This window comes from Girardinichthys multiradiatus, chromosome Y (genome assembly GCF_021462225.1).
Source record: "Girardinichthys multiradiatus isolate DD_20200921_A chromosome Y, DD_fGirMul_XY1, whole genome shotgun sequence".
NCBI lineage: Eukaryota > Metazoa > Chordata > Actinopteri > Cyprinodontiformes > Goodeidae > Girardinichthys > Girardinichthys multiradiatus.
The window spans coordinates 35,466,794-35,525,711 of NC_061818.1; the positions used below are offsets into that span (position 1 = coordinate 35,466,794).

The 58,918-nt window shown below is 40.1% G+C and overlaps 4 protein-coding genes across 5 annotated transcripts; 3 read left to right on the forward strand and 1 right to left on the reverse strand.

Moving 5' to 3' along the window:
• Positions 1 to 5,685: 5,685 nt before the first annotated feature.
• On the forward strand, positions 5,686 to 12,638 carry LOC124864399 (progestin and adipoQ receptor family member 4-like). Of its 2 annotated transcripts, none has more exons than XM_047359174.1 (3): positions 5,686 to 6,735; positions 9,871 to 10,089; positions 10,629 to 12,638. In XM_047359174.1, exons 1-3 carry the CDS (start codon positions 6,462 to 6,464, stop codon positions 11,060 to 11,062), a joined length of 927 nt encoding a protein of 308 aa, XP_047215130.1. In that variant the 5' UTR covers positions 5,686 to 6,461; the 3' UTR covers positions 11,063 to 12,638. The 2 variants fall into 2 exon arrangements, with proteins under 2 accessions (XP_047215130.1, XP_047215131.1); XM_047359175.1 differs by lacking the exon at positions 5,686 to 6,735 and adding an exon at positions 8,417 to 9,761.
• A 6,529-nt stretch (positions 12,639 to 19,167) lies between these two features.
• Positions 19,168 to 26,473, forward strand: LOC124863841 (coronin-1A-like). The gene is made up of 11 exons (XM_047358356.1): positions 19,168 to 19,276; positions 20,339 to 20,542; positions 22,179 to 22,301; positions 22,382 to 22,511; positions 22,881 to 23,062; positions 23,741 to 23,860; positions 24,978 to 25,082; positions 25,169 to 25,314; positions 25,662 to 25,719; positions 25,800 to 26,015; positions 26,113 to 26,473. The coding sequence occupies exons 2-11, from the start codon at positions 20,345 to 20,347 to the stop codon at positions 26,203 to 26,205; spliced, it is 1,371 nt and encodes a 456-aa protein (XP_047214312.1). The 5' UTR covers positions 19,168 to 19,276; positions 20,339 to 20,344; the 3' UTR covers positions 26,206 to 26,473.
• Positions 26,474 to 30,798: 4,325 nt separating this feature from the next.
• Positions 30,799 to 34,521, reverse strand: LOC124864039 (claudin-4-like). Its single transcript, XM_047358644.1, has 3 exons — positions 34,384 to 34,521; positions 33,403 to 33,535; positions 30,799 to 31,903 (listed from the first exon to the last, which is right to left on the reverse strand). The coding sequence occupies exons 2-3, from the start codon at positions 33,532 to 33,534 to the stop codon at positions 31,400 to 31,402; spliced, it is 636 nt and encodes a 211-aa protein (XP_047214600.1). The 5' UTR covers position 33,535; positions 34,384 to 34,521; the 3' UTR covers positions 30,799 to 31,399.
• A 7,254-nt stretch (positions 34,522 to 41,775) lies between these two features.
• Positions 41,776 to 58,702, forward strand: LOC124864323 (serine/threonine-protein phosphatase alpha-2 isoform-like). The gene is made up of 8 exons (XM_047359077.1): positions 41,776 to 41,937; positions 42,187 to 42,296; positions 51,288 to 51,419; positions 51,662 to 51,892; positions 51,986 to 52,090; positions 52,180 to 52,403; positions 53,549 to 53,683; positions 55,994 to 58,702. Exons 2-8 carry the CDS (start codon positions 42,242 to 42,244, stop codon positions 56,111 to 56,113), a joined length of 1,002 nt encoding a protein of 333 aa, XP_047215033.1. The 5' UTR covers positions 41,776 to 41,937; positions 42,187 to 42,241; the 3' UTR covers positions 56,114 to 58,702.
• The last annotated feature ends 216 nt before the right edge of the window (positions 58,703 to 58,918 follow it).

The window sequence follows — 58,918 nt, forward strand, 5'->3', positions numbered from 1 at the left end:
AATAATATTTCTATAAATATTATTTTAATAAATAAAGGCAGCTAATGAGACACCATTGAGAATTAGTCATCCAGAAGGTTGGTTTTATTCAGCAGATCATTCTTTAAAACATTATTTTATGAAAATAATATTTTACTCGGATCTTGCATTGTGAATGGTTGTCTAAACATTAGCTGATTATTGCCTAAGTTGGTTCCAAGACTAACTTAACTTCATTTCCAGATTCTTCAAGATAATCCTTGGTTCTCACACAAAAACATTGCATGGTAATGTTGCATCACTCTTTTGGTCATGGTTTCAACCATCTTTAATCAACTTGTTTATATTGTACAGGTCCTTCTCAAAATATTAGCATATTGTGATAAAGTTCATTATTTTCCATATTGTCATGATGAAAATTTAACATTCATATATTTTAGATTCATTGCACACTAACTGAAATATTTCAGGTCTTTCATTGTCTTAATACGGATGATTTTGGCATACAGCTCATGAAAACCCAAAATTCCTATCTCACAAAATTAGCATATCATTAAAAGGGTCTCTAAACGAGCTATGAACCTAATCATCTGAATCAACGAGTTAACTCTAAACACCTGCAAAAGATTCCTGAGGCCTTTAAAACTCCCAGCCTGGTTCATCACTCAAAACCCCAATCATGGGTAAGACTGCCGACCTGACTGCTGTCCAGAAGGCCACTATTGACACCCTCAAGCAAGAGGGTAAGACACAGAAAGACATTTCTGAACGAATAGGCTGTTACCAGAGTGCTGTATCAAGGCACCTCAGTGGGAAGTCTGTGGGAAGGAAAAAGTGTGGCAGAAAACGCTGCACAACGAGAAGAGGTGACCGGACCCTGAGGAAGATTGTGGAGAAGGGCCGATTCCAGACCTTGGGGGACCTGCGGAAGCAGTGGACTGAGTCTGGAGTAGAAACATCCAGAGCCACCGTGCACCGGCGTGTGCAGGAAATGGGCTACAGGTGCCGCATTCCCCAGGTCAAGCCACTTTTGAACCAGAAACAGCGGCAGAAGCGCCTGACCTGGGCTACAGAGAAGCAGCACTGGACTGTTGCTCAGTGGTCCAAAGTACTTTTTTCGGATGAAAGCAAATTCTGCATGTCATTCGGAAATCAAGGTGCCAGAGTCTGGAGGAAGACTGGGGAGAAGAAAATGCCAAAAGTCCAGTGTCAAGTACCCACAATCAGTGATGGTCTGGGTTGCCGTGTCAGCTGCTGGTGTTGGTCCACTGTGTTTTATCAAGGGCAGGGTCAATGCAGCTAGCTATCAGGAGATTTTGGAGCACTTCATGCTTCCATCTGCTGAAAAGCTTTATGGAGATGAAGATTTCATTTTTCAGCACGACCTGGCACCTGCTCACAGTGCCAAAACCACTGGTAAATGGTTTACTGACCATGGTATCACTGTGCTCAATTGGCCTGCCAACTCTCCTGACCTGAACCCCATAGAGAATCTGTGGGATATTGTGAAGAGAACGTTGAGAGACTCAAGACCCAACACTCTGGATGAGCTAAAGGCCGCTATCGAAGCATCCTGGGCCTCCATTAGACCTCAGCAGTGCCACAGGCTGATTGCCTCCATGCCACGCCGCATTGAAGCAGTCATTTCTGCAAAAGGATTCCCGACCAAGTATTGAGTGCATAACTGTACATGATTATTTGAAGGTTGACGTTTTTTGTATTAAAAACACTTTTCTTTTATTTGTCGGATGAAATATGCTAATTTTGTGAGATAGGAATTTTGGTTTTTCATGAGCTGTATGCCAAAATCATCCGTATTAAGACAATAAAAGACCTGAAATATTTCAGTTAGTGTGCAATGAATCTAAAATATATGAATGTTAAATTTTTATCATGACATTATGGAAAATAATGAACTTTATCACAATATGCTAATATTTTGAGAAGGACCTGTACATAGCCTATTATGTTTAGCTTGTTTCCTTTATTCCTGTTTCCCTGTGTTTTAGTTTTGTGTCAGTCATTTTCAAACCAGCTTCTTCAGTTATGTTCCCAAAGGAGCTGCGGAGCATTCAGATGATTAGATTCCCTGGTGTCTCACCTTGAGTCAACAGAATCCTAACCTTGCCTCAAGCCCCACCTGTGTTGACTGGATGGGAGTGAACTAAGGTTCAGAACAGCAAATTAGAGGATTAACAAGTTTACCACCTAACTTCATTATGTTTGAAAAGAAGGCTGTTGCTGAGAAATTCAAGAGGTTTACTGACAAATGTTTTTGCACTTTACATGCAATGTAAAAACATTGTATTATACAGGTCCTTCTCAAAATATTAGCATATTGTGATAAAGTTCATTATTTTCCATAATGTAATGATGAAAATTTAACATTCATATATTTTAGATTCATTGCACACTAACTGAAATATTTCAGGTCTTTTATTGTCTTAATACGGATGATTTTGGCATACAGCTCATGAAAACCCAAAATTCCTATCTCACAAAATTAGCATATTTCATCCGACAAATAAAAGAAAAGTGTTTTTAATACAAAAAACGTCAACCTTCAAATAATCATGTACAGTTATGCACTCAATACTTGGTCGGGAATCCTTTTGCAGAAATGACTGCTTCAATGCGGCGTGGCATGGAGGCAATCAGCCTGTGGCACTGCTGAGGTCTAATGGAGGCCCAGGATGCTTCGATAGCGGCCTTTAGCTCATCCAGAGTGTTGGGTCTTGAGTCTCTCAACGTTCTCTTCACAATATCCCACAGATTCTCTATGGGGTTCAGGTCAGGAGAGTTGGCAGGCCAATTGAGCACAGTGATACCATGGTCAGTAAACCATTTACCAGTGGTTTTGGCACTGTGAGCAGGTGCCAGGTCGTGCTGAAAAATGAAATCTTCATCTCCATAAAGCTTTTCAGCAGATGGAAGCATGAATTGCTCCAAAATCTCCTGATAGCTAGCTGCATTGACCCTGCCCTTGATAAAACACAGTGGACCAACACCAGCAGCTGACACGGCACCCCAGACCATCACTGACTGTGGGTACTTGACACTGGACTTCTGGCATTTGGCATTTCCTTCTCCCCAGTCTTCCTCCAGACTCTGGCACCTTGATTTCCGAATGACATGCAGAATTTGCTTTAATCTGAAAAAAGTACTTTGGACCACTGAGCAACAGTCCAGTGCTGCTTCTCTGTAGCCCAGGTCAGGCGCTTCTGCCGCTGTTTCTGGTTCAAAAGTGGCCTGACCTGGGGAATGCGGCACCTGTAGCCCATTTCCTGCACACGCCTGTGCACAGTGGCTCTGGATGTTTCTACTCCAGACTCAGTCCACTGCTTCCGCAGGTCCCCCAAGGTCTGGAATCGGTCCTTCTCCACAATCTTCCTCAGGGTCCGGTCACCTCTTCTCGTTGTGCAGCGTTTTCTGCCACACTTTTTCCTTCCCACAGACTTCCCACTGAGGTGCCTTGATACAGCACTCTGGGAACAGCCTATTCGTTCAGAAATGTCTTTCTGTGTCTTACCCTCTTGCTTGAGGGTGTCAATAGTGGCCTTCTGGACAGCAGTCAGGTCGGCAGTCTTAACCATGATTGGGGTTTTGAGTGATGAACCAGGCTGGGAGTTTTAAAGGCCTCAGGAATCTTTTGCAGGTGTTTAGAGTTAACTCGTTGATTCAGATGATTAGGTCCATAGCTCGTTTAGAGACCCTTTTAATGATATGCTAATTTTGTGAGATAGGAATTTTGGGTTTTCATGAGCTGTATGCCAAAATCATCTGTATTAAGACAATAAAATACCTGAAATATTTCAGTTAGTGTGCAATGAATCTAAAATATATGAATGTTACATTTTCATCATGACATTATGGAAAATAATGAACTTTATCACAATATGCTAATATTTTGAGAAGGACCTGTACTTGTTTTTTTATTTATTGCTGCAGGATCTGTAATATGGCAACTCCATCCATCCATCCATTCATGAAACATTCCATCCATGTATCTACGCTGACAGATTTAGATTTAGTTATTTTTAATCAACAAGTTGATTGGAAAGGGCAACCTCAGCTATATATAGTGTCTAAGGGATGTCATGTTTGAAAAAACAAAAAGAGTTTATACACCTCTATATATACACATTTATATATATATATATATATATATATATATATAAATGTGTGTGTGTGTATGTGTGTGTATGTGTGCGTTTCTCAGGTTTTATTGATATTTTAACAAAAATGGCTTGTCAAAAATTATTTACCTTTTCAATAATCAGTAAAAAAGCCTTTGCTTCTTGCTGCCTTTTTATGTCTCCCCTGTTTTTTTTTGTTTTTTTTTGGAGTCTTTAAGGTTTGAAGGCCTCATTGCTATTCCCTTAATCTTTAGCTTACACAGATTCTCAATCAGATTCAAGTTTCTATATGACTGGGCAGCTCCGAAACATGAATATTATACTCCAGTCACAAGAAACATGTTGGTAAAATTAAAAGATTACTTTAAAACTAATTCTGACAAGAGTACGAGTGAGTTTGAGACAAAATGTCTCAAAATGGCTATCAACAGAAGAAAGATTAGCAGAAGGATTAAAAGAGTGGCTAAAATAGTAAATGATCCATATACATTGTTATAAATTCTAAAGACTGTTCCAAGAGACACAAGAGATTTTAAAAAAGGAGCAACAATGAGAAAATGGTAACTTTTGATCATGTGAAAAAAGCAACTCAATTACAATTGAAAAGAAATCAACAAATTTATGAATATTCATCATGACTTGTGTTTATAGAAATTTGTCAGTGTAGAGTCTGTAGAAGCAGGAGTCAGAGTACAAGCCTAACCTAACCACATCTGATTAACATGCAACATTTGTTTTGTCCAGAGAATGAGGATCTTGATTTTCTGTGTTTACTAGTAATACAAGTACGAGTCATCTGGTCCAGGAAACAGAAGGAGGTGAGAGCAGGGGGTGGTGTGATACATCCAAATTTTCAACGATGTCCTCTTTTTAGACAATTATGAGCCATCACTTTCTGCTTTTAGACAGCCCTTAGAAGTTCAAGTTCTTATCTTTAATCGGTAAAAGTAGCTTATTGTAAATAATCTATATAAAAACTTATCTGCATTCTGAGAAAACAAAACACCTTTTGGGCATGTTTTTCCTCGTTTGTATACCTGTTTGTACTAAGTAGAATATGAGTAGAAGTTACTATTATTAGTGTAAAGTATAAATAAAATTCCATCCATGACACATTTGGGTTTATATTGTATCAAATACCAAATGTTTCCGCCATGAAAAAAATTACTTAATAAAATTTAAGTTGTTCAGGCATCATTATCTCATATGTTGACTATGTATTTGCTATTACTTTGATATTGTCCTAACAATACATATCAAAAAGATTTTGGTTCCTCTCGATGTTTTATGTTCGCTGTCATATTTAGTTTTTGCTCTTTGATACAGAACCAGTGATTTTGCTTTCCTATTTAAACAGACATGCCGCTTATAAGTGAGGCTCATAGGCCACACTGACTGTTTAAACGGTTCAAGTATTTGTTTATGTAAGATCTTTTTCCATGCTTTCTAGGATCCTGTTGCATGGAGACCATATGTGTCTCCAAATGATTTTATTCTGGCATGTTCCACAGTGAGTGCTTTACTTTGAAAAGGAAGAACCGGAAGTAGTGTTCTCGGCTATCTAGCTTGATTGTTGGAGGCGATGCAGCGGATCTAAGGCCGACAGACGGGGAGCCGCTTTATAAGGAATGTTGTCTGCTGGAATTACTGTTGGGAGATAACTGGATCAGGAATAAGATGGAGAAAATTAAAATGAATGGACCGAGCTATGAGAATGCAAAAAAGGCCGGTTCAGACACCAGCTTCCTCACCCCCTGTCACCGGACGTCGGTAGCCTCCAGCCCGGCATGCTAGCCCGTAGTCCTTCAAAATCTCCGCTGGAAAATTTCGGATCTCCTCCGTTTTTAAAAAGCTCAACTAAAGACAATCAGAATCCGGCAGAATCGAGATAATTTCCCTCATAGGTCTAGAGCTCTAACGTGTTTGTCCTCCGCTGCAAATCTGACCGCTGGAATCAAGCTAGCATCATCTGGAGTCGGATGGACCTGCGGCTCTCGCAGCATCAGCGCCCGAGAATCCTTCAAGCCTGCCCTGCCGCACCGGAGCGTTGAGTAATAACCAAGAAGCGGCTTTAAGATGACCGGAAACATTCCGTCTCTCACGCTTCAAGGTGCTGCACGCACATTTCATAAATGTCAAATAAAGTGATGACCGTCCGGAGCTTACACCATCATGCGTATGGTTGGCCGCTTCCGCCTCCATCCCTGCGGATGACACTCGCACGGGCACCGGGGGTTCAGAACAAGCAGCGCCGAGGCGGACGCACCGTTGCCGGGTAGCGCTCAGAGAATTGACGTGAGCTCATACACAACAACAAAACAAACAAAACAAACAAAACCGACACCAATGGTATCTCATAAGGTTTTGGTCGCAATAATCCTGCTGAACGTGTACATAGGGGTGCAGTCTGTGTTTTATTTGTTCGGTGGCGTCCTTTTAACGGTCCTGTTTGCTATGGCATTCTTAAACGGACCGAGGCTGCTGGACTGGGCCAGCTCCCCGCCACATCTTCAGTTCAATAAATACGTCCTGACAGGATACCGGCCCATCTCCTCCGTGCAGGACTGCATCAGAAGCCTGTTTTACCTCCACAATGAACTTGGGAACATATACACACACGGTGAGTGAAATGAATCTGCATGTCAGAACAGGTGAGATCACTCAAGGTTGAGGAGAAATCCTCCTCTGGTCGAGTATTGGACCTGCAGGGCCACAGTCTGCACATTCCAGCCTTGAGAGCTCCAGAAAAACCTCTGACCACGCAAAAGTTTAGTTCACAATAATTATATAAAATAAGTGCAGATTTGGAGATCCTATTAAAGAAATTATTTGATCTTCCATGTGTTCTTGATTTGAGCAGCAGAGCAAATATGCAAATATAGTCAAGGCTCAGAGTTGCACAAACTCAGCACCATGTGAGAGGCTGGAACGTTGAATATCTAACATTTTTAGGAGGACTCGGTCATGAATGTTAGACTCTGGGTTAGATTTGCTTCAAACTGACAAGCGAAAATATTTTGTGCAATAATTTAGGGTACTGTGTTAAAGAAGAGTATATTACTTCTTTTTATTACTGCAGGGATTTAATTTGGAGTTTTTAATCCTGTACTCTTATATTAATAATAGCAAAATATCTTCCTATGAAGGCATATAAACTCTATGAAGTGTGTGTGATAAAGGATCATTGGATCAGTAGATTGTTGCAGCCTCCGCCCGTCCCTCTAGACAGAGCATATCACAGCCAAACTAAAGAGTAAACCTAAAACTAAATCAATAACTCAATAAATGTTTTAATATGGACGTATGATACATAGGAATTTAAACATTTCCATTAGCTTGTATTAAGACAGAACGTGCAAGAAGGAAATCATACAGATAGCAGTTTACAGATAAATGTAAAAATGCTAAATCATTTCAAATAATAATTATAATAGATAATTTTATATAAATAAAAATGGAAATTAAGGAGAAATTAAGGGATTAAATGTATTTTGAACCAATTATACTCACTTCTGTGAGTGGCGGGGTTTTCACGTTTCTGTTTTTGTGTGTTGGACTATTATTTATCATCCTGTTTAGTTACAGTTTGGTTAATAATTATTAAATGCATCTCATTACAGTATAGTTTTATTGTGTGATCACGTGCATTTACATTATTTTCCATTTGTAATCACATTATGCATTTATGTGTTTTTCTTATTTTGTGGGCCACATGACTTTAACACGAAATGACACATTTCTGCCTTTTGTAAAGAGAGAAATATAGATTTTTGTCATTTTTTGAAATCTAATCATTAGATCTGATTTATTGCTAAGTGATTTATTATGCAAAAGTTTAACTAGTTGTTGAACTGAAACACACTTTGTGAAAATTACCTGCAGTGGCTTTTACATAAGGTCCTAAATGTCACAGTTACACAATATGCTATTCCTTTTTTTAGTTTCTTTTTCGCTGAAATTAATTTCAATAATGCGTTAATCTCTGCAGCCAGACTCACTTCTCATCTTTTTATCCATCTGTTTAGTGTTTTCAGTGTTGTGCCATAAGGAGCCAATAACGTGGCTCTTGTTTCTCAAGTTTTCTCTTGTGTTTTCTCCTCTCCTAATAACATGCATCCTGGTCAGCTCATCATCTCCGCGCTCACAGGCTTAAACTGTAACAGCTTCCTCGTTCTGAAGGTCATCAGCTCGTGGTGTTCCAGCCTCACAGATTAAACAGCCGTTGTATCATAAAGAGACGCCTCGGCTGACCTCGTCTGTACCATAGTAATCACACAACATTGAAAGGTTTTAAGGTTTTTATCTACCTCTGGATGCAGTTGTTGTTGCATGTGTGACATTTCTTTGTGTAAGGCTTGAGCTGTGTTTCATCTTGCCCAGGCCTGCTTTGCATAGGAGCTGAAAACATTCTGCCCTCTGCTCAGGTCTCAGACACGTTTCATGCTGCAGGCGTTCAGAGGAGGTCCTCTCCACTCTGTCCATGCCTTAGTTCAGTTGGTCGGCTCCTACGAGGTGGGGCAAGCGGAGGAGATAACACGCCTAAAATAGAAGTTATGTGGACGGCTTTGTGAGGGTGAAAAATGTGTCTTTTAATTGCGTGGGAGGGTTAAAAAAGGCCAAAAGAGCTGCCAGCTCCATTGAGTGAGACAGACGTTTGAGACAGGTTGGTAAACCCTTACTTCGACGCAGCCTCTGAGCCTCAAACATCAACAAACTATCTGAATAACGGCAACAAGACGGTCTGACCAGCGGGAATCAAGGTTAACCCAAAACTGAATACAAATATACTCAGATTTAAATGTGTAAAATAAAGAGCATGTATGCATTTTCTTTACATTTCCCAATTATCTGCCATTTTTTTGTTGGTCTGTCACAAAGATTCCCGATAAAATAAATTGCAGTTTGTGATTGTAATGTGTGAACGTGGAAAGGGGGGATCAATGCTTTGGCAAGGCGCCGCAGGTATAACTAAAGAGCTATTACAGAGTCTATTCTCAATATGGGAAAAGGAAACGGAGTTTGAGAAAAGTTTCAGTTCCAATTTAACCAAAACATGTCAGAAACTGCTGAAAGGTGAACAGAGAATCCAGGAAACATGAGTTTGCAGAAGCTGGAATTTTGACACGGGATATTTGTAGGAACCCAGCAGGTTTGGATTTTTCTCCATGTAGCAGTGACCTTCTTGCCAAGTAGAGAACCTGTGCAAGTAGCTGAACGGCCTTTGGCTGCATTAGGATGCGCTCTTAGTGGGGCCCTTGTCTTTCCCTCAGGAGGGAGCACTGATAAGTAGGTTTCCCTCCTCTGCTCTTCTTGCTGGTGTCTGCACTCACTCAGCAGATCCCGAAGCCCCTCACAGCTTCTCATTCCTGTTCACTTCCAGAAACAGCGTCCGCGGGCTCCCAAAGTCCTGAGCCAGATAATCCATCACGGCAAACATGACACCTTAATTTGGTTTTGTCAGAGTGGCTGCGTTATTTTTTGAGTGGATGCTTCTGGTGCCAGCGTGTTCATTCCCTCAGGCTGTTCCCAGTCATTCTCTAAATGACCACAGGAAGCGACTTCACACCAGAAGAGATTTCTGCGTAATTTCACCACACTTACAAAGCACATGGCAAGCTTTTCTTCTTGAAAAAGCCTTTGTTTCAGGTGTGTTTCTTGATGTTTCTAGTCTTGTGTTGACCTGAGCTGTTCTGTGATTAAATCAACCCTCCAACAGTTTCGAATGAGCAATCATTTCTATTTCCCCGTCCTCCAGGCATCCCATTGGTTTGCTTCCTGGTGCTGCTGCCGCTCAACATCCCCTGGTCTCAGATCAGCGTTACTTGGCTGGGCGTGGTTCACTTCCTGGCCTGCCTGTCGCCCCAGCTGGGCTCCGTGGTCTACCACCTGTTCATGAACCATGAAGGAGGCGAGCCCGTCTACCACACCCTCCTGAAGCTGGACGTCTGTGGAATCTGCATGATCAACACGCTGGGTAAGCCTTCCCTCCTCGGTCATTCTAGCTTTATTTCATCAGCTGTAGTTCTTTCATGGCTGCTGTGTTTGCTTTCAGGCTGCTGATCACTTACCAGGAGGTGTAGCTGTATTGATTTGTCAGAGCACATTTCACTACAGTCAGTGGTGCTTGTAGAAGCAATACTCCAACATCTGAGATGATTAGTGATCTTTCGATGCTCTTTGCATTATCCTGTTGTGATAAAACTGCCAACAGTTTGATTTTTCATTTATTTTTTATGTGCTTGAAAATGGGAATCGATTCCTCTGCTTTACATGTACCGATTCCAATACATTAATAATTTATCTGAGAGCTTTATTGACTGAATTTCCTTATTGTTCAAAATTAGCTGAGCACATATTAAAATCTGGACCACGTTTGAACTCTTTTACTATTCAAACAACTGGGAATTCTGGGAGTTTGAGTCTGGAAGTTTGTCATTTTGACCTGAACGCTGCATTGGAAGCCTGCGTGAGGCTGACTTCTGTATTCTGACTTTGTTTATCTTCCTTCCTCAGGGGCGCTTCCTATCGTCTACATCACGCTGTGGTGCTACCCCTTCATCCGCACAGTGTCCCTGCTCGTCTACATCCTGCTGTCCGTTTACGGCATCTACTGCGCCGTCACGGCTCGGAGCAGCGTGCGCCGGCTGCGCTCCTTCGCCTGGCAGGCCTTATTCCGCCTCTCCTTCTTCCTGCTCCGATGGGTGGGCATGGGCGGCGGCAGCCCCACCTCGCTCCGCCACTTCCTCATGATGGACGCGTTGGCCGTGCTGGGCGGGGTCATCAACATCACACGCATCCCAGAGCGCTTCCGGCCGGGCCTCTTTGACTACTGGTGCAACAGCCACCAGATCATGCACGTACTGGTGGTGGGCTCCATCCTTTACCTGCACTGGGGCGTCCTGGACGACCTGCTGTGGATCAACAGCTACAACTGTCCCTCCAACTGACCCCCACCACAGCCCCCAGTCCCTTATGAGGACCTCTGGGGGGGTCTGGGGGTCTCTGCATGTGTTAAACTCAGAATGTTTATATCTTCATCCATCCTAGAACTTTCTGTAAAGTCAGATAAAAGAATTAAGACACACAGAAATGTGGAGAAAACCTCACACACACTCCAGCCACAGAATAGTGGAAACATTTAAACAGTAAAGGGATTAACTGAGTACACTACTGTGCAAAAGTCTTTATTATCCCTCATATATTCATGTTTTGGTAAGCAGACAGACTTTATAGTAATCTTGGGAGGTCTTCATCAAAAGTTATTTTTTCTCCAAAGTTTCCTTTGGATTTCTGCTGCTTTTTAACTTCACTGTTGATCTCTAAAGGTTTCAAGGAGAATCTGACTCCTTGGAAGCAGAGCATGAAGAAATGAGGAATGGTTTGAAACTTTTGCACAGCCGTAAAGTTGGTGACGATATTTTAGATGATATCCGACGGATTCTCTCAGATGTCACTGTTGCTACCTATGCAGCACATCCATATCTTGACCCATCCACATCACAGCACACAGTCGGACTCCCTCTCTCCGACTTTTCTACTAAACGTTCATGCTGGAGTCGCTGTGCGAAGCACCGCAGGATTCCTGCTCTGATTACGGAGTTTCACTGTTTATTTCCTGGTTTTCTGCCTGTTTCCGTCTCTTTGCGTTAGGCTGAGTCGTCCTTAAATGACACCAGACGAAGACAAAACATGGGTGAGGAGTTCATTCCTGAGTCTACTGCACTTTTTACGTGGCCGCGACCACAGAGCATCGATGTCTGATTGGTTTGCGCCGGATCTCAGTGCCATTAAAATTCAGGAACTATTTATGAGACAAGAAACCGTGAGTTTACAAATTGAATCCTTACACTGAGCAAAGTTTGAATCATTTCCACAACTTTACAAAGTTTGGAAGATTGAAAGCACTGTTCTCATTCACAGAGGTCCGTAGCTTACGATGCTTTGCAAAAAATATGAGGTTTTTCACATTTTATCCCATTTAGACCAAAGACTTCAGTGTATTTTAGTGGGATTTTATTTGATAGACCATCACCAAATAGCTTATACTTTAAAGTAAAGAGGAAATGCTGCATTGCTTTCAACATGTTTGTGTTCAACCTCCTTTACTCTGACCGGCTTCTCTCTCCCTCCTGAAGACAAGTATCCGCACAGCATCATGCTGCCACCACCATGTGTTGTAGTGGGGACGGTATGTTCAGGGTGACGTGCAGTGTTACTTTTATTGCACAACAACGGCTTTCTTCTTGTCACTGTCCTGCAAAGGCCAGATCTGTGGCGTGCACAACTGCAACAGATTCTCCCACCTGGGCTGTGGATCTCTGTAGCTCCTTCAGAGTTACTGTAACTGTCTTTATTACTTCTGATTAATGCTCCTTTTGCCCAAGTCTCATCAGCTCAGGTGTTTCTTGGTCTTCATGATGCTGTCGGTTCACCAATGTTCTCTAACAAACCCCTAAAGCACAGAACAGCTGCAATTACTCTGAGATTAAAATATATACAGGGGTTTTATTTAGGGTTGTCAGATTAAAGGGGGTTGAATACAAATGCACACCACACTTTTCAGATTTGTAATGAAATGCTTACAGCCGTGTATTGTTTTCCTTCCACTGCGTTGGTCTGTCACATAAAACCTGAGTAAAAAACCCTGAAGTTTGTGGCTGTAATGTGATGAAAATTGAAACTGTTCAACGGGTGTAAACACTTTCGCAAAGCACTTTTAAAAGTTAGAACTCGCTTTTTTGGTTTTGGTTTTTGCACATTTCTTTAACCTCAGGTTCTTGTGAAGGTCTAATTGACCGTGTTCCTCCGTGGGCTCTTTCAATTTGGATGTTTATGTGGCAACAAAAGGCGCCTAAACTAAAATGCTGAAAATATATTTTTACAGGGTAGGCAAAAGTTCTTTGTTTGTTAAGAGAACGATTATTAATATGATTGTTCTATTTATTACAATGTTTTTATTCGGGTTTTATTTATTTTAAAGCAAATTTGTTGATCTGTTGTTGCTGAAACAGTTGGAGAATCAGATCAGTTTAGTCACAATTATATATATATAAGGATTCTCTCTCTGTTTATTTTCTTGCTTATTTTAGCAGCAGTTGTGGGGAAACTGTCTGTATCCTGCTGTTGGTTCATGTTTACATTACGTTCTGTCATTTCCGCCGCTAAACAGGCAAATAAATGCCACTTTAAAATGTTTGTGTAAATGCACTGCAGCCATATGTATGTTTTATGATGACTTTCACTTTATTTTTGACACTACACGGTGATTTCAGTCGGTTTGAATGCGTTTCTGAATGTGCATATTTAGCTGCTGTAAACAGGAATGAACCTCCTCACCCTCTTCTCCTACACAACGTGCAGCAGCTCTGTTTTATTAGTCCTTTTCCACGCTAACCGTCACAGCCGCTGTTCTTCTCGACAGATTAGGTGTAGCCCACCACCTTGCTTCCCGTGTTGACACTGACTCAGAGGTGAAAGAAGGACCTCCCAGAGTGGTTTTGTCACGCACGCTAACCTCGGAGGCATTTTACTTCTGCAAGCCTCCCGCCCTGATAGTGGTTATTACCTGCTGTAAGTAGAGTTTGCAATGTAAAAGCAGAAACTAATGTATGTTGGCCATTGAATGAAGCTAAAACTTTGCATGAACGTAGCTCTGAAGCAGAAGCTGATGTCTCATAGTGTTTGCCAATCATCTGATTATCTCCTGGATGTTACTGCACTGATCGCTAATCTTCAAAGGGCTCTGGATTGGACGGAAACACATTTCGAGATCATACAGATAATGTAAATACATGTATGTAGACTAAATGAGCGTACGGTACGGGAAGGACGAAGATGGGGTTATTTCAGAAGCAGATGAGGCTTCACTGCTGTGCTTCAGATATCAGAAACGTTTTGTTTAGCTGTGTCCATATATGTGTAAAGAACAGAAAAGATCCTTAAATTTGTTTCAATGCTCAATGTAGAGCCACTTTTAAAGCATAACCACATTTTTAGACACACAAGAAAGACATTCATGACCTCCCTGGTGGGCATGGGGATCCCTCCTGACCACCACCGGTCAATCTATGCATTATCGGCCGAAGGACGCGCCAAGGTCACGTAAGAATCGGCTTTCTGATCCGCTCGCTCCGACATCAGGGCGCCGTAACCTCTGCTGTCTGAAACGTGGCTCCACCTGCTGGCTTTAGTCTGGTCCTTGTAACAAGCAGAAGAGAGGAAACATTGGGTCAGAAGGCTTGTGATTGTTCTTTTGTCTGTATGTTAAATGGAAAAAAGTCAAACATCTCTAACTAAACTCATTTTTTTAAATGACACAGGTGCCGGATAGCCTGTTGACAACCTGTTTATAATGAACTATCTGTATTGTTAAAAACTGATGATTATTATTATTATATCTGTAATTCTGTGGATCCTAACTTTGACACTGGTCTACAGAATTGTGCAAAAGTCTTAGGCCTGCCTTTACTTCTTTACATGTTGCTGCAAAGAAGCCTCAAGTGTTCAGTCGTCTTTAAAAGTGGTCGTGATCAGTACTTTCTAAAGGTCTTCTTAAAGAGTTTTTGTATGGACTTTACCTGCTTTTTTACTCAATTTTAGGCCGCGTTCAGGGGAATGTTTTTGTTAATCCAGTATGAGTTAGACTAAAAACGTGTAAATAAGCACCGACATCCCACAGAGACCTTTGAGGACCTTTTTAAATTCCAAACAATTGATCAAGATCAGTTCAAAATAACACAAACACTAATTTGCAAAAAAAAAAAAAAAAAAAAAATTAAAGGTGGCTTAAAACTTTCGCGCAGTTCTGTGCAAATGTAACGAGAGAAGCCCTTTCTTTTAGTGTGAAGGGGGCTTTCAGGAGGGTCTGTCTGTTATAGTCCTGTCATGTCTGCAGCACCGCCCCACTTTCTTACAAGTCAGTTTGGCTCCACCTAGTGGAATCTCATGTGCACTGACACTGGCACGACTGAAGCCATACCTCAGCCAGGTGAAATGAATCACCATGTGTCATACTGGGGGGCAATGCAGCAGTTCTCCAGAGGTTTTTCTTTGGATCGCCATACCTTCTATGATCGTGTGAATGGAAGAACTGTCCTGCTGAACCCATGCAAGCATGTAACCTGTACACTGCTCAGTTATACTCAGATGTTGCACTGACGGGACGCGTTCCCACAGTGCCTCATTAGGTCTATGTGCGTTAGCGTCCTGTGTAACAGACTGGCTCTCAAACTCCTCAGTCTCCAGCAACGATTGTGCAATAAACTTAAATCTATATTTTTAAACCTGTCTGCATGAAATTTCTTTCATCTCGTTTGTAATTTTAGATTTATGGTGTGTTTTTAAGCCTGGAGGTAACAGTGGCTGAAGGTTGCAGCTGAAACAGGGCAGTTGAAGTTGTTTTAGTCCAAAATACAGTGGAGACATATGAGGGACCAAAAATGACAAAACGAAAAATAAATATGTAAAAAAATAAATACATAAATAAATACACATATAAATGTATAAATAAATAAATATAAGAAGAAATAAATACACATATAAATATATAAGTGAATAAATCTAAAAATAAATAAATACACATATAAATGTATTTATTTATCTATTTATTCATTTATTTTCTCCTTTTTGTGCATTTATACATTCACGTATTTATTCATTCATTTATTTCTACTTTTATTTATTTATTCCTACATTTATTTCTGTATTTCTACATTTATTTATTTCTGCTTTTCTGTCTCCGTGTGTTAATGAGGTGGGTGGTTCTAACATTTGTCTTCAGCACCATTGGTTAGAATTGTGTGTATGATCCCGATCCTGCTGCTACTGCCTGGACTCCGGTACCGAAGTTCTTTTGGTAGGCACGATGGAGGGTTCTCTTACAGCCATTGCCAATGATTTAAGGTCACTGGCAAATAATATTGACCAAAATGACTACCTCCATTTTCGTTTTGCACGGGTCATGGAGGATTTCCATCAGCTCCAAGCTGAGATGGATGTGGAGGTTGACTCCACTATATTGGACAGTCTGGAGGAAGTTGGTCGCCAACTTACTTCGGTAAAGTTAGAAAGATATTCACAGATTCGGCTTTTCCGGATCAATAACTCATCAGCGGAACATTGCCTCTAGAAAACCAACACCTCTCTGCAACCACAGCAAGGCAGACAGTGAGCATCAATCGTATTTTCCTCAAAACGAGCCTCACACAGCGGTGGGAGACTTGCATTGGCCTCTATGCAAAGATCGCTGCTCCTCTAATGCGCAGGGACCGTCTGCAAATTGCAACACCAGAAAAATATGATGGAGAAATATTCAATAAAGTCGCCAAGGAGAGGTGTATTGTCATTAAAATCATTGTATGTGTATGTGATGTCACGTTTTTCATACTACATTTCTTGGATTGGAAATTAATACTTAAAAAAAATTGGAATTTCCCAAAGACTATACCCTAAATAGCCAAATATTCAGTAAAATATGCATAAAATGGTCAATAACTTCACTATAGCATGTTGTAGTGCCAACAAACTCATAGCACACATACAGGTCCTTCTCAAAATATTAGCATATTGTGATAAAGTTCATTATTTTCCATAATGTCATGATGAAAATTTAACATTCATATATTTTAGATTCATTGCACACTAACTGAAATATTTCAGGTCTTTTATTGTCTTAATACGGATGATTTTGGCATACAGCTCATGAAAACCCAAAATTCCTATCTCACAAAATTAGCATATCATTAAAAGGGTCTCTAAACGAGCTATGAACCTAATCATCTGAATCAACGAGTTAACTCTAAACACCTGCAAAAGATTCCTGAGGCCTTTAAAACTCCCAGCCTGGTTCATCACTCAAAACCCCAATCATGGGTAAGACTGCCGACCTGACTGTTGTCCAGAAGGCCACTATTGACACCCTCAAGCAAGAGGGTAAGACACAGAAAGAAATTTCTGAACGAATAGGCTGTTCCCAGAGTGCTGTATCAAGGCACCTCAGTGGGAAGTCTGTGGGAAGGAAAAAGTGTGGCAGAAAACGCTGCACAACGAGAAGAGGTGACCGGATCCTGAGGAAGATTGTGGAGAAGGGCCGATTCCAGACCTTGGGGGACCTGCGGAAGCAGTGGACTGAGTCTGGAGTAGAAACATCCAGAGCCAGGCGTATGCAGGAAATGGGCTACAGGTGCCACATTCCCCAGGACAAGCCACTTTTGAACCAGAAACAGCGGCAGAAGCGCCTGACCTGGGCTACAGAGAAGCAGCACTGGACTGTTGTTCAGTGGTCCAAAGTACTTTTTTCGAATGAAAGCAAATTCTGCATGTCATTCGGAAATCAAGGTGCCAGAGTCTGGAGGAAGACTGGGGAGAAGGAAATGCCAAAATGACAGAAGTCCAGTGTCAAGTACCCACAGTCAGTGATGGTCTGGGGTGCCGTGTCAGCTGCTGGTGTTGGTCCACTGTGTTTTATCAAGGGCAGGGTCAATGCAGCTAGCTATCAGGAGATTTTGGAGCACTTCATGCTTCCATCTGCTGAAAAGCTTTATGGAGATGAAGATTTCATTTTTCAGCACGACCTGGCACCTGCTCACAGTGCCAAAACCACTGGTAAATGGTTTACTGACCATGGTATCACTGTGCTCAATTGGCCTGCCAACTCTCCTGACCTGAACCCCATAGAGAATCTGTGGGATATTGTGAAGAGAACGTTGAGAGACTCAAGACCCAACACTCTGGATGAGCTAAAGGCCGCTATCGAAGCATCCTGGGCCTCCATAAGACCTCAGCAGTGTCACAGGCTGATTGCCTCCATGCCACGCTGCATTGAAGCAGTCATTTCTGCCAAAGGATTCCCGACCAAGTATTGAGTGCATAACTGTACATGATTATTTGAAGGTTGACGTTTTTTGTATTAAAAACACTTTTCTTTTATTGGTCGGATGAAATATGCTAATTTTGTGAGATAGGAATTTTGGGTTTTCATGAGCTGTATGCCAAAATCATCCGTATTAAGACAATAAAAGACCTGAAATATTTCAGTTAGTGTGCAATGAATCTAAAATATATGAATGTTAAATTTTCATCATTACATTATGGAAAATAATGAACTTTATCACAATATGCTAATATTTTGAGAAGGACCTGTAGATCACCTCATCTTGATCATACTACAACTCTTACTTTAAGAAAATGTACTTAGATAGTTTTTTTTGTCATTTTCTTTACCATTAAAATAAGTATAAAATGGTCAATAACTTCACTATAGCATGTTGTGCCAACAAACTCATAGCACACATAGATATTTCCTATCACACTTTTTCCTTCCACTCAACTTTCTAGGAATGCAGTATTTAACTTTTTCAGAATAGCCACATTTTTGAGACACATAATTTTGGGTTTTCATTATCTGTAGGCCAAAGTTATCAAAATTACTAGAAATAAAGTTGTGAATTGTTTTACTATACATGTAATAAATTTATTATATGAGTTTCACTTTCTGAAACAACACACAAAAATATTGACCCATTTCTACTTTTTTGAGCTGTCCTTGTGCTAACTGAGGCCTGTAGAGTTTTAGACAAAGCTTTTGGGCTTCGCTTGTTTCTTTGAGCGATAAACGGTATGATCTTTGGGTGAATCTGCAGGAAAGTCTACTGCTGGGAAGATTCATCTTAACTGTTTTCCATATGTGAAAAATCTTTATTTATGCCTCAAATTAAAAACTATTATTAACTATTATGTCTCATCCAAGATTACTTATGTCTTTCCATCCTGGCATTGTCTTAACACAAACCTATATGCCCCAGAACAGGAAACTGCCAAAAATTTGAATTTTGACTCAGTTTTCTTCAAATAAGCTTCGACACAATATAATTCAGCATGTTCACACAACCAAACTCTTTATTTTAACGTCCTTTTTATCTGTTTATAATCTTGCAAACAATCTCCTGATGTTTGCATGTTTTTTTCTGTTGCCATCTGCAGATTTTTAAACCCTGAAATGTCACAGGAGCCACCTCCCACTTCCACCTTCATTTGAAATTCTCACTTCCTTCATGTCACTTTGTGATGTACTTTAACCTACCGTCTCCTCCGAGCCCTCACTCTGGTGGCAGAGTGCACCGCTGAAACTTCTTGAGCCGACTCTTCCCCCACACGACTCCCAGGTAAGCCCGCAGCATCACTCATGCAGCAACTCCTCAGTTGCTAAAATCTCTGAAGACATCATTTAGTGACAGAAGGTTACTGATTTAAATTAAAGATCTTTCTTCCTCATATGCCACATGGTCTGGGTTTCTCTTGCTTCACATTGGGGATTTGCTGCCCGTCACAGCAGGGGACACAGTGCCAGGGACGGGTTATTGAACTGCATTTGGACTCCTGATAAAATTACAGCTAGTTTTGCAGAAGGCCTTATTAAATTAGATGCAGGGATGCCTCAGATGTCTTGTGATGCACATGCAGCAAAACTGTTGTACGCTGTGCTGAGCTTAGGCGCGGCTGCAGATTTCAGGAAGTAAAATCTACAAATGGAGGTAAAACAAAACCTATGTACTGTAATTTTTGAACAGGCTTTACTGTAAATGATGCAGAACTTGTTTAGGATGCGGAAGATTCTGGTCAAATTTTGGATGATTTGAAGTAAATGTCGAGCATTTATCCTGACAAGTATTTCAGCTTTGTCCTGAAGATATTTATTTCAGGTATGTATTGATGGAGGGGTGGGGTTGGGGGACAAAAATGTGCGAGTTTGAATGAGAAAGCGGACAAAGGAAAAGTTAGTAGTCTTGTTTCTCTCTCTTCAAGGATGTGGTGTAACTGTCGCTCTGCCTACTGTTTTACCTTTTTAGGCTCACAAGATGTGAATCTCAGACCAATCATAGAATCACGTCCTGGTCTTATATTTTATATATTTCCTTGTATGGTTGTGTCAGCCTGCAGAAATACTTCAGCAGGGCACGAATTAAAGAGAGAAAAGGCAACAGTGACAGACGGACAAGAGGAAGCAGTTGAGAAAGCTTTTGCTTCCCCTTTTCTCTAGTTTTCCTGCAGTGCAGTCAGCTTTGTACCAGTTAGTTTGCTTCAAGTTGCTGAAGTTAGACTGCATGAATAAAGAACAGAAATATAATGCATTCTTAGATTGACCACCAATACCATGCATTTCAAATAGATCAGTTTCTCATGTTGTGTTTAACCAATAAACACTTTTTTCATTGCTTCCTGCCCAGTTCACCATGTCCAGGAAAGTTGTGAGAGCCAGTAAGTTCCGTCACGTCTTCGGGCAGGCCGTGAAGGCCGACCAGTGTTACGATGACATCCGGATCTCCACGATGACCTGGGACAGCAACTTCTGCTCCGTGAACCCTAAGTTTGTTTCCATGATTGTGGACGCGAGCGGTGGGGGAGCCTTCATGGTGCTGCCCCTCAACAAGGTGGGCCACATATAGAAAACACATCCTCTGCTTTACTTTTTCAACTTGCTGCACTGCTCAGTTTGTAAACCTGTCGACCACTATGATGCAAGTTCTTTTTATCTGCAACGCCACGCTTGCGCTTTCTAATTTGAATTTGGCCGTCACCATCATGCAGCCGACTGAAAAAGGAAGTTTGAAGCCGTCTTTTCAGTCTTTCTTGACGTCACTTGCTCTGCTGTTGAGTTTTCACCATATTAGGAGTTTGTTGTTATGTCAGTGCAGAGACCGGATGTTGCCTCTACACAGTTGCTCTGCCTTCACGTTTTAAGTATTTTAGTTGCTTTGTAGCTTCTGCTCTGAATTTCTCTGTATGGCTGTAAAAACAGCAACTCTCTGTGGACTGAATGAGGGTCAAAATCACTGAACTCATTGAACACGGAAACTGGCATTTAACTGGCAACTTAAGTTGATCATACAAAGGAAAGTCCTCCTTGAAAAAGACTTAAATGTAATTAAAAATGCTAATTGTCCCTTTTATTCTCATGAAATGAACTTAAAATGATTTGTTTCAGACTAAACTGCGGCCTTTTCAGTTTCAGATAGCTTCATCACACTTCTAGCAAACACTACAGCTTAATCTCCTTTTTAAAAAGTTCACAAAGCATTTTTTTGGTAGTTAAAACGTAAAACTAAATTCACAGTAAATTTAGTCGACTAAAATATGAGAATTTGAGGTCATTTGAAGAGCCTCACATCTTTAAGGAAAGTCATTTCGTTACACCTTGGCGAAATAGTTATCCTAGAATGGAACTGAATAAAAATGTAATTTTGCAATACAGCAATATAGATTTACTGCTATTTTAATGAAACTTTGATCGGATTTGCTTTTTCCATTCCAAAGCCAAAAAATCCTCCTCAGGGTGTGTATTTTACAAAAAACACATAAAACACATGAAACTATCTAGATTTCTCACTTCAGTCAGAACAGCGAATGAAGGTCTCCATAGATGTATCAGACAGTGTTAGCAGCACCTGAGAGAGCTTGATTGGGGTTTCATTGTGGGTTTGTATGGGACCAGGTGGCTGTATTGTGCAGTGACCCTGCAGTTGGGGTGTATACAGATGTCCTAGTATATGAGGACACCTAGATATGTGTCATCTTGCACCATGTTGCAAAGAGCGCACCCCACATGTCAAGCATTTCTAACCACCTGTACTAATGCAACCTGAAACATGGCTCTGATGCACCTCTGTGTCTGCTGGTGTTCCCTTACTGATTCGACTGACGGTCAGATGCTCCTGCAACTGCCTGTATTACTGTTGCTCCACTCCTGACTCCTCACAAACTGATTCATTTACATACCCATCACTGGTCTGCATTTGCACCAAATTACAACCAAACAGAACAATTCCCTGTGGTTGTTTCACTACTGTTGTCAGTAAGTGTATTTTAGCTGTCCAAAAGCTTGAGACTTTTCCCTTTTTGGCCCTAAACTGCTCTTTAACCTGGTTACCAGACATTAGAAGCAATTGAAGGGAACGCTGAGGAATCTTTCAGCTGACCTGCAGTTTCCTAATCGTTTTCTACACCTCTCATCACAGTAAAGTGCTGTTTTTTATTGACCTTAAATCTCCTTGATGTTACTGTCTGCAGACGGGACGTATCGACATGTCCTACCCCACCGTCTGTGGCCACACAGGTCCGGTTCTGGACATCGAGTTCTGTCCTCACAATGACAACATCATTGCCAGTGGATCTGAGGACTGCAGTGTCATGGTGGGGCTTTAGAAACTCCTACATCCTTCAACATGCTCCTAAATGTTTCATGTTCATCAAATGTGGCCTTTTGTGATTAGATTTGGGAGATCCCAGACGGTGGGCTGACCTCACCGCTTACAGAGCCTGTTGTCAAACTGGACGGCCACTCTAAGCGTGTCGGCATCCTGAACTGGCACCCCACCGCCCACAACGTGCTGCTGAGTGCAGGTAACCACGGAGTTTTAAATGATGTGTTAGGGAACTGTTGTTTTCAGGAACCAGATAGAGGTGAATGTTATGTATGTTATGCTGCAATGCAAACAGGAAGTTATCGGACACTTCATCTCATCAAGTTAGCCAGCATATTGCAACTTGAATCTTTAATTTGTCACCACAAATGTTACTTTATCACATTTAACTTCCACTTAGCAGCTTTTTTTTAATGCAGAACCAATTTATTTATCACTTTTTTGCACATTAGACCTCCTTCCTGTTCTCTATCACCGCACCAACTTCAGCCCGTGTTTTATGACAAGCAGAGCTGAAACTTAAAACATTTCACTGCTCAGAAAACCTGAACCTGTTTGTCCCGTGCAGGTTCTGACAACGTGATAATCCTGTGGAACGTGGCCCAGGGAGGGGCAGTCGTGAGGATCGACGACGTGCACCCTGACCTCATCTACAGCGCCTGCTGGAACAGCGACGGCTCCAGGATCCTCACCTCCTGCAAAGACAAGAAGCTAAGAGTGCTGGAACCACGGGAAGGCACCGTGCTCTTTGTAAGTTTTCCCTTTGGGCCAAACCTCCAAACATGTCAAATAATAATAATAATAATCTTCTGATTGTTCTTAGCTTATCAATTTGTAAATAAATAGTTGTTATAAATTGGAATTGCTTCTATAATTCTGCACTCTTATGGAGGTGATTTTAATATAAAAGAATTTCCAAATTAAGGCTTAAAATAAGAGAAAACTGGGTAAAATTGCAAAAATAAAATAAAATAATAATCTCCTGGTTGTTCCTAAATTAATTATTTACTTAGGAAATAGTTGGTATTAAATATTGTGTTTGCTTATATTTTAATAATGTTATAAGGCTCCTTCGCTACAACCATCAATTCTCAAATCGCTTTTTAACACATTGCACTGTAAAGGGTAAGAGATTTTAATTTAATGGACTTTACAAACAAAATACTTTAAAAAAAAAAAAAAAAACTAGGGCAAAATTAAGAAATAATAAAGGTTTTTAACTTATATAGAAGTCACAGGCCAGAAGATAAGATATAAAATACTTTAACATGAAAAAGAAATCTGGGAAATAAGATTAAAAAAAAAAGATATAATCGATGTTTTGCAAATTTATCATATTCACTAACTGTAAATAAGTTTTGTAACATTTGCATCAGAAATTGTTACAATCTTCATGTGTGAAACGTTGCTTTACTGCGCCTCCTACAGGAGAAGGAGAAACCTCACGAAGGCTCCAGGCCTGTGAGAGCCGTGTTCGTGTCCGACGGGAAGATCCTGAGCACCGGCTTCAGTCGCATGAGCGAGCGGCAGGTGGCGCTGTGGGATCCGGTGAGTGAAGGCAGATCCTTTTTAAAGTGAAAACTTTACAGCTCAACCCAAGCATCAGTGATAATAAAAATAAAAAAAATAATAATAAAGCAGTTTGTAACATGAAAGTTAATGCTAAAACTACTAGTGGAACATTTGGGATGTGTTTGTTGCTTTATATCTCAGTAGTTTTGTCACTGAAGCTGTTTAAAAGGAGTCAGTTTAATGCTTTTCTTCCATTGAGCCAAACATTCCTGTAATCTTTTAAGGTCTTAATTAAAGGATCTCCAGGCATTTTGACAGCATTTTTAAAAATTTTTTATTTTGCATCTAGTCTCTAATCTCGGGGCAGCAGGACAAAGACCTGACACAGGACCTGAGAGATGCATCATCCTCCATCTGATCATCTCCCGTTTGTCAAATTTTCTTTGGGAATCACCCTGTCAATGTTTAAAACACTATTTTCTGTCTGTCAAACTCCAAAAGCTTGGGGAATTTTTCTTGTTGATTCAGCTAAAGAAAGTAGAAAAACCTGTGAGTTTGTGGCAAACAAAAATACCCAAAGATTTAAATTTAAATTTAAATTTTTTTAAACTCTAATTTCTCCCTTCGCTTTTAAGTTCCTTGTACCTGAGCAACCAGCATTTCTGTGAAAGAAATTAGGATCTGAACTGGGAATGTGTGGAAAGCAACAGAAAGGCGACCTTAAAAAAGCCACAAGAATGTCTGGCTCAATGAAAAACTAACTAAAATGACTAATAACCTTTGAGCAGCTTTGTCCACCAAACCACTGAGGTGTTTTTTTGTGGGGTGGAGAACCTGCATATAACGTCTGGGTCAATGAAAGATAAACATCAAAATTAGAGATGATTCAAAACTATGAACAAAATCCCACTTTCTAGAGTTCCAGAGGCTTCAGAGTTGTATTATTTGTTAAAAGAAAGCACTGAACATAATTACTCAACTGTTTCACAGCAGCCAGATTACAGCACACAGGGTGTTTTCTCTGCAAGAAACCACAGAAGCAACAATTAAATAAATCCCTTATTTACCATTAGTCTGTCTACTCTATATAAGGCATTCTTCTGGTTATTATGAAAGCAGTAATTATTCTATATGTGATCTGGTCTTTTCATAGACCAACTTTGGGGAGGCGCTGACCCTGCAGGAGCTGGACACAAGCAGCGGCGTCCTCCTGCCGTTTTTTGACCCAGACACTGGAATCGTCTACCTCTGTGGCAAGGTAGGGTTCAAATTGGGAAACCGTCTGGGATTCTCACCAACACAGACACAAACAGTTTAACTTTTTCTGTGATGCCCGGCTAATAGGGAGACAGCAGTATCCGTTACTTCGAAGTGACAGATGAGGCTCCTTACGTCCACTACCTGTCCATGTACAGCAGCAAGGAGAGCCAGAAGGGGATGGGATACATGCCCAAGAGAGGCCTGGAGGTCAACAAGTGCGAAATCGCAAGGTAACCAACGCTGCTCGGATCATAAGCTGATTAACCCAGACAGAAATTTCATCACAACCATCACCCTTTTTTCCTAAACTGTTCCTGGAGGGAATAAAGTCACACAGTTTCCTCTGGTGCCACCAGCAGAACCATATTTGTAAAGTTAGGTGGAGAGGTTTCCAGTTAGGAATATATTTATGTTAAGTTTAGCAAAATTGCTCCAATTTATTCGGACTTTACGGCATAAAATAAAACCAAATTACTGTTTTCATGCAAGAACTTTTAACACAGGTGCAGAAATGTGTCATTTTGTTCATATTTTTAGCTATAATAGGGAACATTTATCCAAATCTTTCTGTCTTTAGGTTCTACAAACTCCATGAGAGGAAATGTGAACCTATAGTGATGACAGTACCACGCAAGGTGAGTTTTTCAACACAGCAAAACACACCTCTGAAGGTTGTGTTGCGATTAGCTCATCGTTTCCTCCTCCTGCTTCGTAGTCGGATCTGTTCCAGGAAGACCTGTACCCAGACACCATCGGCCCTGAGCCCTCGGTTGAAGCTGACGAGTGGTTTGCTGGGAAAGACGCTCCGCCCATTCTGATCTCCCTAAAGGATGGGTTTGTAGCCACCACCAAGGCCAAGGAATTCAAAGTCCACAAGAGCCTCCTGAAGACCACGACTGCTTCTGCAGGGAGCCAACCAGAGAGCAGCGGGGTGAGAAAATATTTGGGATTCATGGTGCTGAATTGGACCATTTATGTTCAACGCTGCACTTTAATATCATGACGCTCACTTCCTGTTTGTTTCTCAGGAGGTCCATTCTCTAAGGAAGGAGGTGCAGGACCTGAAAGCAGCTTTACAGGAGCTGACCAAGCGTGTGAGAGAGCTGGAGACCAAAGATTAAAGGATAGCAATTCTGAAAATTTAGAGAAGGAAAAACATAAACAAGAATAAAAAGTAAATAGTTAAAAAATTGAGCCAAAAAAGACAAGAACAAATGTGGTGTTAACCTTTGGTTGTGAATTAAAGGGGAAGATTAAAACAGCAGATGTTATAAAATGTTGTTTTAGCCTGAAGCTTGAATTTGTTTTGTTTTCTGTCTGTGGAAACAATTTTTGATTTATATTTTAATATATGTGTTTAAAAATAAATGTTTTCTGTATTTTCCAGTGTTTTTTCCGTTTAACTCTTTGTGATTTCTTCTTACATTACAAATAGAAAAGTAACAGTTGTGAGTTAAAATGACCCACAAATATGAACTCTTCCTACCAAATAAAATAAACCCGTGCTTTCAAAGTTCAGGGTCTTCTCAATGAATGATTACTGAAAAGATTATTTTATTTAGTAATTAAATAAATAAAAATAAAACTCATGTATTATATAGGTTCATCACCCACAGATTGATTTATTTCAGGCACTTATTTCTGTTCATTTTTTTTTTATTTTTTTTTATACGGCTAATAAAACCCAAACATAAAGCTGACATCAAAACAATTTCACATCCTTTTCTCACTTAAGTCCACATGAATTAATTATTATAAACAATATAATTTTCTGGTTTTTATGGCCCTATAGAGGCCACCAAATCCCCCTCAAAATAATGGTGCTGTTGAGCAAATAGATCTTTATGACCCTTTTAAAAAACAAATATTTCATAGTTTCTGGAGTTAGCAGATTTTCTTCTTTGCCTTCAGATTAAGAAGAAGTTAGTATTTGACTGAAAACGTTAAATTCAGCAGAAACTATGAGTTCTATTCCCTTTTCAGGTTGTAAGGACAATAAAACCTGCTTGCTCACGTTATTTAGCAAAACTCTAAAGCAAGGAAGACGTTAGAAAGGTTTGCATTCACCCCTAGAGACTAAAGAGAAAACCTGTGTTGTATCCAGGACATGGACCTTCCCAGTGCTAGCCCTTCCTGGACCACAGAAAGCATCAGACGTGTCTCACCTGGGCTGAGGGGAAATAGGATGGGACAGTTTCTCAGTGGTCCAAAGTCCTCTTTTACGATGAAAGTAAATTAGGAAATTAAGGACCCAGAGTCTGGAGGAGAAGTGGAGAGGCAACGATTCCAAGCTGCTTTAGGTCCAATGTGAGGTTTCCACATTCAGTGATGATTTGGGGTACCATGTCATCAGCTGGTTTTGGTCCACTGGGTCTTCTGAAGTCTGCAGTTAATGCAGCCATCTAAAACAGGACATTGTAGAGCACTTCACGCTTCCTTCTGCTGGAGATGCTGATTTAATTTTCCTGCTGGACTAGGCACCTGCCCACACCTCCAAATGTACCAAACACTGGTCCAGTGAGCATAGTGGTACCATGCTGGATTGACCCCAACCTGTCCAGTGACTGTGAGGGCCAGACATATAATCTGCCCTGCCGATGATCCTATTCTTTAAAACACAAACATAAAATCAAATCACTTGGTGCAGTTTTTAGGTATTTTATTTTTGTTTTAGTGTTTTTTTTTTTACATCTTTTTTTATGTTATGTTAAATTTTTGCTTTTCAAATTCAGTTTTTATTTCATTTTTTTCATCTTGAGTAATTGGAAATATCCCATTAAGGATTAAGGAAAAATCAACATTACAACCTGCTGTTGTTTGAAAATCCTAGCCTGAACCAATGACCTATGTTCTGGTTCAGTCACTGAGAAACCCCAGTGGTCCTAGAATGTCCCTTCCCTAGGGCCTACAGGCAGGGAAAGAAGAGGGAGCATCCATTGCAAGTTTGTTTTATTTCAGAATATTTGTATAGAAATATACGTACATAAAACACAGAGACACGCAAGAAAAAACAACCATGCACACACTCATTCACACCTAAGAGCAATTTAGAGAGACCAATTAACCTAACAGTCATGTTTTTGGACTGTGGGAGTACCCGGAGAGAACCCAGGCATGCACTGGGACCGGGTCGCGGGGGCAGCAGACTCAGCAGAGACGCCCAGACGTCCCTCTCCCCAGACACCTCCTCCAGCTCCTCTGTGGGGAGCCCAAGGCGTTCCCAGGCCAGCCGAGAGGCATAGTCCCTCCAGCGTGTCCTGGGCCGTCCCCTGGGCCTCCTCCCGGTGGGACGTGCCTGGAACACCTCCCATGGAAGGCGTCCAGGAGGCATCCGGTATAGATGCCCGAGCCACTTCAACTGGCTCCTCTCGATATGGAGGAGCAGCGGCTCTACTCCAAGCCCCTCCCGGATGGCCGAGCTCCTCACCCTATCTCTAAGGGAGTGCCCGGCCACCTACGGAGGAAGCTCATTTCCGCCGCTTGTATCCGGGATCTCGTTCTTTCGGTCATGACCCAAAGTTCATGGCCATAGGTGAGGGTAGGAACGTAGACCGACCGGTAAATCGAGAGCTTCGCTTTTCGGCTCAGCTCTCTCTTCACCACAACGGACCGGCACAGCGTCCTCATTACTGTGGCAGCCGCACCGATCCGTCTGTCGATCTCCCGCTCCATTCTTCCCTCACTCGTGAACAAGACCCCGAGATACTTAAACTCCTCCACTTGAGGCAGGAACTCCCCTCCAACCTGAAGAGGACAAGCCACCCTTTTCCGGTCGAGAACCATGGCCTCTGACTTGGAGGAGCTGATCTTCATCCCAGCACCTTCACACAAGGCTGCGAACCGGGCATTTGTGTCCAACTAAGTGCAAAAGGACAGAAAGATGTTGTATTTCTCAAAATAAAAAAGCAAACCCTCTGCTGTTGTTAACAATCATTTGAGTTTCCTACATTGTTCAAACTTGAGTAATTTTCTATAAAAAAATAATTTTTTCCCTAAGGGTCACACCTTACAACCTTGAACAAATTGTTCCAATTTTTTTTTTTGGACCAAAGGAAGAGCGTTTAAAAGTTAGCACACAGCTTCAGTTAGTATAGCTAAAAACCACCAATCAGGCTCGAAACCTGGGTGTCGTGATGGACTCAGACCTGAACCTTCAGAGGAACATGAAGACAGCAACAAGGTCGGCCTCAGCAGGACCTGGAAAAACTAATTCATGCGTTCATCTTTAGTAGAATTGATTACTGCAATGATGTCTTCACATGTCTGCCTAAAAAGTGGATCAGACAGTTGCAGTTGATCCAGAACGCTGCTGCCCACGTCCTCACTAGAACTAAGAAAGTGGAGCACATCAGCCCGGTTCTAAAGTCCTTACACTGGCTCCCTGTAGCTCAGATAATAGACTTTAAAATACTTCTGTTAGTCTATAAATCACTGAATGGCTTAGCACCAAAATACATTACAGACTTGTTGTCAGTGTATCAACCACCCAGACCTCTCAGGTCATCTCGCTCAAATCTACTCTGCAGAACCAGAACCAAACATGGAGAAGCAGCTTTTAGTTCTTATGCTCCACTGATCTGAAATAAACTTCCAGACAGCTATAAAAGGGTGAAACCCTAAATTGCTTTAAATCAAGATTAAAATCTTATTTGTTTAGAGTGGCCTTTGACTGGGCCATCTAAACATGCTTCACTCTCTGCTACACTTCCAACGTTTCAACAGTTTGTCAGCTGCTCTACCAGAGAAAACAAAACGTGGAATTAGTTTTATGTAAATGTCAAGGACTCATACATCTCTTCAGCAAGACCTCTTCTAGGTAAATCAGATCACAATCTTTTTTATCTCTGCTCAAAATATAAGCCTCTTGTTCAGAGGCAACCTGTAATAAAGAGGACTGTGAGAAAATGGTCACAGGAAGCTGAAGAAGCTCTGCAAGGTTGCTTTGAGGCTACAGACTGGGACGCACTGTGCCAGCCACATGGAGAGGACATCAATGCCATGACTGAGTGTGTAACCGACTATATAAACTTCTGTGTGGATAACATCATCCCCACCAGAACCGTGAGATGCTTCCCCAATAACAAACCTTGGATCACCAATGACCTGAAGGACCTGCTTAACAAAAGCAGGGGGAGTAAAATATCTCATAAAAGTGGAGTTTATTATCAATAAATTATTACATTTTAATGCTGGGTTTATGCTAAGATTAAATTAAACACAATTTATTAATTGAATTTCTTCTTTAGACAGCTGGTTAATTTTATATTTAAAAAATGAAAAGCAAATAAAGTACTTTAAAGTCTGGGGTTGCAACGTGACAAAATGTACAAATCTTAAAGCGGTGTGAATACGTTTTATGTATTATTTCATCACTCTGCACTTCCACTTAGCAAACTGCTTTCAGTACAGACCCAAAAGGTTAAATCAGTGTTTTATTACCGTTTAGATATTATTGTTTAGTATTAGTATTAAGTTTAGTATTATTGTTAAGTATTAATTAGAAGTAAGATAATGGTATCATAACCCCTATCTAGCTTGAATTTATTTTTTGTTAATTTTTTTAATTCTTTATTTTAAAATATGCTAATTTTTTGGAAATCCGGTCTTCTGTGTTTTAGATAGATTTTATTCCTTTTTCCAAGCATACCTTTTTCTGCCCACGTTTTAATAATCTCTGGTGATCATTGTACAAAAGAGAAACAGAACAAAGCAAGTAGAATAAATGTTTTATCAATAAAAGGTAATAATGCAGAAGCTGAGGAGTATCTGAAAAATACAATCATAAAATCGTTCTCTGAGGTACATCTGGTTAGAGATTACATTGGCAGCCTTCTGAACAAAAATGATGAAATCCTGACAGAAATGATAGAAACACAGGATAAAATAAGTAAACATAAGTATTGTTAGGGCGGTTGTTATCTGGCCACATTGCATCTAAAGATCACTGTGATGTCTAATTTTCCTGCTTACAGAGTCACTTTCTGCATGTTAATATTTCTTTCCTGCGTTCAATGTATTTTTAAAGTCAAATTTGAAGTGCCACTTCAAGAAAAATACAGGGAATTTAACAGTTCTGCCAAAATGAAAAAAACAAATGAACAGGTCAAAAAATGTTGGAAATAAAAATATACAGAGTATACGCCTTCCAGCACCAACAGTTAAAAATATGGAAGTAATAATTGGACCCAGTTGTTATTAGCATAAAGTATTTACATGTTGCTTTTAAAGCAATCTCTGGTGTCATCTTCCCAGTTTTTACCAACTCAATCCCCTTGTCTAACTATCTATTGGACACCAGTCTGTTTCTTAAAGCCTCTACACGTAGTTTTTGTTTGGAGCTGAAGCACTGTTGCTGTAGTACTTGGCGGTTCCACCAGAACTCCCTGATTTGGGCCTGCTGAAGCAGCAGAGCAGACCTCCAGCCAGAATCAACAGCACACCAGCTGCCCAGCCGATGTAGATGCACGCTCCCATCTCTCTCTTCTGGGAATTCGGCAACAAGGGGTTGTTGAAGTCTCTTACAGTAATATTTGCCGACCAGCTGACCGGGATGATCACCAGGAGGCCGGCCAGCAGCAGTCCCACCCCTGCCACCAGGCTGAGTTTGGGCTTGGCGTCTTCGTTCTGCACACATGTGGTGAAATCGGCACCGCAGAACAGGACGAGGAGGCTGAGCCCGCAGAGCATGCAGCTGATGATGGTCATGGCTCGGGCGGCCTGCAGGTCAGAGGATAACTCCAGCAAGGAGTCATACACTTTGCACTGCTGCTGTCCAGTGCTTTGCTTCACACATTGCATCCAAAGACCATCTTGGTAGTCCTACTCACCCAGAGACACAGAAACAGAGATTTACAAACACTATAGACATAATTTTTTTTCTCACTGCCTGAAATTAAATCAGACGGAAAAAACTATTTCATTTCTATTTACTAAATGCCAGAATAATGCGAGATTTTTTGGCGGAAAATGTTTTTGAATTTTCTTTAAAATTGAAAGTTTATGTAAACTAATAATACTAATAATACTATCCATGCCAAAACAAATTCCTTGTATGTCCCTGATTTAAACACTTTAGGAAAGCCTAGATTATAATGTCATGACTTTGTGGGTTTCTGATTGGTTAATTCACGATATTTAGAATAAAGGGAGACACACCTTTGAAGTATTTTAAAGCAACTCCTCCACAAATTGGTGTGAAATGTTTGCATCAATCTCAGAGCAAAGGCTGGTAAGACGAATCTCCACAGAGAAACTAATTCTTTACCAGCAAGAACTGAAAGGCCACTCAGAGAGGAGGAAGCCATTCACACCATGAAAAGCCAGATTACAGTTCATAGATGCACACAGATATGTCCTGTGGTCTGATAAAGCTAAAGTTTAAGTGTCCGACTAATGACTTTTGATACATTTGGAGGAAAGTGGGATGCTTGCAAAGCACAGAACACCATCCTAACTGTGAAGTACGGGGGTGGCAGTGTCATGCTCTGTGCATGTTTTGCAATGGGGGGACTGGTGAACTTCACAAAGAAGAAAGCATCGTGAGGAAAGAACATTGTGTGGTAATGTTGAAGTAACATACCAAGACAGGAAGTTAAAGGTGGGCATCAAATGGATCTTCCAAATGGACAATGACAAGCAAACAGCCAAATATGATAGAAAGTGGCTTAAGCACAACAGAGTCAATGTTATGGAGTGGCCATCACAAAGCCCTGATGCCAATCCCATAGACATTTAGTAGGCAGACCTGAAAAGGTGTTTGTGAGGAAAGTGGGCTACAGATCTGACCCAGTTACACCGGTTCTGTAAGGAGGAATGGACCAAAATCCCGGTCGACTATTTTTAAAAGCTTGTGGAAGGATAGCCGATACGTTTGACCTAAGTCATGCAGTTTAAAGTCAATTCAAAATCTGATAACAAATTATCTCGAATTATTATAGTATTCATTGAAATAAATAATGAAGCTAATGCAAACTGACCTAAAACAGGGAAACCATTTTCACCTAAATCAGTCAGATTTTTTATTTTGTGAAGAATGGAAGAAAAAAATTTCCAAACAACGTTTTTTCCTCATTCTATTAAAATCTAAGAGATTCAATGACTTTGAGAACTATGATTCCTCAAAAATGGATATTAAGCTTATAAAAACGTTCTGATAATGTTTAAATACCTGACAGTTCTGCTGCTTAGACCTTTCAGTAATACTGCACATACAATAATTGTTGAGTAATAAAACATACAAGCTAATAAAACATAACTATTCTGATCATTTCAACAATAAAATATATTTTGATTGTCTCTGAATCACAATATATGGTTACCTGTGCGGTCAAGATGTTGTTTCCTATGAAAGCTGACACTTTCCAGAGAGGGAGGGCGCAACAGACAATGGCCCCAATCAGCCCCATGACCCCAAGGGCCACACATACCATCTGAACTCCTGACGATCCCATTCTACAAAAAAACCATACATAATGTTACTTTTACTTTTTTTATTTAGAATATTAAACATTTTACTTACTTCAGGATTAAAGACATTTTGCTGTCTTTTTCCTTTGAAGCAATTTAAATAAAAGACATCAATCTTATTTTGTTATCTCCTTGTTACAGTTAATCTGTAAGTGTTTGTTAAAGCTGTAGCTGGAAACACTCCCTCAGACAAACACAAATTATTGTGCATGTCTTTACAGAAACTGTGGTTAGGGGCTACATTTTCAAATCAAACTCATGCCCAGACAGGCTTGAGATCTTCAATCTCCACCCTGGAATGACCGAACCACTCCCTCACAACATCCAACATAAGAGTTTAAATTTAAGATCCTATCTACGAATTTAATCTGAATGTTGGTACCCGTGTTACAAGTGAAATCGTTTGAATCGGTTGAATTGGGCACTTTTGTCTAAATATTAAAATATATTTTAGTATTTAATTTTTTGTAAGTAATTTAAAAGACACAAACATTAAATGACCTTAACTAGTAAGTATTTAGATTAAAAGGAGATTATTCAAATCCAGTCAGAAATAAAGCAGAATCAACAGCCCTGTTAAAGTTTGGCGCAAGAAATTAAATACATTTAAATCAAGGCAGGAAAAATTCTCATTTACTTATTTATTTAGTTTTGCACATTTAAGGCAAATGTAGCCCAACCTGGATGATAAACTTTCAGATCAGAGGAGAAGAAATAGAAAAGATGAATCTCATATTTGTCTCAGATCCTTGTCAATAACTACAATATAATCCCAAAAGATTTTATAAAGTTGTTTCCCCACACAGCTCATATTAAATAAAATCCTTACTTACCTGTTCTTTTTTCTTTGAAAGCCTGTAGACAAGGTCTTGAGGTTTTGCTGTGTTTGTCAAGCTCTTTGTTCTAGATGTTTTCCGGTGCACAAGGCGTCCAGCAGCTGCTTTGCGAGGAAATGGTGGTTACTTATAGAAGAATGTCAGGTGTAGGTGGGGCTCCATTTCAAACAGGGGAACATAGGAGGAGATATGGAGCTGAAACCAGTGCAGACATGTACACGTACCCTCTATTTTCCCCTTCTTGGAGATGGAGCTGAGGAGCTCACAAGTTTCCAGGAAAATATAGGAAATTTTCCTCAAGATCAAATCTAATTCTTTTTTCCTGTTGCGACAGTGATGATGCTGTGTAAAGTGTTTTATTGCATCCATCATTAGTTGAAAGAAACACAAAATGAGTCATCTGGAGGATTGCCAGTTTTTCCGATCAGTACACCCAGTCGACACAAACAAATCCCAAGCAGGTTTCCATAGCTATCCCAGTTCCCTACCCATACATCCACACCTGTTTGTGTCAAAACCGATGACGAATGTGAGGAGATGAACTCAAGAAGCCGAGACTCTGAGGTTTTGACTCACCATATGGGTTTCATGGATCACGGGAAAGAGATCAATGAAGAAATAAAAAGGAATGTCAGCTTTAAAATTAGACATGTTAGTTGTTTTGGTTTGCATAATATCCAGATCAAAATCAGAGAGGCTCCAGCAACATTGAAAATAGCTATCTTCTATCGGGAAAACATAATGTGATGGAAATAGCACAATGCCAAGAAAGGTCTGGATAGTCTGGGGCAGATGTTTGCTGATGTGATGTGTGTGTCCCCTTTACAGATAATATGGAGTAACAATTCAATAGTGTCCTTATCTTCAAAATAATAATTCTCACTTTGAATTAAACTACTCACAGGTTTCCTGCTTCTGATATCAGACCAAGACAGTCAGTCAGTCAGTCAGTAATTTTCTACCGCTTATTCCATAGTGGGTCGCGGGGAAGCTGGTGCCTATCTCCAGCAGTCTATGGGCGAGAGGCGGGGTCCACCCTGGACAGGTCGCCAGTCCATCGCAGGGCAACACACAAACAACCAAACACACACTCATTCATACATCTAAGGGCAATTTAGATTGACCAATTAACCTAACAGGCATGTCTTTGTACTGTGGGAGGCGTGGGTTCTCACCGGGTACTCCAGACCAAGACAATCCAAGTAACAGTGTTAACAAGGTGATTTCATTTATGGAGTTAAAAACGATGTTAAACCATCTTGGCCATATGTGAAAAGGTAATTACCTCCTAAATCTAATAACTGGTTGTGCCTCCCTGGTGGTAAAAACTGCCATCAACCATTTTGGATAACTGGTAATGACTGTTTCGCACCAATGGGAAGAAACTTTAACCCACTCTTCTTTGCAGAATTGCTTTAATTCTGCCACATTGGAGTGTTTTCAAGCATGAATCCTCTCAGCTCGAGTCTGGACTTGCTGATGTGCTTCCTATCATTGTTCTGCAGCATAAAACAAGTGTTGTTAAGCTTAAGGTCACAAACTGATGACCGGGCATTCTCCTTCAGGGTTTTAGAGCAAAATTCATCAGGTGCGGTCGGCTCATATGGGCAGGTGGGGCTGCACCCTTAAGAAAAAAAACATTTACCTAAAAAATAGTTCCCCCCAAAAAGATTAATATTCATTTACTTGGTTTGCAATTTAACGTTTATGTTTTGTAAGCTTGTGTACTGTTTTGAGTATTTTTAGCTGAAAATACGGTGTTTGGTAAGTTACTCTTAGTTTAATGGCAAATTGACCGGACTCTCCTCTCCAACACCCTGGCATAGGCCTTCCCGGGGAGGCTGAGAAGTACGATCCTGCTGTAGTTGGAACACACCCAGCCAGAGGGAAGATTCTGTAACTGGACATTTTCATGGACATGGTATATGAAGAAGACATGGCTATGTGGTTGTTCCATAGGGAACACGATCTTCTGCTTTCTGCATCTGCAGTTCTGATCCAGTGTATACACTGGTGGTATCTGAACCACAGGTGTGAGCGTTATAAAGCACTTTTCCGAACAAGTGAGTCAAGCAAGCCCTATTTACACTGTGCACGGTAATATTACAACAGAGCTTGACAAGTGCTACCATGTATTATAAGTGTCTGGAATCTCAATAAGGAAGCGGACAAAAACCGACATATTCTGTCAAAGCTGACTGAATGCATAAAGTTTAGTGGAGCATTCAAACTGGCTCTTAGAGTACAGGACCAGTCCCAGTCATCCGATAACCCTGGTGTCTTTTTCTAGGCTTGGTGGACTTTATGGCATCTGTCCAAGTGTACCATGGGGGAACATCTAGAGCAGAGGTCTGCAACTCCAGTCCTCTTGTGCCTCTGTCCATGCAACGTTTGGTCCCTGCTCCTACACACCTTAATCAAACGAATGGCTAATGATCAGGCCTTTGCAGAACTTGCTTATATGCCAAGAAAGTAATCTAGCCTTCCATTGCATGTGGGTTGGAGCAGGGATGCTTTCTAAAAAGGTTGGACAATGGGACTCGAGGACTGGAGTAGAAAACCCCTGATCTAAAGAAAACTAAGGTCTTCAATGGTACATCCAAAACGATTCAAAAAGAGCTGTGTTGCTTGAGAGTGAGTATTTCCTAAATACTCAAGGGTTAGAACTGGGGAAGGCAGTTGATGCATATTCAATGAATGGTGAAGAAATCTTGGCTGCAAACGGAGCTCTCACTTATATATGAAAACACTGACTTATAATATGATGTCATTGTTTGAGCTCCTCTTTCTGATCCTTACTGCAGAGTTTGAATGATGCTTTTCCAAACTCATATGAATCAAGACATTTTTCAGAAATACAATTACACAGGACAGATTGAGGACAGCATTGGCAATGCTGTCAATTGAAAAGCGACTGACACATAAATGAATTCCTCAGAATAACAAGCAAAACAAAACAAAGTATAACAAAACATGCATTTATATAATAGATTTGATATTTTCTTTATTCACAACTAGTCACTGTGTGTTTTCAGAATTTTGTTTTAATATTTTAGTAATCCTTAGCCTATTTGCAATATTAAGGAGGTGTTTAAATGAAGCTTCCCAGACTTCCCAGTAAATATGGGTGTGGTGTCAGAGACAACATCTGCCCCACTATTAGTTACACTCAGAAGCCACTTCTGGAATTCGTGATATTATTACACCAATTGAATTCAGCTCATATAAATTCAATTCAATTCAAAAATTCTGTATTAATCCCAAAGAGAAATTAAATTAAGTTAACTAAAACTACCCAAGTTTCTTCAAAGAGCTGTTGTAGATGGTGATGGCTGAGGGCAGAATGGATCTTCTGTAGTGGTCTGTATTACAGGGGTTTAGAAGAATCCTTTAACTGAAGACACTCTATTTATGGATCACAGTCTCATGAAGAAGAAGTTCAGTGTTGTCCCTCATTTTCTTCATTTTATGAAGCCTCGTTTGTTGCACATTTCCAGAAGCTCTAGAGCAGTTCCAAGAACAGAACCAACCTTCTTCATCAACTTGTTAACCTTTTTTTAGTCTCTGTCTCTGGTGCTGCTACCCCTATAGAGGATGGCAGAAGAGATTGCTCTCTCCACAACATATTATCTGAAGCATCTTGCAGCACAGCTGAAGACCCCTCAAGACGTTTTCCAGTCTGTTGTCCAGGTGATGTTTACATTCCTCCACGTCTTCTCCCACAATAGAAATAGTGAGTCATTTTCTACCGCTTCTTCCATAGTGGGTCTCAGGGAAGCTGGTGCCTATCTCCAGCAGTCAATGGGCTGGAGGCAGGGTTCACCCTGGACAGGTCGCCAATCCATCGGAGGTTAACACACAAACAACCATGCACACTCATTCACACACCTAAGGGCAATTTAGAGAGACCAATTAACCTAACAGGCATGTCTTTGTACTGTGGGAGGAAGCCGGAGTACCCGGAGAGAACCAACACATGCACGGGGAGAACATGCAAACTCCATGCAGAAAGACCCCTGGCCGGGAGTCGAACCTAGGACCTTCTTGCTGCAAGGCAACAGTGCTGTTGCACAACAGTATTGTTTTACTCATGTTCAAGAAGAGATTATTCTCACCTTGCCATAAAGTGGTCCACCAGCGTTTTGAAACTCAGACTCTTGTCCATCTCTGATACTCCAAATTACTGCAGAGTCATCTGTTCATTTCTGCAGATACCAGGTTTCTATCTTTGGTTGATGGGCCACTCGTGGTAAGGTTGACCACTGTTCCATGTTTTCTAGGCATTAAACACTAGTTGCTTTGTTATGAACAACCGCTTTTTTTAATGGCTGACATCACCTTTTACCTGATGTCAACAGCTTCCACTGACTACCAGACTGACTTTTGAAGTACTGGAAAGGTGGATGAGTGACATGAAAACCAGGCATGATTAATTAGTGGAATGCAGGATTCTGGAAAGCTGGGTGAGACTCTGAACAGAGGAGCTGAGGGAAAAGGATTAATAAACAGGGGACTGAACACAGATGGTTCTAACATGACAAAAAATGACTGATAACACAATAGATGTTGATGCCTCAGGCTGGACTTGGAGCACATTTCTAAGCCCGAGCCCCAGACTGAGAGTTACCCAAAAAGGCAATGCCTGAATACCAGAAAGATGGTAAAAACGATTACATGTAATCTTCATGCTAACCTGTTGTTTGGGAAGTATTCCAGGACAAAGCCTTTTCTATACTACTACCACAAACATAAACATGTGCAATTTAATAAACATTGCTGGGACTTTGACTGGAAATGTGTGCTTTAGTCAGATGAGACTTAAGATTCAGCTGTTCAGGAGCAAATATTCCAAGTGAGGTTGGCTTGGAAAAGTCCCACATTTCCACAGTTAATTACTGTGGAGGATCTTTCATGCTTTGGGCCTGTTTTTCTTTTAAAAGGCACTGGGAACCTTTTTAGAGTGTGTTGAAATATCAGGACATTTTGAATAACTATCATAAAACTCAAAGTTGTTGTTGTCCTGTCTGTGTAGAACCCTCTGCAATACATGGAAGAGTGAGAACAAGCTTTGTTTCTTTCATGCAAGAAGGTGTCTTGCACCTTATCAGCTCACATATCATTGAGTGGTTTCCAGACACTGATTGGCCCCTCTTTGAATGGAATTACAGCTTTGTTTGTCAAACCTGGTACAGAGAATTATGGTACCACGTCAAAAACAAATTTATGGCTAAATGACCTATGTTTGAACTCATCATCTCAACAATCGGAATCCTGCTCTTTGTTATAACAGTCAAAACTCTCATTAATACATTTTCTAATGTACAGGTCCTTCTCAAAAAATTAGCATATTGTGATAAAGTTAATTATTTTCTATAATGTAATGATGAAAATTTAACATTCATATATTTTAGATTAATTGCACACTAACTGAAATATTTCAGGTCTTTTATTGTCTTAATATGGATGATTTTGGCATACAGCTCATGAAAACTCAAAATTTCTATCTCACAAAATTAGCATATTTCATCCGACCAATTAAAAAAAAAGTGTTTTTAATACAAAAAACGTCAACCTTCAAATAATCATGTACAGTTATGCACTCAATACTTGGTCGGGAATCCTTTTGCAGAAATGACTGCTTCAATGCGGCGTGGCATGGAGGCAATCAGCCTGTGGCACTGCTGAGGTCTTATGGAGGCCCAGGATGCTTCGATAGCGGCCTTTAGCTCATCCAGAGTGTTGGGTCTTGAGTCTCTCAACGTTCTCTTCACAATATCCCACAGATTCTCTATGGGGTTCAGGTCAGGAGAGTTGGCAGGCCAATTGAGCACAGTGATACCATGGTCAGTAAACCATTTACCAGTGGTTTTGCCACTGTGAGCAGGTGCCAGGTCGTGCTGAAAAATGAAATCTTCATCTCCATAAAGCTTTTCAGCAGATGGAAGCATGAAGTGCTCCAAAATCTCCTGATAGCTAGCTGCATTGACCCTGCCCTTGATAAAACACAGTGGACCAACACCAGCAGCTGACACGGCACCCCAGACCATCACTGACTGTGGGTACTTGATACTGGACTTCTGGCATTTTGGCATTTCCTTCTCCCCAGTCTTCCTCCAGATTCTGGCACCTTGATTTCCGAATGACATGCAGAATTTGCTTTCATCCGAAAAAAGTACTTTGGACCACTGAGCAACAGTCCAGTGCTGCTTCTCTGTAGCCCAGGTCTGGGGAATGCAGCACCTGTAGCCCATTTCCTGCACACGCCTGTGCACGGTGGCTCTGGATGTTTCTACTCCAGACTCAGTCCACTGCTTCCGCAGGTCCCCCAAGGTCTGGAATCGGCCCTTCTCCACAATCTTCCTCAAGGTCCGGTCACCTCTTCTCGTTGTGCAGCGTTTTCTGCCACACATTTTCCTTCCCACAGACTTCCCACTGAGGTGCCTTGATACAGCACTCTGGGAACATCCTATTCGTTCAGAAATTTCTTTCTGTGTCTTACCCTCTTGCTTGATGGTGTCAATAATGGCCTTCTGGACAGCAGTCAGGTCGGCAGTCTTACCCATGATTGGGGTTTTGAGTGATGAACCAGGCTGAGAGTTTTAAAGGCCTCAGGAATCTTTTGCAGGTGTTTAGAGTTAACTCGTTGATTCAGATGATTAGGTTCATAGCTCGTTTAGAGACCCTTTTAATGATATGCTAATTTTGTGAGATAGGAATTTTGGGTTTTCATGAGCTGTATGCCAAAATCATCCGTATTAAGACAATAAAAGACCTGAAATATTTCAGTTAGTGTGCAATGAATCTAAAATATATGAATGTTAAATTTTCATCATTACATTATAGAAAATAATTAACTTTATCACAATATGCTAATTTTTTGAGAAGGACCTGTATCTATCTATCTATCTATCTATCTATCTATCTATCTATCTATCTATCTATCTATCTATCTATCTATCTATCTATCTATCTATCTATCTATCTATCTATCTATCTATCTATCTATCTATCTATCTATCTATCTATCTATCTATCTATCTATCTATCTATCTATCTATCTATCTATCTATCTATCTATCTATCTATCTATCTATCTATCTATCTATCTATCTATCTATCTATCTATCTAAAACAGCACATTCACTAATATGAAACAAATCTTTTTTTATAAAATCATGAAGCATTGCAACTACAAATTTTAACACTAGGTGGCGCGATTAAAGCTTTTTTTTTTTATGAGCTTGCCATTGTAGCCGTTAAAAACTGCTGTGGGCGGAGATTTCTTAAAACAGACATAGCAATGAACCTATCAGATGCAAGGAGTTGAGCTGTGTGACCAATGAGCTTCTGAGAAAGCTCTGAAGAGTTTGATTCAACCTAGTGTGTCACCGAAGACTCTCGGCTGTAAACGGCCCTCTTTTAAAGTTCTTAGGGGGAGAAGAGTGGAGCGACCTGGACAAAGCAGGAGATCAGGGGGCCAAGATTTAACCTTATACATAAACACCCCCCTGTTTTCCGTATCGGGAGGATAGGCATCGCCCAGAAGAAAAGGTTGGGGAACATTTTGTCATCGTTACATGTTATTACAGAGGCTGGTAGTCGCGGTACAGTTGTCCCGATGCTACTAAAAAAGTGTAGCTTATGCTACTTGGGTAGCAGCTTTAGCTCGGATTAGCTAATTGATTGTGCTCCTGTTACTCGGTTTGTCTGTGTCGTTTGCTTCTGAATGCGACTGATGACCCTCGTGAAAAATAACAGTTGGTCTATCTACTCTTGTTCTCTCTTTTGAATTTTAAAAAGGTGCGACGCATTAAACCGAGGTCTCACTTCCCGATAACGTCAGAAAATTCAGAAAATGGCGGAGCCGGACAAATTAAACATCGACTCTATTATTCAGCGTCTGTTGGAAGGTAAGGGGAATTGAAACCAGTGTGAATGTGTGTTTTCTTTTGAGAATGTTGTGGTGAATTGTTTTAGACCTTTACCCGGGAGAGAAATGTAAACCCGAAGACGGTGTCTGTGTGGTAAAGTCATCTATTAGGCTGGTGTTGCTCTTTTTCGCAGGGGTTGGATTTTATCGGATCAAAGGTTGTATCTCAATCATAGGTTTAATTCTGTTTGAACAAAGCGTACCCTTTTTTTTTTTTTTATCACAGCCTGTTTTCTCGCCTTGTTTTTCATTGGAGATGCATTTCAATGGGTAAATTAAAAGAAATGCGTGACGTTACAGTGACGTATTGTAGATAAATCACATCTTCTAATGGTGACTATATGGGCATCTACTATGAGTCTATTCTGTTAAACTGGTTTATCTGTTGCATGTTTCCGAATCAGCTTTATTGTCAAGTTCGTGCATACAAACAAGGAATTTGACTCCGGTACACTTTGCTCTTTTGTTCTGTTTTTGCATTACAGAATATACAAATTTCCTTCCTGTTTGAAGAAAACTTAAAGCTTTAAATAGTTAAATTATAACCGATTGTATTAATAAATGTATGTTTATTATTTTTAATTACATTTTACAAACCACACTGAAAAACCATTGCATTAACTCCTTAAAGGATCACTTTTCCTCACATTATCTTTAGCTTGCTGCTTCCGGTATACAATACCAGAACACATAAAGCTGCATTTGAGTTGATTAGAAAATCAGCAAAAAATTTATTTATTTATTTCAGTAATTCAAAAAGTAAAACTTGTGGCTTCACAAAGTGATATATATTTCAAGTGTTTCTGTTATTATTATTATTTTTTTTTATAATTATTGCTTACAAGTTATGTAAACCCGAAGTTTAAATTCTCAGACGCTAAGCGTCGAAGAACTTTGCTAAAGAAACTGGCTGTTCAGAATATTGTGTCCACGCACAAATGGAAAGTTGAATGAAAGGAAAAAGTGCGGTGGAATGTAGTGCAAAAGCAACAAGACTAAAAACAACCTTGATAGTATTTGTGTTCTTAAATTAGGAATAATTGCAAAAGCAAACCTGTGGCTTAAAACATTCGGGTTTGTCAGTATGTACAGGTTGGACAAAATCCATGTTGTTGTTGTTTTTTTTTTTAAGATAAATTTTTATTCTTCTAGTACACATTTAAGGGCTTTGTGAACCTGAGTTTGAAAATATGTAAAATGTAGAATATATACATATGCTGAATGCATTGTACAGAACTGGCTAGATACTATTAAGCCTTACACTTAACAAATATTTAGCCTTTACTGTTTCACTTAAAATGGGTCCACAGTATTAATCCATCAGTCGGTCAAAAACTTCAACTCCATTTGTTTCTTTGTGCTTTATTTTGTATTGAGTAAAATCAAATGACGGGGGAAAACAAATTGATGCATAAATGTTGATAATCTTGTAATTCCTTTAATTTATGTTTTATCTGAAGAACATTCAAATAACTTATTTGATTTTCCACAACCAGAGAGTCAGTTCGGTCCCCATCACGGAGAACTCTTTCTTGCTCTAACTTAATTGTTTATAGTTCTTGTGAAGGACACCCAAGCATGGAGAGATTTTCCTCTTCAAGTACCTCATTATTTATGTTGGTATCTTTCAAATATATGTAACTTGCCTAATTTCTAAATGCAGCAGGTGTTGTTTGTGAATGTTCGTCCCTGACCCACAGGTATCTTTGGTAAATACTGGTAAATTTACCAGTGAACCAAATTGTCCACTACATTGTAGACATTACTTTGTAGAGATGCACTGATCAGACGTTTCCTCAACGAAGGTAGTTCCAGTTTTCTTTGTGGCTGGGCCCGCTGAGTTACAGTTTTTCCCAAAAGACTAAAACACATACCAGATTTGATAGAGGAAATAATTTGAATCTAACAGAAAATGATAAAATTTCAAACTTTTTCCCATTTAGCACAAGCCCCTTAACTTTTATGTGTTTTTTTATTAAACCTAAAAAAGTGCATCCAATTACATGCTGTTGGTTTGATTTTTTTTCAGAACTGATCAATGGTAAATTACCAGATTCCAATATTTGATTGATTCCATCCCATGGTTTGTGATTCAGGAAGAGGTTAAAATATTCCCCAACAATGGAATATGGCTTCAAGAAGCATGATCAGTAATTTACATATAATATGCATCCAGTTGCGTGTTAATATGCTCACATATGTTGTGTAACAGGCCTGCAGCACATATTGTTTTAAAGCTTTCAGGAATGACAAATAAGGCTAACAGTTTTGTTCCCATTGCATAAGTGTCGCATCCTGTTAATCAGCCCTCTGCCCAGTTTTCATATTTAGATTAAACGTTTGTTGTTGAATATTACAAATAGCCAGAACACAGACTAGGGCTGTAAAACAAATCATCCATTTTCCAGATGTTTGTAGACCATAATGCTGTGCAGACTAACTCGGCTGCTAATTACTGTGATTTTCAGACTGTTGAGCTTAATACTCCACCAGACGTCTTGGCTTAGGTTATTTATCGTTTCATATGTAAAATCATTTCCATTCTCTTGAAGGTTGGACTACAGCTTGTGTGTGTGTGTGTGTGTGTGTGTGTGGGGATACAGTACAGGGAAAAGGTCTCTGTTAAAACGAAAAATAATTTCACTGACACAACGGCAAAATCATTCTGCCCTAAGCTCGTGTCTGGTGTTGGTGTGTTTTCTGGTGTATCAGGTTGGTGTTTGTTTATACGATACATAACTGGGAGCCACCAGAGCATAGATATGATGTACCACTGCTTACAACTAGTGTTTGAAAAGGAAACAGCTGGCTACCTCTTTCAGTACATCATCCTATATGCACAAAATATTAATGTTTTTGCTCAAAGTGTCATGAATATTTGGGAGGAAAAGAAACTTTAAGTAAGAACTTATTCTAAGACTAGCTTGTCTTGTAGCTTGGAAACTGGTCAATATTAACATTATTTAATCAAACTACTTAACTGAAATTGTTCTTCTAAATGTTAAGTAATTCTGAAATATGTTTTCCCTAGAAGTGCATTCAGTGCATACACAGGGTGATATATATCCAGTGTTTGTTTCTGTTTGTTGTGGTAATTATTGCTTACAGCTAATGAAAGCTCAAAATTCAGTTTCTCTGACATTTTAATATGACATAAGAAGAATAAGAACTAATTCAAATAAAAAAAAGGTCTCTCCTAAAAACTATTTCCATGTACTGTACATATGCCAATACTTGGTCAGGGCTCCTTTTGCATTAAATACTGCATCAATGCCACGTGGCTTGAAGGCGATCAGCCTGTGATTCTGCTGAGGTGTTAAGGAAGCCCACATTGCTTTGACTCCGGAGTCTCATCTTCCTCCAGCTTCTGTGGTGGCCCATGTCCTGGAGTCATCTGTGTGTGGTGGCTCTTAAAGCAAAGGCTCCAGCTGCAGTTCATGCCTTGTGAATCCCCTGTCAAACTCTAATGGGTCTTGCTTCACAACCTTCTCATGTGAGATGTTATTACTGTTGGCTATGTCTTCCCTTTTCAGCATTTTTTAAGTGGCATCCTTTTATTCTCAGTAATCATACAGGAAATGGGCAAAGAAAAGAAGCGGGTTATGCAAAAATTGTCTCAATATTATGAACTGAACCCCAAACGGCTGCACACCTCCTCAGTTGTGCCCCCTTTTCTACCACACTTGTGTTTTTGACCTTTTGTGGTTAACCCTCTCATCCCCTTTTAGTCGGCACATCATTTTTGTGATTGTTTTAATTTATTCTTTACAAACGTTACGCCTTTTTTCTTCCTAATCAGTGTGTAATGGCATGCGTCCTCTCCCTTCTGGATGCGCCATGACTTCTGTGTGCGCGCTACTGTCCCTTTAATTAAGTGAGGACTTCGGCTCGAGTCATTGGCTGGCTCTGCACGCCCTGTTCTTTCAAAACAAACATGGTGGAAGAGCGTCTGATTTCCCTAATGAGCTGGGTGTAAGAGTTTCCTGCTTTGGAATACATTTTAAACACAATTATTTGTTCAAATCTGAATGTCTGAATCTAATATGAATACCCGAAATTCAAAAGTAATACATACTAAACGAAGGCTAGTCAAAGTCCCGATCTATTGTATTTCAATTGAACTAAAAGGTGTAATAGAGAGTTTGTTTTTCCATTTGGATTTGATGAGGTGGAATTTAATTTGATAAAGAGCAAAAACCTTGTGTTGTTTTTGTGGAATGCAAAAAAATAACTTTTATTCTTAAAAATCTAAATACATTTTTTGGAGGAATAATCAATTATTCAAAAAATTAGTTTGTAGAAAAATCCCAAACAATCATTAGCGGCATCCTTGATCAGAAGAGAAGATTCTCTTAACTTCAAATAAACTCTTAGGATGGAAAAGGTTTTGTGTGGCTGTTTGACAGAAAAATTGTCGGTGAGTCAAGTTCCTCTTATTTATGTAACCCAAATATCACTGACTTGTGACCAGAAATAATTCATCTAGGTCTAAACTGACGGAACCTCGTGCTGCTTTTCTGGGATGCCTTAGCCCTAGGTGGTAAGAAGCCTTAAAGCTGGGAAGATGAGTGGGGCGAAAGTCACCAAAGACAGTAAATGCTGTAAAAAATCAAAAATTAAATGATCAACATCGAGCTTAAAAGCAACACTCTAAAATAATTGAAGTCAGTACTAGTTGAAAATTGGTTGCTGGTGTTGCGCTTGTTTCTAAAATCTGAACTTTCAGCCTGATTTCTGGAAAACCCAGCTGAGATTGTCCTGGTTTCCTTTCACTGAAGGTTGTGATAAAGCTGCATTCTGTGCACCAAGAACATAAACAGGCATCTCTATTAAAGTCGGTGTGTTTTCTTTTCATAAATGGGGATTTTTCAGAAATAAATTATGATTGGTCAGAATAACTTTCTTGTTTATAATTTTACTGCAAAAGAGGTGAAGATGTAAATACCCGGGAAAACAGACGGTAAATCTCATCGTAGGGAGAGACGCTGCTAACTCATTAACATTTAGCTTATTTGTTTTAGGTTTTCAGACAAAAAGTTCAGCTTTTTCTTTAAGTTCATTTGTTTATACTAGTAGACAAAATCAGAGGAGAATGGAATATAAAACTGGTTGTTAAAACTAGTTTTAAAATGACAGACTTTATTTGTAGGACCTCCAGGTCTTTGTCTCCATGTAGTTTAATGATGGCCCATTTTGCTGCTCTGACCAAACGTTAACGCACTTTAAAATGCATTTACAGTTCATCTTTAAAATGCAAGCTTTATAGCTTCAATAATTCAACCTTTGGCCTCCTAAAGGTCGTATTTTTTTTTTTCTTTTCTTGTATCTTCAACATGTCACTATATCAGTGTTGTTTAATCCATGGCAGTAATGTTAAATGCAGAGTTTTCCCAGACCCATGGCTGTAATGAAATGTAGTCAGATTGTTTACCTTCTAACATACAGGCCCTGCCTGATCAGCCTCGTCTGAGCTGCTGGAGCTGAATGGGATTAGACGGTTATACATGTGGCAGTAAAGCTGCCTGCAGGGAGTTTGACTCTGACTGTGGGACGTGTTCAAGTGCCTGGATTGTTGTACTTGGACTGTGATAAGGTTGTCTGCCAAACACAGGAGAAAACAAACACGCCAGATAGTGGCAGTATTTATATCCTGTTATGCAACACTTTTTTGCCCCCCATTGGTGCTTCTGCTTTTATTGGTTGGTCAAACTCCTCTGCTTGTATTACTCTGGTATTGATCTGCTTTGTTCAAAACCACAAGATAATAAAGAAACTCGCCTACTTCAGTTGCTGATTTGATAAATTGTCCTGTTATTGTTTGTGAACACCAGGGTTAGCTTCCTGTTTGCTGACTGTGTTTTAGGACCAAACCAATTAAATGTGTTTGGATAATTAGCAGTCACAAGTGGATTAGTTGCACAGATCTGAAACGAAGCAAACTGTTCGCAGTGCTGATGAGTGCGGCCTGTGACGTGGTTGTACTAGTTGTGCTGAACCACAGAAAACAGCTTTCCTGTTGCACTGCAGCGGCGGTCTTTTTCAGCCCTCTGCCCATGTGGTGAAAAGCCTTTTGTATGAACCCCTCACTGTTGCCCACTGACTCTGAGGCTAACTTTGGAGTAAGCTCTGTCAGGGCTTAGCCTTCGCTAATCCTGCTTTAAAGTACCAAGCAGCAGGGCGGTATTTATATCTACTTTTCCCTGCCTTTTCTGTCCCTTTGCAGTCATGCCTTCCTTCTGCATCCGCTTGGTGATTCCTACCATCTAACCTCTGTTCAGCTCTGCGTGTTACAGCAGCCAACAGTTGCAAAAGGATGTTTGTTCTATTCTGAGATTGTGGCAATAAGTTGGGCACATGCCTTCCTTTCTCTCTCCCCAATATCAGGTTGAACATTTAGCTGTAATATTCCCCATATCTATTTTCAGCGATGTACTTACTGAGGAGTACATAACGACTGTAATTGATTTTAATTAAATAGTTGTATTTCAACTAGATTCTCCCCTTTTCTTGATCAGTTTTGTTTCATTTGTTACAAGAGATACAAGCATTGACCTCATCTTTAGATACATGTACAAAACCGCTTCACAAGATGAAGAAAATATAAATAAGTTTAAATGAGAATGCTATTTTGGAGGACATTCTTCTTCTGTGTTACCGATGGGAAGGGAGATGAAACGTGATGAAGCTACAGTGGTGCATTCCTGGTGTTTTTATAAATGAAGGTAAGGTTTTAGAATACGTGTTTATTGATGGAAGATTATAGGAGTTGAAATGGTTACTGGTTTTAATGATTACCTCGATAAAGGTTTTGGTAGTCATTTATCATTTTAAAACTAAATTACCAATTAATAATAATGTTTTGGGTTACCACTTTAATGTAATATCAGACATAATATCAGAGGCTCCCCTGCAGATATAAACAGGAATCAGAGAAGATGAAACTGGGACATTTGAACTGCCAGACAGCTCCAAGTCTGTAGCTCCAGCTGTATTCTGGACGTTATAACTGCCTCAGGCAGGATATATGAAGATGATTAGTTTTCACCCTCATAGCTTGCACCAGTAAAGCGTGGCAGAAGTCCTCTGACTCCAGCAACCAGCTGCTGCCTCGCAGGTTGACTTCTAGCCTGATGGATTTGGTCTTCAGTGTTCTGGTCTGTTTAACTAGTCACCAGGATGCTAGCCAAGGCTCTGCTTTGACCCGGCAGGACAGCCGCAATATTTAAACAGAAACATTTTCTGAAGCCGTTCCACTTTGACCAAAGCGTCAATAGAGCAAATGATTCGACACAAAACGTCTTTCAAATATCCGCAGAGAGACTCATGAGCTCTAAACTTAAATAACGTATTTAGAAGTGTAACCAGATTGATTTGGGCCATGATGTGTGTTTAGGCTGCAGACTGTAATTTGGCTGCAACATCGTTAAATCAAGATCAGTTGTCACCTTGGTAACTGCCCCTTTGTAAAAGCTTTAGAAAGTATCTTAATGTGCGCTGCACCACGAGTGATGCTCAGCAGACAGAAAATGAATTAAATACTGAAATTTCCTTGTATTCAGTTTGAATATCTAGGCTTATTTTCTTTATATTACTATCCATGCTTCCAGAGTTTAGATGCAAATTTAGAAGGCCTTCCATTCTTTAGTTTTTTGATTGCACTTTTACTCTGGCACGTAGTCTCACTGAGGCGAGATGATTCATTCTAAAGATAAAACTTGAATTAAAGATGGACATAATGCCAAACAGAAGACTTCTCACTGCTCTGCAGTAATTTTATCCTATAATGATTTCCTGTAGCAGTTAAAGGTGATGTCCCATCCTGGGTTCATTATCGTTGACCTCCATGTTAAACGTTCCAATCCAATGCCTGAAGGCATTTCTGTTTCCTCTTTCTGCTCAGTGTAAAATGTGTTAGTCGGGAGCTTGAGGTGAACTTCTGGGCTTGTTTGAATTGTGACTGGGCTTGTTGGGAGCTCCGCTGGGACCAAGCAGCATATTGATTGGGCTGTCATTGATTCTGTCATCCCTAGAAACTAACAGGACTCCCAGCTGGCGCGGTCTAGCTTCAGGGTGCAATGGACGAACGTCTGAAACGTTCTTTCATTGCTCCTCATGACTTAACAGCTGGCATGCTTGAGTCAGAATCAATGCAGTCTGGCTGTAAGATTACATACTATTCTTCACAGTTAAAATGCATGTAGTAGGACGTGGAAGTTGGAAAAAGCCTGTAAACGTATGGCTCTTGTGTTCATCTTTGCCTTTCCTCTATCTAGTGTGTGCGGAACGTGTGAAAATGCTTGATAAGCAGACGCTCGATAAACCTGCTGAATTCCTTAGATAACACAAGCGAATTAGGCGAGTACAGCATGTTCACTTGCTGTGAGATAAAGGTAATTTAAGTTTATTACTACCATTTTCCTTAATTTCTGTGAATTTGAATGAGTGCTATCCGAACCATTCTGATTCATATGATCACGGCAAAAGGCCCTTAAATATGTGTTTGCCAGATTCATTTCAGAAGCATCAGATTAAAGAGGAAGTGGTTTCATGTCTTTAGTTTCGCTTCGGTTCCAACATCTATATAAACTGAATGACCTCGCTTTACGGCTGACTACAAGATATTTTCTCCACATCAGAATTTTCTCTTTTGCTACCTCCATATAATCAGCTTGTTTTCCTGCCGGTATCTTTTCATTTCCAGAATATGTAGAACAACAACAACAAAAATACCTCTAAAAGGACGCGAGTACCTGTGGAAATGTCTGCGAGTCTGATCTGCAAACAGAATTTGACAACATTTGGCTAGTGGGAGGTGTTAACCGTCCAGTCTGGTGGTCTGGTTCAAAACCCAAGCATCACATTTTATTGCTTAGCTGAATGTCAATCTCTGTTAGGCCTCTTTTTGAAGCTCAGAGTACATGTTTGTCTTGATGTTTCTTCCATTAAATATTACATTTTTTTCTCCTACCAGTCAAGGGCTCTCGGCCAGGGAAGAATGTTCAGCTAACAGAGAACGAGATCCGTGGCCTTTGCCTCAAGTCCAGGGAGATCTTCCTGAGCCAGCCAATCCTGCTTGAATTAGAGGCCCCTTTAAAAATATGTGGTGAGTTTCAGTGAACGGGATCAGGAAGTTTTATTAGATGGTTTACAACGTTGCGAAATAAAACTATGTGGAAAGGACATGCAGTAGTATGCATAATAGATGTGTGATGATGCACAAGACAAATGGCTTAGAGTAACAGTTTATTAATATGTAACTAAAGGTTAATTTCACTGCAAATGCTGCACACTGAGGTACTTTCACAATGCTGTGTTCATATAATGCACAACTGCTGCCCCCTGCAGGTGATGTGCATGGTCAGTACTATGATCTGCTCCGACTTTTTGAATATGGAGGCTTCCCTCCAGAGAGCAACTACCTGTTTCTGGGTGACTATGTAGACAGAGGGAAGCAGTCGCTGGAGACCATCTGTCTGCTTCTAGCCTATAAGATCAAATACCCCGAGAACTTCTTCCTGCTGCGCGGCAACCACGAGTGCGCCTCCATTAATCGAATCTACGGCTTTTATGATGAGTGTAAGTACAAATTAATGCTTGTATAATGTATGACATTAAAACACGGAGTTGTATTAATGCTGCATATTTATGCTTTCTTTTCTTCTACAATAGGTAAGCGACGGTATAACATTAAGCTGTGGAAGACCTTTACAGACTGCTTCAACTGTTTACCTGTGGCTGCTATTGTAGATGAGAAGATTTTCTGCTGTCATGGAGGTACCCCTTTACTACATGATGCTTTTTAGAAGAATAGATTTAAAGCATAAAACTAAAAAGGGATTCATCTCCGCACCCATCTTCTCTAGGTCTCTCTCCAGATCTTCAGTCGATGGAGCAGATCCGCAGAGTCATGCGGCCCACAGATGTGCCCGACCAGGGTCTGCTGTGTGACCTGCTGTGGGCCGATCCAGACAAAGACGTGCTGGGCTGGGGGGAAAACGATCGTGGGGTCTCCTTCACGTTCGGGGCAGATGTAGTGGCCAAATTTTTGCACAAACATGACATGGACCTAATATGCAGGGCACATCAGGTAGATCTTTAAATATTTTGGATAATTTGATATTCTGGTATTCTGCATGATTTTTGTAAATGGAGCCTATTTAGGACACAGAATAGGTAACTTCCACCAGGGTTCCTGGAAATGTCTGGAAAGTATGGAATTTGGGTATTTTCCATGATAATTATAGGGGGGAAAAATCATTATTTCTTAACATTATTTCCTATCCCATCCTCGGATATTTGGGTCAATCTGTCCTTTTTATAAAGCTGATTTCTCTGAGAGCTATAAAGTGATACAAGAAGAGCATTTAAAATGTTTTTAAGGCCTTCATGGAATAAGTAGTCACAAGAAAACAGGAAGTTTCTCATATTTTTAAACAAAATTATAAAAAAAAGTTCAGTATTTAGGCTGTAAAGGCTTTAGCTACTTATATTAGCGTATATTAGTGTGGCTAGCTTTACAGGAACAGCAGTTTTTGTGTGTATTCGCTGGAGAATGCCGATCCTTCTCCAAAAGGTTCCAAATCAAGCATGTTAAAAGGTCAAAAGGACAAACCCGATTGTCTTTGCTGTACCCTGTTAAGGAGGCTTGGACTGTTTTTCGCTCGGTTACAGAGGCAGCATTGAAGTGTTGTCAAAATGACCTGAAATGGCTTGAATATGGTGCAATCACTGACTAGAAGTTCAGATTGGAGTTTTAAACTGCCCAACGGCTGGTTATGGCCGATCAGTCTTAAAATCAACCCATTCCAGTCAACTGGATGTTTCCTGTTGCATATCTACTTCCTTACAGTCTCAGGTTTTCACAGGTTATGTATACAAAGCCTGATTGTAGAAACATTTTCAGTCAAGCTTAGTTATAATGCCTTAAAAAGCCACTAAAACCCAGCAAAAAATGGGTTTTAAAATGTTTTTTTGAAGAACTGAAATGATACAAATGACTAGTTTATTCCTTGCAATTTTTTTTTGTTGTTATATGTGCATTAATGATTATCATCACCTTTCCAGTCTGCAGCTTTGTAAAAACAATTTATTTAACAATGTTACAGAAAGTGTCTCCCCTCTTTAAAGTAAAACGTGCTGAATTAGCCCATCCAGTCTTCCTAACTACCATTTACACCATCCTTCTTACTCCGTTTTTTCTAGCTTGTTATAACTGTAGTTTTCTCTCCTAAGGTGGTTGAGGACGGTTACGAGTTTTTTGCAAAGAGGCAACTCGTCACTCTTTTCTCAGCTCCCAACTACTGTGGAGAGTTTGACAACGCTGGCGCCATGATGAGCGTGGATGAGACCCTCATGTGTTCCTTCCAGGTGTCTAAAACACGAACATTTTCTGTCTGCATGTGCTGTGCCCGTAAAAGTGTTGTTCATACCTTAGTCTCCTTGTTTTCTGAAGGCCTGTCAGTTCTTCTGTGGACCTTTAAGTCCGGGGTTTTTACATAAAACATTGTGGGTTTTTATGTATTTCATATGTCAGGATAAGAACGGAAAAATAATTGTATTCCCAGACTTTATTTCCTATCCCATGGTCCAAATGTCCTGTAAATATTCCTGCAAATATTCCCACTTAAAACGGCTGAACTCACACACAGGCGTATGACATTAGGTGCTGATGAGTAGAACTTCATTACTCAGCATTTTAAAGGAGCTTTGCCCTGTTTAAATATCCGTTTGGTGTGTTAATGATTGAAGCGGTAGTGAACACCATGGTGTGACCCACAGAGCTGTCTGAGGCTTCAGAAAGAAGACTGAAGCAGCTAATGAGTCTGATGGGGGATTTAAGGAGGTCTCTCCTGTAGGGTAAAAGGACATTTAAAACATCCGCCTTCTAACATGACCCATCAATGAGAGAGAATGTCTAGAATAATGTTCTGTGGAAAAATGAGTTTAAAACTGCATTATGTGGACACCAGAACAGGATAGAACATGGAGGTGCAACTGTCATGGTTTGAGGATGTCGTGTGGCAGCAGGACCATGCCAGCTCACCACCAAAAATCCACTGTAATTCTATCATAGATCAGAGGGTGTTTAAGGAAAATGTGAGATGGTGTGTTAAAGAAAAAATTAATACAACTGAAGCAGAACTAAACCCCTGCAACATGACAAATAACCCAAACATACCCAGTAAACCCACCAATGACTGGCAGAGGATTGAGAAATTAGGTCCTGGGCAGAAAACGGGCTGAAAATGAAGAACCCCTTTTATGTCCTTAAAATACTTGTAATTACTAATCACCTGTTGGTCCAAAAGCCTCTTACAGCCTTCAAATTAAACAACAACTACCAAAACTACATCATTTTAGATATAATCTGAGGTCCCTGAAAAACGTAGTTACGGCCCTGCTTCAAACACCGTCTGTGTTCCAGGCATTAGAAACGAGGCAGTCTGCCGGCAGCCCAGCACAGGGGAGCAACTGAGCTGTCCAGGTTTTTGTAGTTAGTCAGTTTATCCAGGTGATGTTTTAACACAACAGTAAAGTCAACTTAAGTTTGCAATGAATGAAATGTCAGCTGGAGTGACCGACGTTCACGCTGTAATACGGTTAATAATCGTCTGACAACAGTGACTCACGCACGTGCATTTTGTAAGACTGTTAGCATATTTCCCTTGTTAGTTTAGTTGACAATAAGCACAATGAAAGTTCATAAAAAGTTTAGTTATGAAAACAAAAGTTTGGGTTTGCTGTTTCTAGGGGCTGCAGTTTCACTGACGGCTCTAAAAGATCAATATCACGGCAATGAGGCACAATTAAACCACGTTACATCCGGTCGGTCAGATCGGGAAAATAATAAACTGGCTGCCATGAGAATAAGATTGCTAAATATAACTGCTGGTGCGACCTGTCTATGTGATCATTTCTGGTTTCATGTTGTTGTGGTAAGAAGTGGGCTAATTTTTCCAAATCTTGATGCTTGCACATTGCCGATCACAGTGAAAAGGAAATGAAAAGAGGAGACATCTCCAGTGTCTTTGCCTAAAAAATGAGGGATAAGAGGAAGAAGAGGAAGGAAGAATGATAGAGAGACCAGGAGGGTCACAGGTGAAGGAGGACTCTGAAAGTGCAACAGGTGAAGAAATGAGTGAAGATGAGGAAAATGTGACACAAGATGAGGAAAAGATGAGAAGATTTCAGAGTCGGAGAGAAAGAAACGGTGCAGAGGAAACTGATGAAAAGAGATGGAAGGTCAGGGAATCCAGCCTATCCTGCTGGACCACCGGGTATGGATTTATTCTGGGTTTAAATTCCAGTGCAGGGATATTAGATGTCTGGACTTTATAGATGTAGTCAATTTGTTATAATTTGTTGTTTATAATAAAAGTAAATCCTATAACGCAGAAACAGAGTGAAAACTTTTTTTTTTTTTTTTTTTTTAAGATGTATCAAGATGCAAAGATGATATCTAAAAGTTGTCATTGTTTCTTAGAAAAGAAAATAACAATAAATAGTTTTAAAGTGTTCTTTAGGATGTGTTGTTGAAGAGATTTCTTACATTCTTCAATGAAGAGGTCCAGCATTGCCTCCATGCCTAGATGTTTTGTGCCTCCTTTGCCCGTGCATGTAAAACTTTCTAGATCCGCCACTGGGTTTAATCAAAGATTTTTCTGTTCTGTCTCGCAGATTTTGAAGCCAGCGGATAAGAAATTGTATCCTTATGGCGGCGGCGGCGGAGGTGTGGGATTGGGAAGACCCATCACTCCTCCACGGAATGCAGCCAAGTCTGCCAAGGCCAAGAAATAACACCCGCTGACTCCTCTTCCTATGATTCACCACCTCTGTCGGCCCAACACCTTTATTTTCTTCCTGTCTACCTCCCAAACTTGTTCCTTCGTTGGCACTGAACAGCAACAAAGACAACCAGGGTTCAGTCGGGTTTTTCCTGAATGAAACACTTTTTAAACGTTTATTTTGCTCTTTGTTGTATTTCTCTGTGTGGATAAGTGAGTAAAGAGTGAGAATGATCCAGAGGACGTTGCTGTATTCACCGTGTACGTTTTTCCCTTTCATGTCCTGTTTTCTTGTTCTTTTTCTGTAAAGATGTTTGTGTTTTTTTGTTGTTTTTTTTGCCCATTCATCGTGTAAATCATTGGGTGGGGGGGGAGAAGAAGAGAGCGTTGGCTGTTTACTCTACGTCACGTTTAGGAGGTCTGTGTGGTGGGGGGAGTGGGTGGAGATCTGGTTGCACCCTATTAAGGTAACGGCACGCAGTTCACAGGTGGATACATGTGCAGGTGAATGTCCATCTGGGCTGGATTCACTGGATTTATTTTCTTTTCTTCCATTTTCAGAACCAATCATGTGAGACCACGATCATGTATGCTCTATAGATGCTTTTTTTTTTGTTGCTCTTTTTGGCTTGTTTTTGTAGATAACCGAGACCAGAATGGTTTTTATTTTATTTTCTTCTTGTTTTTAGCTCACTCAAAGCTGAAGACGAATAAAAGTACCCTTTAATTTGAAGAACATCATTACGCTCATTACTTATTTGTCAGTTGTTGCTCTTCATTTGTTGTGAATTTGTCAGTCAGTATGAAATAACAAATATCAGTGATTTTTGCTCCGATTTCTAAACGGGTTTAGACCGTTTACATGTGGCTTCAGTTTGACTCAAACATGGAATCGGAAAAAGCTGCAGGAAGAACAAAGTGGGTTTGATGTTGCTTTTTTTATTGAAATGTTTGCTTATTTTTGTAATTACTGTTGTCATCTGAGGTCTTCTTCTGATCCAGAGCATAATCACCCAACGTAGAAAACATCTTACAGAAACAAGCACAACTCCGCATTGAACTGGGAACGAGACGTATTCATGAGTTAAAACCAACTAAAATAAATCCTGTTTTTCTTCTACGATGGCTCCAGGCAGCCCTTTAAACCTTTCAGTGTGAGTGTGTAATATATGAAAACCATAACTGGAATAATATATTTAAGATAAATGTATAGACTTATAGCTTAAAGTTACAAGTGAAGCAAAACGCTTTATTTTTAAGCAAACATTAAAAACTTGTCTGTGCCATGTTTAAAACAAAAAAAGGGTAAATATAGAGAATGACCGATTGCTTCTGACTGTGTTCCCAGTTTCATGTGGCCTAAATTTGGGAAAAGAGCCATAAACAGATTAAAATTTTCATTCAAATCAACCGTGACCCCTCGACCCTGAGATGAAACTTCTAAAATTCAGCTTTTATTTTGTTTGTTTTTTCACTTTTGAATATTTACGTTTATTTGACCATGCTGGGTGTTCGGTTAAAATAATAAGCAGGATGCTGTAGCGGTTAAATAATCATTTCTGTGGAGCTTCAGGGTAATCTCACAGCCCACTTCCACCAGCCGGAACATACTTTCTGCTGCTGTTTCCAGTTTTATCTTCTGTCGGTCCTTCGTCATCAACCCTCTGTTCAGATAGAAAACCTGCAGCTCTCTGTAACCACTGAACACCAGTCAGACTGACGGCAGGGAAATGAGGATTGAGGATAAAGAAACGGGACTTAAAATATAAATTTTTTTAAAATGCTTAATTTTTTTATTTCCTATTTTAGTTTCTTTGAACATTCTGCATTGTTTTCTGGCTGACTTGACATAACAACCCCTTGTTTTGTGCCTGAGAGGTCTGGTGGAAACCAGCAGACTTCGCTTTGTGCACATGTTCAATTTGCATCTAAGACTCAGGAAGTGAAATTTAATTAATATACAGGGCAGCCAAATCTACATAATTAACATGCATGCATGAACGGAAGTACTGCAGGAAAACTGGTCCAAAGTGACCATGTTTAAACAATTTGACCACAGAATGAGTAACATTCAGTGCTCTGTTGTGTAGAAACTCATTTATTCTGATCTATAATGTTTCTCTTGTGTAAATGAAAGGTGGATGACAATTATTCCTGCAGGTTTTGGTGTGAAGTTTGAAGATTACTGCAAGAGTGCTCCGATGTAAGGGTTATCAGTTTTAGATTAACAATACCAAACATTTTTATGAAACCTGCAGAACTTCACGTCCACTTTCATAGCTGTACAAACCGCGGCTTCATACATTTTCACCTTACCTTTCTGTTTATGCTACTACCAATAATCTGCTCCAGAATATTTTTTTTTTTGAATAGATACTCTTCTGTAACATTTAAGCTTAGATAACAAAAGCTTATTGGTGTAGGAGCTTTTTAATCAATCAGGGATGTTTTTGCGCCATGCACTGTTGCTAGGTAGTTTTAGATTCATTACATTACAATTATTCTAATTAGGATTAAATAAGAAAATGACTTGACAGTATTTTTATTTGTATATCTTTTTGTTTTCATCTGTTTCAAGGTAGAAATAAATATTGAATTTGTATGTGTGTGTTTGTGTTTTCTTTGCATCTTATATCATGTGAAAAGGGATGAAGGTGTCTTAAAAAAGTAAGTAAACAACTTAAGTGTTAACACACTTTATGATGGCATGTGTGACAATTCCAGCTGCAAGTCTTTAACCGATTTGCAAATCTAAAAATTCAAATTTTTTTGTTCTAAGCAATTAGTTTAAGCTCAGCGGGATTGGATGGTGAGTGTT

What these genes read in the sequence shown, in the direction of transcription:
- LOC124864399 (XM_047359174.1), top strand. Translation starts at nt 6,462, where the DNA reads ATGGTATCTCATAAGGTTTTGGTCGCAATAATCCTGCTGAACGTGTAC. An exon ending in TGGGAACATATACACACACG is followed by an intron (nt 6,736 to 9,870) that starts GTGAGTGAAATG and finishes CCCGTCCTCCAG; the next exon opens with GCATCCCATTGGTTTGCTTC. An exon ending in CTGCATGATCAACACGCTGG is followed by an intron (nt 10,090 to 10,628) that starts GTAAGCCTTCCC and finishes TTCCTTCCTCAG; the next exon opens with GGGCGCTTCCTATCGTCTAC.
- LOC124863841 (XM_047358356.1), top strand. Translation starts at nt 20,345, where the DNA reads ATGTCCAGGAAAGTTGTGAGAGCCAGTAAGTTCCGTCACGTCTTCGGG. An exon ending in CAACGTGCTGCTGAGTGCAG is followed by an intron (nt 22,512 to 22,880) that starts GTAACCACGGAG and finishes TGTCCCGTGCAG; the next exon opens with GTTCTGACAACGTGATAATC. An exon ending in TGATGACAGTACCACGCAAG is followed by an intron (nt 25,720 to 25,799) that starts GTGAGTTTTTCA and finishes CCTGCTTCGTAG; the next exon opens with TCGGATCTGTTCCAGGAAGA.
- LOC124864039 (XM_047358644.1), bottom strand. Translation starts at nt 33,534, where the DNA reads ATGGGATCGTCAGGAGTTCAGATGGTATGTGTGGCCCTTGGGGTCATG. An exon ending in ACAACATCTTGACCGCACAG is followed by an intron (nt 31,904 to 33,402) that starts GTAACCATATAT and finishes CTGGGTGAGTAG; the next exon opens with GACTACCAAGATGGTCTTTG.
- LOC124864323 (XM_047359077.1), top strand. Translation starts at nt 42,242, where the DNA reads ATGGCGGAGCCGGACAAATTAAACATCGACTCTATTATTCAGCGTCTG. An exon ending in GATTTTCTGCTGTCATGGAG is followed by an intron (nt 52,091 to 52,179) that starts GTACCCCTTTAC and finishes CATCTTCTCTAG; the next exon opens with GTCTCTCTCCAGATCTTCAG. An exon ending in TAATATGCAGGGCACATCAG is followed by an intron (nt 52,404 to 53,548) that starts GTAGATCTTTAA and finishes TTCTCTCCTAAG; the next exon opens with GTGGTTGAGGACGGTTACGA.